This window comes from Ailuropoda melanoleuca, chromosome 7 (assembly GCF_002007445.2).
Source record: "Ailuropoda melanoleuca isolate Jingjing chromosome 7, ASM200744v2, whole genome shotgun sequence".
Classification (NCBI taxonomy): Eukaryota; Metazoa; Chordata; class Mammalia; order Carnivora; family Ursidae; genus Ailuropoda; species Ailuropoda melanoleuca.
In genome coordinates this window covers 24020609-24092262 of record NC_048224.1, presented here as the reverse complement: position 1 = coordinate 24092262, position 71654 = coordinate 24020609, and the positions used below count along the sequence as shown (strand labels likewise).

Below are 71654 nucleotides of genomic sequence, written 5' to 3'. Positions count from 1 at the left end.
TCTCTGGCTGTCTCTCTCTCTGTCAAATAAATAAATAAAATCTTTTTTAAAAAATTAAAAAATAAAAAAACAAAATAAAAAAAAAGAAGACTATGGTGTCATGGAGGGCTGGGTCTGTGCCTCTTAGAATAGGACTCCCTGAGATCAGAGACAAGCCTCCCCCATCAGATAAGGACTTTCTAAGATTTCCCAACTAGCCTTGGTCTCCTGATCCAATAATTTTCCCTTCTCTTCCTTATTGTTTTAGGTGGGGATCAGGTTTCTAACCATATACTCCTGGGCCAGCCTGCTGTGTCTCCCTACCCCCCACGGACACAACCCATTCTTAAGAAATGGAAATGAAGTGGTAAACAAAAACTTTACCTTCCTAGGAAGGAATTGTCATACTTGACAATTTTCATGTTTGAATCCCAATGGTAATTCTCTTGGGGCCAGAAGAGGCTGAACAGGACACCAGCCCTCTACCACCCCTGCCCTATGTCTTTCATTCCCAGTGCATCAAGATAGTACCAGCACACCAGCTCATCTAGAAGCAGCACTCCAAGGCAAGGGCACCAGCTTGTACTCCTCCCACTTTTCCTCTTTTTCCTCTCCCACTTCATACACTAAGCTTTTGGGGTGGGTCTAAGAGCAGAGACAGGAAGGACTACAAGCTCTCAATCTTTAGCCATCCAGCATCTACTAAGTCCTACCATATGCCAGCCATCATGAGTCTACAAAGATACTCTTAAGGAAGTCAAGTGAGGGAATCAGACAGGTGTGCAGATAATGGTGGTACCTGGCAGAAAATTATCTTAGTTCCTAGGTGACACATTCCATGCCTCAGGAGTACAGAAGGGAGAAGTTTGGGTAGACTTGAGAAATCAAGGAAGACTGCATGGAAAATTGAAGCATTTAAGTTAGGCCTTAAAAAATAGGTAGGATGAAGAGTGCCCAAAGAAATGAGAACAAAGCCATTTAGGCAAAGGCATAGATTCAGGAAAGGTCCATGAAAATTCAGAATCAGTAAGGGTATACGTAAGAGAGCAGAGGAAGATAAGACTGGAGAGACCAAGCAAGAAGAGGCTTGGCTTGGGTTTAACAGTTCTTTATTTTTTTTCTTTTTTTAAAATTTTTATTTTTAAGTGATCTCTACACCCAACCAGCCAGGCACCCCTGGGTCTTAACAGTTCTAAGGCTGTAAGTAAAGTCACTGGCTGCTTTTCCCCTGGGAAATTCAAGAGAAAATTCTGGATAAATCCTTAGAATCTTGGAGGTCAGGTTGAAACCCTTCATCCTTCCCTAAAAGCTCAAGGTAACAGTTAAGGACTCAGATTTCTGAGTGATCTCTGGGGTTTCTTCTTGTTCTAAGATCTATGTGATGGGGCGCCTGGGTGGCTCAGTCGTTAAGCGTCTGCCTTCGGCTCAAGGCGTGATCCCGGAGTCCTGGGATCAAGCCCCACATCAGGGTCCTCCACTGGGAGCCTGATTCTTCCTCTCCCACTTCCCCTGCCTGTGTTCCCTCTCTCACTGGCTGTCTCTATCTCTGTCAAATAAATAAATAAATAAATAAATCTTTAAAAAAAAAAAAAAAAAGAAAGAAAGAACATTTCTAATAATGACACCAAATTCAAAGCCCATAAAGGAAATAGCTGACAAATTTGATAACGGCAAAAGATCCCATATGCAAAGTGAAAAGATAAATTGAAAAAAAAAATTGTGATCTGTAACAGAAAAGGGATTAATTTCCCCAAAATACAAAAAGCCCCTACAAATCAATAAGGAAAATAGAATGGTTTAATAGAAAAATATGGTATAATTTGTCAAGAGGCAATTCACTAAAGAAGAAACACAAATGGGGTGCCTGGGTGGCTCAGTTGGTTAAGTGTCCAACTCTTGATTTTGGCTCAGATCCTGAGATTGAGCCCCACATTGGGCTCCGTTTTAAGTGGGGAGTTTGCTTCTCTCTCTCCCTCTCCCTTCCCCTACTTGAGCACTCTCGCTCTCTCTAAAATAAGTAAATCTAAAAAAAAAAAGAAAAAAAAAAGAAACGCAAATAGCTAGTGAACATATAAAAAGATGGTCAACATGACTGATAATTTTTAAAAATGAAAAAAGGTCCCATTTTTCACCTAACAAATTGGCAAAAGCTAAAAGGATTAATTAGATCCAATGCCATCACGTATGGAGAAATAAGCATACTTACACATTGTTGATGGCAGTACAAATTGATGAAATCTTTTGGTAGAGGAGTTTGGCAGTAACTATCACAATACATTGTGAAGTAAAAAGAGAGTTACAGAATAATGCCTATTGTATCCATTTTTGTAAAAAAAAGAAACAGCTAGGTATATAGAAATAAATGCAGACATAGATATAAACGTAGATTTAGAGGGGTGCCTGGCTGGCTCAGTCAGTGGAACATGGTGGAGCATGGGACTCTGGATCTCAGGGTCATGAGTTCAAGCCCCACATGTGACACAGAGTTTACTTACAAAAAAAAAATTAAGATTTTATTATTTATCTGAGAGAGAAAGAGAATAAGCAGGGGGAGCAGCAGAGGGAGAGGGAGAAGCAGGCTCTCCATTGAGCAGGGAGCCTGACACGGGGCTTGATCCCAGGACCCTGGGATCATGACATGAGCAGAAGGAAGATGCTCAACCAACTGAACCACCCAGGCACCCCCAAAAAATTTTTTTAAAAGATTTTATTTATTTATTTGTTGGAGAGACAGCAAGAGAGGGAATATAAGCAAGGGGAGTGGGAGAGGGAGAAGCAGGCTTCCCACTGAGCAGGGAGCCTGATGTGGGGCTCGATCACAGGACCCTAGGATCATGACCGAGCTGAAGGCAGACACTTAATGGCTGAGCCACCCAGGAGCCCCAAAATTTTTAAATAGATAACTGTAAACAAATAACTGTGGGTTTAGATGTTTAAACACAGATAACATACTGAAAAGATACACACCAAACTCTTATTGTAGCTCTGGAGGGAACAGGACATGCCTAAAGGTGGGTAGGCAGCAGGGAGAGGAAGTAGAAACCAGGAAGAAGATCACAGCCACTGCTGAAAGATGATCTCACAGCCATAGGAGAGAGGAAGAACTGCCCTGACTTCTCCCTTCCTCCAGCCCTCCTGTCGCCCGCCAGTACTTCCCACTGATGGAATCTAGTTAGTATTCAATTGGCAAAAGGAGCTTAGAAATGCAGTTTTCAGAACAGAGAAGTAATGACCAACCTCAAAAAGCTATTGGACAGTTCACAGAATCAAAGAGAGAGATGGAGAACCAGATATGAAAAACAGGAGAAAACCTAGTAAAAAAGAGCAAGAAGCATGGTAAGGGTCATCCTGTAGAAGAGTAAAAGACAGGTGTGCCTGGGTGGCACAGTCAGTTAAGCTACTCACTCTTGGCTTCAGGGTCCTGGGATCCAGCCCCGCATCCAGCTCCCTGCTCAGTGTGGGGTCTGCTTGAGACTCTCTCTCCCTCTGCCCCTCCCATTTGTTTCTCCCTCTCTATCTCCTCAAATAAATAAGTCTTTTTATTAAAAAAAAGTAAAAGACAATTCATTAATAGTAAGTAGTAACAGTAAAGGATAATTTTATTAAATGTGTTTAAATGGTGTGGGTAGGGGCGCCTGGGTCAATCCATGGGGGACAACAAAACCATTTCTCAACTCCCTAAGTGACCCTTTGGCATATACTATGCCTACCCAAATGTTTCTTTTTCTTTTTAAAGATTTTATTTATTTATTTGAGAGAGAGAAATAGAGAAACAGAGGGGTGCCTGGGTGGCACAGCGGTTAAGCGTCTGCCTTCGGCTCAGGGCGTGATCCCGGCGTTATGAGATCGGGCCCCACATCGGGCTCTTCTGCTATGAGCCTGCTTCTTCCTCTCCCACTCCCCCTGCTTGTGTTCCCTCTCTCTCTGGCTGTCTCTATCTCTGTCCAATAAATAAATAAAATCTTTAAAAAAATGAAAATAAATGGTGTGGGTAGGCTCTCCTGGTCCTGAACTACAAGAGACCTATCTGAAGTAATCATTCAGCTATTATACCGAGGTATATTATGCCAAACCCTGTGCTACAGTGGGAACAAAGATTAAAGAATACCAGGTTTCAGTCATCAAGAATCTTTGGGGGCACCTATTGGTTCAGTCAGGTAAACCTCTGACTCTTGATTTCAGTTCAGGTCATGATCTCAGGGCCATGAGATCAAGCCCCGCATCTGGCTCTACACTAGAAGTGGAACCTGCTTAAGGTTCTCTCTCTCCCTCTCCTTCTCCCCCCCCCCCCCCCCCGCGGGCACACACACTCTCTCTCTAGGAAAAGAAAGAAAGAAAGAAAGAAAGAAAGAAAGAAAGAAAGAAAGAAAGAAAGAAAGAAAGAAAGAAAGAAAAGAAGAAGAAGAAGAAGAATCATCTTTAGAGGAAGACAAACGTATAAACAGACAATTACAATACTTAATTTTAGTGAGCTCAAAGACAAGGCCAGCCTCTAGGCTAAACTCTAACTTCATCCAGAATAGAAAAAAGTCATCCTCTCTGAGTGGAAGCAATGCTAGGGTATAAAGCTTGGCAAACTGAGTGCAGCTGGATTTTCACCCTCTCTGGACCCCTTAACCAGCCACTTTTGTGAGCACAAAGTACACATCCATACCTAGCTGTCCTGGTTGAGGAGGCAGAGTCTGGCACCAATGAAGACAAGCAGATGCAGCCTGTGAGGACATGCACCTGTGCAGCAGGACGCTCTGGAAGCTCAGCCTCCTAGCCCAGAACTTCGTTAGAAACCTCAATGATTTCATTTGCTTCTGGTGCTGCTAATGATGACAAGGAATTTGCAAAGAGAACCCTCCGGAAATTTGGAAAGACTCCTTTGGAAGGAAAAATTAACAGATGGTGTTTACAGCTTTGCTTTGGTTCTCCCATCAGAGTGAATGCCAGATGTTTTCTTCTGGTTTCCAAGATAGGGTGTGAGATCAAAAAGTTTCCTTTGCCCAAAGATAATGAAATACCAGAAAAAGTTAAGTGTGAGTATGTGGGCAAGTGAATCCTGGGCCAGTTCAGCAAAGTTTGGTTGGCTGCTGTGGTGTGACCATTCTAGTCTTTTCTTTAAGTCATGTAACAGCATCAGTGTGCCGTAATAGGGGGTTGGCTGGATAAATCCACACGAGACGTTATGCAGCCATTAAAAAGGATATTTTAAAAGATAAAAATATACCAGGGTGCCTGGGTGGCTCAGTCGTTAAGTGTCTGCCTTTGGCTCAGGGCGTGATCCCAGGGTCCTGGGATTGAGCCCTGCATTAGGCTCCCTGCTCCTCTGGAAGCCTGCTTCTTCCTCTCCCACTCCCCCTGCTTGTATTCCCTCTCTTGCTGGCTGTCTTTCTCTCTGTGCAATAAATAAATAAAATACTTTTTAAAAATAAAAAATAAAAGACAAAATTATAGACACAGATTAGTGATTGCCAGGGATTAGGGAAGGGAGATAAATAGGTGAAGTACACAGCATTTTTAGGGCCCTAAAACTATTCTATGCGATACTGTAATGGCAATTACATGACATTATGCATTTGTCAAAATCCATAGAACTGTACAAAACAAAGGGTGAACCTTAATGTAAACTATGAACTTTAACAATAATGCATCAATACTGGTTCACTAATTGCAACAAATGTACCACACTAATGCAAGGTGTTAGTAATAGGGGAACCTGTGGTGGGGTTGGGGGTTTATGGGAATTCTCTGTATTATCTGCTCAATTTTTTCTGTAAATCTAAAACTGTTCTAAAATATAAAGTCTAAAAAAAGAATGTTATAGAAGTATGTAAATATGAAAAGATGCTTATAAAATATTGCTAAGTTTAAAAAGAGCTACTAACCATATATTCAATATGCTCATTTTTGCAAAATTATACACATATACACAATATAATTTTGAATTTGAAATTCTGAAAGGACATATGCCAAAATATTTACAGTGGTTAACTCTTGGTGGAAGGATTATGGGTAATTTGTAATTTCTCCTTTTTATTTGCTTATTTAGAAATGCTCTAGGGTGGGGCGCCTTGGTGGCTCATTCCTTAACTGTCTGCCTTCGGCTCAGGGCGTGATCCCAGCGTTCTGGGATCGAGCCCCGCATCAGGCTCCTCCGCTGGGAGCCTGCTTCTTCCTCTCCCACTCCCCCTGCTTGTGTTCCCTCTCTCACTGGCTGTCTCTATCTCTGTCGAATAAATAAATAAAATCTTAAAAAAAAATGTCTTTAAAAAAAAATACAAAAAGTCTTGGGGCGCCTGGGTAGCTCACTCGTTTGAGCATCTGCCTTCAGCTCAGTTGCCCTACCTGCCACTAATGCTCTCTCTCTTTTTCTCTCTCAAATAAATAAACAAAATCTTTAAAAAATGAGATTTGAGAGTGGGATCACTCACCAGCCTGTTGACAATGAGACCATCATGTGATAGTGGTAGATGGAGGATTGTTAGCCCCTGTGTGTGATAATAACGCAATTGTTAAAATTTTCTCCAGTAATAAATTGGGATGTTTTGCCTGAGGAAAGGAATGCATGGGGGTGGGGGAAAACAATGTATCAGGCATTTGAGAAGTAATAGGATGTTTGTTGTTGAGAGTAATAGATACTTTGGAGAAAGGCCAAGTGTAAAAGTCAAAGGGGCCTTCTTGGCCATGTATAGAGTCTATCACCTCCTGCAGCCAGAGGGCAGAAAAACCTGAGGATCGGGCTCAGGCCCAGGACTTAATTAAGATTTGCAGAGCTCCAGAGAAGTTGAATTCTCGACCATAGTAAATTGGCTACACCGAGATTAGAGTTCTAATTCTCAAGGAGTGGAAATGGGAGGCATGAGATGGCAATATCTGGGTCTATTTACCTGAAAATTTAGAACCTCCAGTTTCCTGGAGAGTTTATAACCTCCAGGCCTTTATAAGTTGCCCACTCCTTCTTGTGAAAGATTAGTTTTTGGGGTGCCTGGATGGCTCAGTAGGTTAAGTGTCCGACTCTTATTTCGGCTCAAGTCATGATCTCAGGGCTGTGAGATCGAGCCCCGTGTCTGGCTCCACGCTAGAAGTGGAACCTGCTTAAGATTCTCTCTCTCTCTCTCTCTCTCCCTCGCTCTATCTCTCCCTCCCTCCCTCTCCCTCTTCTTCTATCCCTCCACAACTCCCCCCACCCTCTCTCTCCCTCTCTTAAAAAAAAATTAGTTTTTTCCCTTGCTTGAAGATGATGCAAAAATATCTGCCCTATAAAAAATGGGCCTCCCCATCTGGATCCATCCCAACATCTCAACCTGGCCATTAGACCAATAACTAGGATTAAGTAACAACACAAATGACCAGGACATGATAAGGGAGGGAGGGAGTATATCTAACAGAGCTGTAGAGCACAACCAATATATACTGACAGAGGCCAGGAGGATATAAATAGGACTACATTCTGAGAATTCTGAGGCTTAATCTAAGTAGGGCAAAGTTGAACCTGAAGTCAGATGAGGGGGAGTTTATCAATACGGGAACACTGTCCTGGGACACAGGGTTTAACACCCAGACAAGGACCCTGAGAAACAGTTCTAACATGTTGCCAGGATGGTTCTTAAGAGCTTGAAGAAAGCTATGGTGATAACAAGTGAAGTAGAAATGTCAGAACTGCTGTGGGAGATGGGTGAAAGCAGGGGTCAAAAAGCTCAGAGAAGAAGGTTGAAGTGGATATATCATGTAAAGCCAGAAAACTTACTAAATGGCCCTGTTCCATGGGAGGGCCCTGAGGAATGTTCTGAGGAAAGGTCCACTGGCATCACTGAGAAGCTCCATAGCGGTTGCCCCTGCACTTTCAGAACAGGGTTTCTTGTTAGCAAATGAGAATGATAGGATCCTAACATAATAGAGGCCAGATGGAACCCCTAACCATCAGAAGCAAAGTAAATGCAATTACTGTAATGAACTATGAGGCTGGAATGGCAGCCAGAAGCATGTGACTTGCAGAGAGCTATGGAGATGGCTGATAGGACACAATGTTCCTAAGGGCAAGATGGCCAACACAGCAATTAAAATAAATCAAGGGTGGAAGATCAAGAGGCTGAGTCATGATTCATTGCCCAGTTTCTGGACTAGAACTTACAGTTTCCAGACCTAGAACGCAGTGACTAATGAAGAGGCCAGATCTCCAGGAGGAAGGGCTCTGCAACACCATGGCAAGTAGAGATCACAATGATACCTTCACTCCTTCCCCAAATGGGTCTACTACCATTTATTTGGGCAGCCAGGACAGGGGAAAGGGAAATATTACCCAAGGAATTCAAGGACTGTTGGACACAAGGAATTCAAAAGTCTGAGATAAAATTGATATTAGGGGATCAAAAACATCATTAGGTTCCCCCAGTTAAAGTGGGGACATATGGAGATCACATAATAAATGTAGTCCTGCCCCAGGTTCAATTTGTAATAGATCCACTGTGTACACAGATGCACCCAAAAGTAATTCCCCCAATTCTCAAATGTATAGATTAAATTGATATATTTGGTAGTTAACAGAACCACCACATTAGTCTCATGACCTACAAAGTAAGAGCTGTCATAACAGAGAAGGCCAAGTAGAACTCTTTGAAACTTCCCCTTAACCCAACCAAGATAGCAATAAAAAGGATCACATCTTACAAGGAATGACAAATTAGTGACACTCTTAAAGATTTAAAGGGTATTATGTAGTGGTCCTTATCACATTTTCGTTTGACTCAGCAGTATCCTAGACAGACTCTGGAGAGGATGACAGTGGTCTAGGAAAACTCACAAAAGTAGTAGCCCTGGTTGGAACTGCTATACCAGGCTTAGTACGTTTGCTAAAGCACATTAACGTTGCCTCAAATATATGATACGTGGCCACTGATTTGGTGAATGTATTCTTTTCCATCCCAGTGAGAAAGGAGGATCAGAAACCGTTAACTGTCATGTGGAATGGACAATAGCATACATTTATAATCTTGCCCAAGAGCTATGTTAACTTTCATGCCCACTATCATAACACATTCTGAAGAAACTTGAATCCATCTGGACATACCTCAGAACGTCACATTGGTCCCAATATTGAAGATGGAATATTAATCTGACTGGATAGGGTAAAAGTGGCAAATTTATTGGAAATCTTTGTAAAGACTTCCATGTGCTTTCTTTCTTATTTATTTATTTATTTATTTATTTATTTGAAAGAGAGAGAGAGCCCGGGGAGGAGCAGAGGGAGACGAACAATCAGACTCTGTACTTGATCACTTCAGAGGGTGCCCAGGTGGCTCAGTTGGCTAAGCGTCTGCCTTCAGCTCAGGTCATGATCTCAGGGTCCTGGGATCCAGCCCTGCATCAGGCTCCCTGCTCAGCAGGGAGTCTACTTGTCCCTCTCCCTCTGCCCCTGCCTCCCACTGGTGCTTTCTTGCTCTCTCTCAAATAAATAAATAAAATCTTAAAAAAAAAAAAAAGAAGTACAATACAATAGTGAGTCTTGGGGTTACAATGTACAGCATAGGGAATACGGTAAATAATATTATAATAACTTTGTATGGTGACAGATGGCAACTAGACTTATCATAGGGGTCATTTCTTAATGTATAAAAATATCGAAACACTATAATGTACCCCTGAAACTAATACTGTATAGGTATTGTATGTCAATTATACTTAAGTTAAAAAAAAATGTTTAGCATGGTGCACTGGGTGTTAGACGCAAATAATGAATCATGGAACATTACATCAAAAATTAAGGATATACTGTATGGTGACATAACATAATAAAAATTATTATGAAAAATGTTTACCTTGAACTAATCAATCCTGTATTTTCTTTAAAGATTTTATTTATTATTTATTTGACAGAGAGAGAGCAGAAGCAGGGGGAGTGGCAAGCAGTGGGAGAGGGAGAAGCAGGCTCCTCACTGAGCAGGAAGCCTGGTGTAGGGCTTGATCCCAAGACTCTGGGACCAGGACCTGAGCCAAAGGCAGACACTTAACTGACTGAGCCACCCAGGCATCTCCTAATCTAGCCTTTAAATCTAACTTCCAGTTACAGGAAATAGAAGAACAAAGTCAATGACAGCTCAAGGAAGCAATCAGAAAAATCCAGTAAACACAGGTAAATTGGTCCAGGTTCTTTAGTAAGCCAGTGAAGAAAGGAAAGAAAAGAAAAGAAAAGAAAAGAAAAGAAAAGAAAAGAAAAGAAAAGAAAAGAAAAGAAAAGAAAGAAAAGAAAAAAAAAGAAAAAAGAAAGAAAGAAAAGAAAGAAAGAGAAAGAAAGAAAGAAGAAAAGAAAGAAAAAATTATTCTTAAAATGGTTAAAGTGGAAAATTACAAAATTAAATTTAAAATTTTTAAATTATTGTTTTAAATTAAATAAGTTAAAGTACTATGAAAATATGCAAATTTTTCTGAAATGTGCTTTTTTAAAAAAGATTTTGTTTATTTGTCAGAGAGAGAGCACACAAGCAGAAGGAGTGTCAGGGCAGAGGGAGAAACAGGCTCCCCGCTGAGTAAGGAACCCGGTGGGGGACTCAATCTCAGCACCCCGGGATCATGACCCCAGCCGAAGAGAGCCGCCTAACCGACTGAGGCTCCCAGGTGTCCCGAAATGTGCTTTTTAAAAAAAGATTGTATTTATTTGAGAGAGAGAGAAACAGAGCTCAAGTGAGAGAGAAAGCACAACTGATGATGGCTCAGTTGGAAGAGCACGTGATTCTTTTTTTTTTTTTTTAAGATTTTTTATTTGGGGCGCCTGGGTGGCTCAGTCATTAAGCATCTGCCCTCAGCGGGGGTCATGATCCTAGTGTCTGCGGATCCAGAACCGCATCAGGCTCCCTGCTCAGCAGGGAGCCTGCTTCTCCCCCTCCCACTCCGCCTGCTTGTGTTCCCTCTCTCGCTGTCTCTCTCTGTCAAATAAATAAATAAAATCTTTTTAAAAATATTTTTTTTTATTTGAGAACGAGAGAGAGAGAGCGCGTGCGCGTGAATTCGTGCTCGAGTTGGGGGAGGGGCAAAGGGAGAGGGAGAATCAGGCTCCCCCTCTGAGCCAGTAGCCTGATGCAGGGCTCGACCCCAGGACCTTGGCATCATGACCTGAGCCAAAGGCAGACACTTAACTGACTGAACCACCCAGGCGCCCGACCTTACTCTTTTCTAACAATTTCATAGTATTCAATTTTATTTATGTATCAAAATTCTATCCATTCATTAATTCAACAAGTATCTTTTTGCTATCTACGCACTATGTGCTAGTGAAAGAGCAGAGACCCATGCAAGTACATAAAGAACAGGACCCCTAGGGAACAGCAAGTCTAAAGATCTAAAACAAGAAAATGCTTGACACGTTCAAGGAGCAGCAAAGCCAGTGTTGGTGAAAAACAGTGAGGGAGGATGAAAGTAGAAGGGAGTAAGATGGAAGAGGTGGCCAGAGGCCAGATCATGCAATCTTGTAAGGTCATAGAAAGACTTTGATGTTATTTAAAAAGTGGTGGGAAATCATGGAGGGTTAGAGCTAGTGTGTGGCATGCCCTGATTTATATTTTAAGATTTTTAATAATCTCAATACCCAGTGTGGGGCTCAAACTTACAACCCCAAGATCCAGAGTTGCATGCTCTACTGACTGAGCCAGTCAGGTGTCCCTGGTTTATATTTTAAAAGGATCCTATCAGGGATGCCTGGATGGCTTAGTTGATTAAGTGTCTATCTTCAGGTGGGGTCATGGTCCCAGGGTCTTGGGATTGAGCCTCGCATGGGACTTCCTGCTCAGCAGGAAGTCTGCTTCTCCTACTCCATCTGCAGCTCACCTTGTTTGTGCTTTCTCGTGCTCTCTGTCAAATAAATAAATAAAACATTTTTAAAAAATTAAATAAATAAAGGGGTCTCATTGGCTCCCAGATGGTGAATGGATCGTAAAAGGGCAAGAATGAAAACATGGAGAACAGTTAAGAAATGATTACAGTATGTACTCTAGGCTAGAGATGACAGTAGCTTACAACCAGTGAAGTAGTAAAGAGTTGAGCAGAGACCAGATTCTGCATGTCTTAAATGTGGAACCGGTAAGATTTGCTGATAGACTGGGAATATCAGCTGAGTCAACAATGTAGACTGATTCCAGTCTAAGTGCAACAAAAGTCCACTGTTTACGTTGCCCTGAGGCACTAGAGTACTCTATATGTGTTGGCAACATGAGAGTATGAGGGATTGCTCGGAGTAGGTAAGCAAATAAGACAGAACTAACATTTCTCTAACATCTGCACAGCAGTGTTCTGAGGTTGCAAGTAACAGAAACTGTTTCAGTCTAGTGTGATACAGAAAAAGGAAGTTATTGGAAGGGCATGCAGGTGTTGACAGTCTTGAAAGAACAGCTGAACCACCAGGCCTTAGAAAAGACAAGAACCAGGTGGCTGCAGGTGGATAGTCTCTTCAGGGTGACACCTGGCATGAATCATCTCCAACCCTTGTCCATCTCTGATTCACCCTTCAAAGGATGCAAATTATAGGCATTAAGGATCTGGCTAGCCTCAATCATGTCAGCTGCCCACTCAGCCAGGGCAGAAAGGCTTCTTGACTAACAGACCTAGAGTATGTAGCAGGGGAAAGGTAGTACCCCACGGAAAAAGCAAAATATGCTACTAGGAAAAGGGAAATCAGATACTAATAGAGGCAAAAACAATAGATACCACCACAGCTTAGCATGTGTTTGGCATACACATACTTCATCTCATTTGTTCATCACAATAACCCTATGTGATAGATATTAACATCTCTCAGGAAGGCTCAAGGAGGTTATGTAATTTATCCAAGATCATGAAGCAACTAGGCAGTATAACCAGCATTTGAACTAAGGTCAAAACCCTGCTTTCAAAACCCACGCTCTTTCTGTTACACCACACTATTCCACTGGGTAGAAGATTCAATTTCTACTATTCCTCAGTTTTCCCATCAGTGGAAAGAAGTAATTACTTGCTCTGAGTCTCCTGAGCAGCTTGGATATCCAAGCTAACAGGTGTGCAGAGTAGCCAGGGCTCCCTTGGAAGTGAGTGGCTATTCACTTTATTTCTTGTTATTGATTAGAAGAGAAGAAGAAAAAAATAGTTTAATGAAATAATATTAGCCATTTTTGAAATGTTTACTATGTTCTAAACATAGTGTTTTATATCCATCTTTGCATTTAATTCTCTCAATAGTCCCATAAGATAGATAATATTACTAACCCAAATTTACAGTCAGGCTTAGAGAATGGAAGTTACTTCCCAGTAACACTGGCTTTCAAACTGAAGTTCCTCTGACTCCAGAACTGGTGTTCCGAACCATCACACTGCACTGAGCTTTCCTGCCCTAATGGGACTGATGCCAGAGGAGTTTCACTTCGCCAACCATTCTTGGTAAGAGGAGGTGGTCTCACTTTCCTCACCGACGTAATAAGGGAGTCAGATTTCCTTATCTCTGAAGGCCCCCCTAACTCTGATTTCTGCTTCTACTGACAAGGCAAAGAGCTGAGTTCTATGTTAAGCAAAGAGCTATAAGATTTTGTGTTATCCCAATTGTTTCCTAAAAATATTACCTAAAATTAACATTTGTGCAGTGTTTTGCAGGAGTACTTCGGACATCAGTTCCTCAGAGGGTAGAGGTCCTTGCCACTGTACCTCTGGGCCCCAGAAACAGCCTGGCCATCAGGTGACTGACTGTGACTCTTCTGATTGTAACTCAGGCCAGAAGATTTACCAGAAAAAGGAGAAGCATTTCCAACTAGTGAGAGTGATTGGAAAGAAAAACTCTGTGAGCTCACACTGATTCCCTGGGGGCATCACCCACAGAAACACACAAAAGTTCTTGTAAAACACAGGCAGAAGGAAGGGCAAAGTCCCACTTCATGGACTTTGTGTCCTGACCAGCCAGGGACTCTGAACCAAGAGGTGTGGCTTATTCCAGTAAAGAAGGGGGCTCCCAGGGGCACATGGTTGGCCTAGTCCTTAGAGCATGAGACCCTTGACCTTGAGGTTGTGAGTTCAAGTCCCATGTTGGGCCTAGAGATTATTTTTAAAAAAGGAGGGGAGCACTCTCTGGAAGACTGAGGATGGAGAGGTGGGGGGCAGATCAGTCTTAGAAATGGCTGTGTAGAGTGAACAGTGCTATATAAAAAAGAGAAGTTGTTAAGAAAAGCAGACCACCTTTTGAAACAAGCAACTTTCTTCCTTTTCTATTTCCTCTTGCCCTCATCTTTAGCTCTATTTTCTTTCTTCTCCATATTTTTAGGAGACTATGGAGGAGTAGATGAAATGGGAGGGAAATTGCTGCTCATTGGCGACAAAAAGAAAAAAAAAAACAAGAACTTAAACTAACTTCTCCTCATTCTAGATCATAAATAGGGATTGGAGAAATCCATTTTTGCTCATGATTTTTCACTATAGAGAATAAATTTTCATCAGATCAATACACTATCTTTACTAGAATTCTGCTATAACATCACTAACCTATATTTAAGTGTAGAAAAGGTATTCTACCCTCACCCTGATGACTCAGACTTGAACTTAAGTCAGGTCTGCAAAAGGGAGATAAGGCTGCAAGAGTCTCCATGAGGGTGTGTGTGTGTGTGGGGGGGGTTACTTTTTCAGCCAGAGTAGGTTTCCACCCGCGTGCAGCTCTTGGATATTGGTTAGTGGCCAAGAGTGAACTGATGTCAGATGGTTCTCTGATGTTTGCCAGTCCCCAGGTATCAGGGGCACAGCTGGGTGGGGAGGATTTCAGCCTAGAGTTCCATCTCCCAGGCCTCTGAAAAAAGTGATCCCGTAGCCAGATGGTAGGGGATGAGGAGTGGGGAAACCTGGAGAAAGGGAGGATTGGCCAGATTAGCACGTGGTTCCTTCACCAGAGCAGGGGTTCATGCATCAAAGCAGGACACAGATGGTCTTCCAAGTAATTAGAGAAATTAAATCCCCAGTATTTTTAATCCCTGTACATCAGACTGCTTAAAAAAAAAAAAAAAAGGAAGGAAGGAAGGAAGGGAAGATGTGAAGGAAGGGAAGATGTGAATCTTTGCTTAGGCAGGATGCTACATCTCGACATTCCTTTCCAGAAGCACTAGGATTTCTCATCTTCCTTTTTTTTTTTTTTTTAAGATTTTACTAATTTATTTCGGATAGAGAGAGCAAGAAAGCACAAGCGGGGGGGGGGGTAGAGGGAGAGAGAGAAGCAGACTCCCAGCTGAACAGGGAGCCCAATGTGGGGCTCAATCCCAGGACCCTGAGATCATGACCTGAGCTGAAGGCAGATGCTTAACCAACTGAGTCACTCAGGTGTCCCCTCATTTTCCTTTTTTACGATTTCCTGAATCATAGCTGTTTTGTTTTGTTTTGCTTTGCTTTGTTTTTTAAGTAAACTCTCTGCCCAACATGGGGCTCAAACTCGCCACCCTAAGATCAAGAATCACATGCTCTACCAACTGAGCCAGCCAGGCACCCCTCCTGAATCATTTTATCCCTTCCCCCTTCTTCTGGCCCCCCACCCTCTCCCATCTGGCTCATATATTAAGGAGAATTGGTTGAAATATGATCTCTTGGCTGTGGTCAGAAATTTCTCTTATGGGTTCTTGCTGATTATTTCAGCTGAATTCCCATTAACAGTAGAAAAACTCCATTATCAACACACTCAGTAATGTTACAACTTGAGGTAGGAGGATTACCACTTGATTTTGACCCCACCCTTAACTAGCTGTGATGCGCAACTGCCCCCACCCTTAACTAGTTGTCACTAGCACTGACTATACACTCATGGTGGCAAGCATGCTGGATGTGGTGTGAGAGGTACCCTTTGACTCTGGCCAAGAAAAGGGGATTTTACAAAGGACAGGAGAGATAAATGACCTTAGCAGAGCTACCTGTGCATAGAATGAACTTTCCAGAGAGTGATGGGCCTTTGTATTTTACAAGGGTTTGTTGTTGTTGCTGTTTTGTTTTGTTTTGTTTTGTTTTGTTTTGTTTTTTAAGTAATCTCTACATCCAGTGTGGGGCTTGAACTCACAACCCCAAGATCAAGAGTCTCATGCTCACGGACTAAGCCAGCTAGGTGCCCCTGGGCCTTTGTGAGTACTGATCACATCACTACAGAGGGTGAATGATGCCCCTAACAGTGTGATACAGGGGGAAGACTGGATGGCAATTGATGAGGTTTTAGTCCTGCCTCTGCCAGTAATTCGCTGTGTCTTTTGCAAGTTGCCTTACCTCTTTGAACCTCAAATTCCTCCTCTTTAGAATGGGGATAATACTCTTCAGAGTGTTTGAAAGGCTCAAGTAGAGAAGTGCTATGATAATTTGAAAAGCATAAAGGGTTACAAAATATAATAGAGTATGATTTTATCTCTCTTCTCCCCTAATCATTCTTTTATATTTTGAATGTATGAATAAATCCCTTACCCAGATGCTTACTCCCAACAGAAGGAAGTTGAACCAGGTTATGCAATGATTTCAGAAGGCACCAAGCATGAACTGAAATGGATTTGAAGAGATGTAGATTATTGGGCCATGATTTAACAGGTTCACTGGGGGCGTGTTTTCACTCATTCACACAACAAATAGGGCAGAAGTGGAGGTGTTCTTTTCTGTTGCTACAACAGCTTGTAAAGGCCTCTGGCTAAATGCTTTTCTAACTACCATGGGAGCAATCAGCTGGTGCCTGTGTAGGAGAAATGCAGTTGTTGGTCTGCTCTTTCTGAAGGCTTTGGGATGTTGGTTTAGAAGATTTTTAAAAACATCTCCAGGCGCCTGGAAGCATCATTCACAGGTTAAAATGTAGCAAGTGGCTAGGTTTCTTTTTCAGACTAGCAAATATTTAGACATTAATAATACTTAGTGTTGGCTAGGATGTGAGAAAATGGGCACTATCACAAAAGTATAAATTAGTAGCATCTTTGGAGGATGATGTGGCCATATCTATTCCACTCCACCCCAAATTTCACAACAGAATCAGGCTATGGAAAGGAAGAAGGATATCCTTAGATGCTGAAAGTCCATTTTATTATAATTCTGAACATGTTTAAAGCATTTTACAATTTATATATGTAATCTTATGTGATCTTCAATATAGTTCAACAATGTGTGCATAATCGTATATCCATTTGACAGATAAAGAAATCACCAAGGTTCAGATTTATCCCCCTGATTTGTTCAGAGTCTCACTGTTATCAAGTGGTGGAGGCAGGATTAAGAACCCTAAATTCCAGGTGGTACTCTTTTCCCAAGCAATAAAATATTCGGAACACAGAAGAAGGAGTTTTTTGCTTGAAGAGACTGACAATGCTTCCTGGAATAAGATAGAGCATAAGTAAATTTTTTTAAAAAGAAACATTTGGGGGGGCGCCTCGGTGGCTCAGTCTGTTAAGCATCTGCCTTCAGCCCAGGTCATGGTCCCGAGGTCCTGGGATCGAGTCCCATGTTGGGCTCCCTACTCAGCTGGAAGTCGGCTTCTCCCTCTCCCTCTGCTCCCCCCACCTCTGCTCGTGCTGTTTCTCTATTTCTCTCTCCCAAATAAATAAATAAAATCTTTAAAAAGAAAAAGAAACATTTGGGTAGGCATAGTATATGCCAAAGGGTCACTTAGGGAGTTGAGAAATGGTTTTGATGTCCCCCATGGATTGTCAAAACGTGTTTGGTTGCAAGTAACAGAAACTACTCAAACTGCAGGAGGTTCCCAGACAGTCGTCAGGGTTGGTTACTCTCTCCTGGTTGTTTTCCTCGGTGTTGACTGTATTCTTAGATAGGCTTTCCCCTTGGGATGGCAAACTGATTCCAGCAGCTCCAGCCCTGTATTCTTCCAGTATTGTAACTCCTGCATTATGAAAACCTTGTCCCTAATACCTCCGGCTTTGGCCAGAACTAGATTATGTATCCAGTCCTAGAGTCAAACAGTTGAGTCAGCTTTAGGCCAAATCACGTGAATTAAAATTAAGAGTAAAATCAGAATTCTGTTATCAAAAGCACAGATACTGTGAAGATCAAAATAACACTTACAAGACCCTGTAAGGTAATGTGGAGAAGTTAGAAGTTTTGGTGGAAAGCAAGCAGGAGTTCTGATGGAAAAAAAGAACATAAGGCATCTGCGATTCCTACACTTAAGACTTCCTCAAATGCCCTTTTATGGAAAGAGAGAAAGCTTTCCGGGAATAAGACGAGCTCCTTTATTCCCTGTGAATCCAATTGTACAAGGAAGGCAATCCCCTCTCTCTGTGACAAGGGAGATGTGCTTGTCCACTGCCTGGCCATATGCCTCCTGCCTCACTGTGCTCTGTGGGGAGCTTCTGAGGGAGGACATGGTTTCCATCCTAGGGTTATTTTACTGGAGGCTGGAGTTAGCAGGAAAAACACAGAAGAGATGAGTCCACTGATATGTCTAAAGCTAAAAATCTGGAACCAGTAGGATATGGAAGAGCAAAGACGTGCGTTTGTGTGAGTCTATGTGTGTGTATGTGTGTATACATTTATATATAACTGCAGGAAAAGGAGGATGGATTAAAAGAAAGGAAGGGGAGGGGACATCTGGGTGGCTCAGTGGGCTGAGAGCCCGACTCTTGATTTCGGCTTAGGTTATAATCTTGGGGTCCAGGGATCGAGTCCCATGTTGGGGTCTGCACTCAGCAGGGATTCTGCTTCTCCCTCTCCCTCGGCCCCTCCCCCCACTTGTGTGCTTTCTCTCTCTCTCAAATAAATAAATAAAATCCCCCCCAAAAAAAAGAAAGAAAGAAAGGATGGGAAAGAAAAAAAGAGAAAGACAGAGAGTTTAGCTTTCTAAGGAAGTTTTGTATTCTCATGGCCTTTCTTCTATTCTTCCTGCTTTTCTTAGCATATTGACTAGACAGAAACAAAAATATCAGTGGCTTGATCAAGGTGAAAGTTTCTTTCTCTCCCAGGTAAAAGTCTGAGCTGATAGACCATGAAGACCCGTCAGATCGGGGGCTCTGCTCCCCAAAGTCCTCCTGGAACTCAATTCTGTCCATCTTGTTGCTCCACCTGTGGCGTTACCTTTCTCATCCACAAGGTAGAATTTGACTCACCATTACCAAATCCCACAGACAGGAAGAGAAGGCTAAGCAGCTTCCTATTGAAGGTGTGACCTGAGAGTTGCCAAGATCATTTTAGCTGACTTTTCTTTTGGCCAGAAGGTAGTCATGTTGTCCTATCCAGGTGCAAAAGAAGTTTAAAATGTAGTATAGCTGACTGCCAAGTACCCAGCTCAGCTTAAGGGGAATCTATTACCAACTGGAAGATGGGCACATTAGGGAACAATTAGCAGTCACTGTCCTTCACCCTTCTAATCAAAGCCAGTTTCTACCCATTTTCTCCCTTGAAACCCTCTACATCCTTCAAGAATTAGCTTATGTGACCTCTTTTTTCTTTTCTTTTCTTAGACAGAGTTCCTGCAAACAGGGGGGAGGGGCAGAGGGGGAGGGAGAAAGAGAATCTCAAGCAGACTCCCTGCTGAGCATGGATCTGCCTTGGGCTCAATCTCAGGACCCTGAGATCATGACCTGAGTGGAAATCAAGAGCTGAACACTTAACCAACTGAGCCACCCAGGTGCCCCAATGTGACCTCTTTTAAGAAGCCATTCCACATCTTCTTGCTCCACTGAGCTCCCGTAAGTCCTTAGACTGTCTGGTATTTAGTTAAATTGGTTCTCCTACTAGTCCTTGAGTTCCTTGAGGGCAGGGATAAGGTCCAAGTCAGATCTCTGCCATCTACCATAACTATTACACAATAGGGCCTAAGAAATGAATACTAAATTCGTAAACTTTCTTCTCTTTTACGGACCTTTTGAGAGTAAATTGGAAATATCATTTGAATGTTGAAAAATTAGGTACGGCTGGTGGTTCAGTTAGTTAAGCGGCTGCCTTCAACTCAGGTCATGATCCCAGGGTCCTGGGATTCAGTCCCATATCGGGCTCCTCACTCAGCGGGGAGATTGCTTCTCCCTTTGTCTGCCTCTCCCCCTGCTTGTACACTCACTCTCTCCCTCTTGCTCTCTCTGACAAATAAATAAAATATATATATTTTTAAAGATTTTATTTATTCATTTAAGAAAAAGAGAGACCATGATGGGGGGAGGATCAGAGAGAGAAGCAGACTCCTTGCCGAGCAGGGAGCCCAATGCGGGACTCCATCCCGGGACCCCGGGATCATGACCTGAGCTGAAGGCAGTCACCCAACCAACTGAGCCACCCAGCACCCTAAATAAACAAAATCTTTTAAAAAGAAGACTGTGCTATATTTAAGATTTATAGGAATGACATGACCAGATTCCTGCCTGTACACAAAGATCAACTGACTAGGGACAAAGAAGTTACACGACCTTCCTCATTTGTTTACAGATGTCAATCACCTTTTGATTTCAAACCTGCCCCAGCCCCACTTCTCCCTTTTGCTAACATAAAAGAAGAAAAGAAACTTGCATTTCATGCTGAGGGGATGTGGTTCTTTGGGACAATAGTCCACCATCTCCTTGGTTTGCTGGCATTCTGAATAAAGTTGCTTTCCTTGTGGCAACATCTTGCTTCTCAACTTAGCCTTTCTTGTGGTGAACAGAACATGCTTGGACTCGGTAACAACAGCTGTACCTTTCCATTTTAGGAAATGCTTTTCTGAATTTCTAATTGACTCATTTATTTATTTTTTAAACTTCCCATTTAAAAAAAATTTTTTTTAGGTTATTTTTTTAGCAATCTCTATACCCAATGTGGGACTTGAACTGGCGACTCCAAGATCAAGAGTCACATGCTCTTCTGACTGAGTCAACCAGTCACCCCTAAAGTATCCTTTTTTTTTTTTTGAGAGAAAGAGAGAGAGTGGGGGAGGGGCAGAGAGAGAGAGCAAGAGAAAATCTTAACCCAGCTCAACACCCAGTGCAGAGCCTCACAAGGGGGTCAATCTCACAACCTTAAGATCATGGCCTGAGCAGAAAGTAAGAGTCAGATGCTTAACCAACTGAGCCACCTGGGCACCCCCTAACCTTTCCATTTTTATTTTTACTTTTTTAAGATTTCTATTTTTAGAAATTTCTACACCCAACATGGAGATGGAACTTACAACCCCAGGATCAAGATTCACACACTTTACTGACTGAAGCAGCCAGGTGCCCCAAACTTTCCATTTTTAAATAATCTTAGATTTATACAAGTTACAAGAAAATATTGGGGCACCTGGATGTCTCAGTTGGTTGAGTGGCTGACTCTTGGTTTCAGCTTGGGTTATAATCTTGGGGTTCCAGCTCCACATAGGGCTCTGCACTCAGCAAGGAGTCTGCTTCAGGATTCTCTGTCCCTCTGTCCCTCCCCTCACTCGCACACTCTCTCTCTAAAATAAATAAATAGGGCACCTGGGTGGCTCAGTTGGTTAAGCGTCTGGCTTCAGCTCAGGTCATGATCCCAGGGTACTGGGATCGAGTCCCACATCGGGCTCCATGCTCAGTGGGGAGTCTGCTTCTCCCTCTACCCTCCCCCCTGCTCATGATCTCTCTCTCACTCTCTCTCTCAAATAAATAAATAAATCATTAAAAAAACAAATAAAATAAAATAAAATAATAAATCTTAAAAAAAAGAGGCAGGAGGCAAAAACCAGGAAACTGGATAATTTACAAACTTTATAATCAGTTCCTGAAGGACTGGAAATTGTCTGTACTTAACACAAAATCTATCAGTGTGCACCAAATTATACATAAAATATAGAAATAGAATTTCTGCTCTCAAAGTAGTTGATGCTCTAATAAAATATTTCAGGTTCTGAAAAAAGAAAAACGATGAAAGTACTAGGAAAATGCTAAAATAAAGACCACTTGCAACTTCAACTGGACCCAGATATTTAACGTGGCAGAACCAAAAATAAACTCAAGCAGAAATCCTGGGTTCCAGTCCTCACTCATCCACTGCATGACTTGACCTTTTTGGCTTCAGTTTTCTGTAAGAGTTTAATGAGATGCACGTTCTCTATAGTGTCTTCCATCTTTAGTAATCTATGCCCCAGGATCTGAAAAATATTACCATTCACAGGCCTTGGAGACCTCTAACATCTTTACATCACCAGAGAGCAGTTATTGAGTGCTTACCATCTGTCCCTGTTCATGTTCCCATGTCCTCCAGGTCTCTTCTTGCTGTTTTTATTATGGTTTGTATGAATTAAAATCCCAAATCCTTTTTCCTAACAGAAATGCTTTCTTCCCAAGCCCTTTGCTAGCAAGGATAGTTAATTAGCTCCAACACATTAAGGGTAGAGTCATACAGGGAATTGTGGCAACACCTGCTTTGTTTGTTCCAAGGAAACTGTGCAAATAAACAGGAGGAATTACTGTTACTGAGCATGTATAACATAATTAAATTTGCCCAAAGTATTTTAGACTATTTTCTTGTTATTTATTCTTCCTGGCAAGACCAAGCCAAATAGAATGTAAAAGGTAAGCAGGTCCTGGGTTCCCTGACCTTCTGTACATCACATTGTGAGGGAAAGCTTGCAAGGACTGAGTTGGTGGGGTGGGAGTGAAGAAGACTGGAAATGTTGGGGTTTTTATTTAAAGCTAGAAAAATAGTACAGTTTGAAATTATCTTTAAAAAGAACAATATGTAGGGGTGCCTGGGTGGCTCAGTTGGTTAAGCGTCTGCCTTCGGCTCTGGCTGTGTACCCAGGGTCCTGGGATCAAGCCCTGAATTGCCTTAGGCTCCCTGCTCAGTGGGGAGTCTGCTTCTCTCTCTACTCCCCTCCCTGTGTTTGTTCTCTCTCTCTGTCTCAAATAAAAAATTTTATTTATTTGAGACAGAGAGAGAGAAAGCACCAGCACCGGGGGGCAGAAGGCGAGGGAGGAGCAGACTTCCCACTGAGCAGGGAGCCTGACATGGGGCTTGACCCCACCACCCTGAGATCATGAGCTGAGCTGAAGGCAGATGCTTAACCGACTGAGACACCCAGGTGCCCCAATAAACGAAATCTTAAAGAAAAAAATGTCCTACACCCAGAAGCCTCCTTGTGCTCTCCTCCCAGTTAGTAACCGAGTTAGTAGAGTTAGTAGTAGTTTGATTTTTTTTTTAAAGATTTTATTTATTTATTTATTTGACAGAGAGAGAGAACACAAGCAGGGGGAGCGGCAGGCGAAGGGCGAGGGAGCAGTCTCCCTGCGGAGCAGGGGAGCCTGATGTGGAACTCAATCCCAGGATCCTGGAATCATGACCTGAGGCGAAGGCAGGCACCTACCCGACTGAGCCACCCAAGCGCCCCTACTCTGACTTCTATTACTATAATATTGGGATATCAGATATGTATTTGGTCTTTGTTCTGGTTCCTGGCACAAGAGTTCCTAAAACTCTTATGATTTTCTAAGTGATAATGGTGAAAAGCACATCTTTTGTTATTTATAATAAGTCTTTCTCAACCAAACCTGAATTTATGTTAATGGGGTGACTCAGGATGTTTCCTTAGATGGCTTCAGGAAGGGGGCTGGTTGCCAGGGGAACCAACCATGTGATTCCAGGTTTGGAATTTTCAGCCTCAACCCCCCAGCCTCTGGGAAGGGAGAAAGGAATGGGGATTGAATTACCAAAGGTTAATGATTTAATGAATCATGCCTTCATAATGGAACCTCCATATAAACCCTAAACTATGGGGTTTGGAGAGCGTCCAAGTTCGTGAATATATCTACATGCCATGAGGGTAGTGCACCCCAAACTCCACAGGGGGAGAAGCTTCTGTGTTCAAGACCCTTCCAAACCTCACCCTATGTACCTCTTCACCTGGTTGTTCATTTGTATCTTTTATAATATCCTTTATAATAAACTGGTAATAGTATTTATTTTCCTGAGTTCTGTGAGCCATTATAGCAAATTATCAAACCTAATTAGGTTATCATGGGAACCCTCAATTTATCTACTACTGATTGACATTTGAACTATTTCCCGTTTGTGGCTGTTATGAATAAAACTATGAATATTCTTTTGCCTTTTAGTGGGCATAAACACTCATTTCTGTAATTTAACCAGAAATAGAAGTTCTGGATCGGAAGGTACACATACTCAGCTATAGTAGGTACTGCCATAGATTTTTCCAAATTGTACCAATTTACATGCCCACTAGCAATGTATGAGCATTCCAGTCATTCTACCTTCTTACCAATCCTTGGTATCATCAATGGTTTTTTGTGGGTTTTTTTTTTTTTTTAGATTTATTTATTTATTTGAGAGTGAAAGGGAATGAGAGAGACAGAGAGAGCATGAGCGGGAGGGACAGAGGGATAGGGGGAGAGAGAATCCCCAGCAGATGCCACACTGAGCGAGGAGCCTGACATGGGGCCAATCTCACAACCCTGAGATTATGACCTGAACTGAAGTCAAGAGTCAGACACTCAACCAACTGAGTCACCCAGGCTCCCCCGACAATTGCTTTTAAAATACTGATGATATCACGGTGCCTGGGTGGCACAGTCAGTTAAAGCATCTGACTCTTGGTTTCGGCTCAGGTAGTGATCTCACGGTGGCGAGATCCATCCCCATGTTGGACTCTGCGCTCAGCAGGGAGTCTGCTTGAGATTATCTCTCTGCCCCTCTGCACCTGTGTGCTCTCTCTCAAATAAATAAATAAATCTTTAAAAAAAATAAAAGCAATTGTGGACTTTTAAACTTCCAGGTGAATCTTCATTCCACAGAAATTGTGAGCTCTGCTGGAAAGTGCGTTTGGGGCTAGCTCCTGGGATGCCAAGATGAAGTACACTAACCTTAAGGATGAGCCTGCAGCCTCTGACATGGGCAGATACCAGGATCCAAGTGCAGCCCAGCATGAGCCTGAGATTCTCAAAGGAATTCCAGACTCTTGCCCAATGAGCTCCTGGGTCATCAAGGGCATTGTGAGGCAAGACAGAACTGGAACAATAGGCTCAAAAAGGAAGCTGAACCACTTCTGACCCATTTGCTCTGCGCATGTCTCTGAAGGGATAGGCCTGACCAAGTAAGATGGGGCTGCCTTTCCCAAGGTGGCATTAGAGATTAGCGGCAGTGCCCACTTGGGATGGCAGAGGACCCTGTCTCAATCTGGTCTTTGTTTCGACTTGGAAAACAAATCCAAATCTTGTAGGCAGAACTTCAGATGGGTCAACAGAACTCCCTGGAGGTATGAGGCCTGAAGCAACCAGCAGGTAACTGGGCACTACAGCCCGAGGCCGGTCAACCCTAAGCAAGAGCGTCCTGCTTCCTCAAAGGGTTTCTTTGCCTGAGGAAAGTGGAAGCCAGCACTCAAATTCCTACAAGATCTTCTGAAAATGGAGGCAAGGGTGATCTTGAAGAAGCCCCCTTATCTAACTGATGGACAAGCAACGTCCACTCTCTGTGGTTCAGAATTTCACTCAATCTGCATTCATGGAGATGCAACCAGGGTCCTGAGTGAGAGGCAGACAGTGGCAGTCCCCTGTTCCGGTCCTCAATTTAGAACCGCAGGGGAGACGTAAGAAACAGATAAATTAAGGCGTGAGGTCTATTTCATAAAGCACAAAAGACAGTGTGGCCAGCAGGTCAGGAGAATCTAAAGGGAGGAGAGACCATAGCTGAGGGGAAAATGTCCTGAGGGGCTGTTGCGGTTAGGACAGGAGGATTAGGCGGTGCCAGTGGCCAGCAGGGAGGCTGGAGACTGAGTGGAGAATAGAGCCTGAGGGCTCCCGAGGAGTGGGAAGAAGGCTGCCAGAAGCCCAGGGAGCAGTCTGGGCTGGTAATGCCAGGCAGGGCAGCTACTCCGCAGAGGGGAAAGTCTGGCCACGCGGGCGTGGATTCTGAGCCGTACAACACCTTGCGAGGATGAAGAAAGGAGGTCCTGCCTCCTGACACAAAGTCCAGCCCTTGGTGGCAGGGCTCCGTTTGTGATAGGTTCGGGGAAAGTGCGGCGCTCAATAAGAGATAACCAGTGGCAGCTGCCGGGTAAAGGCGTGTGCTGGCCGGTATTCCTACGCGGAGCGAGGATAGTCGTCCTCACTTCCGGGTGCTTGCGGATGGGCGGGCGGGGGTCCGAGGTCGGCCGCCAGAACACAGATTCCTCTGACCCCAGGTCTTCCATCTCCAGCGGCCATCTGACGACCGTTGGAAATGCGCGGGCGGCAGCAAAACAACCGCCGCGGCCTCTCCACTTGGAGGCCCTAAACCCCACCCCTGAAGGCCCGGCAGCATCGCCGTGGCGACATGCTGCGAAGTGCGGCTGCGCAAGGGTGACGGAGCGCGGGCGAGGGGGAGGGGGTGTTTTGGTTCTAGCCGCTCGCCGTCCTTTCAGACTCGTTGGTCTGAAAGCTTCTCGTTCCTTCCTCCCCTGCCCCTTCCCTTTCCCTTTCCCGGCCCCAGTCCTCCCTCCCTCCTTTCCCTGTGCTTGCCTTCTCGGGTCCGGGCCGTTTTCCGGGCCAGGCGCACAAAAGTGCGTGGCCCCGGGGCCCAGTATATGACCCGCCGTCTTGCTAACCCTCGCTACCCCCGCCCCATGTGGCTGCGGGGCCGCTGCGGCGCTGCCCACTATGGCCCGGAAAGCAGTTAGCAGGAAGCGGAAAGCGCCCGCCTCGCCAGGAGCTGGGAGCGACGCTCAGTGCCCGCAGGTGAGGGCTGAGAGGCCTGGACCCGGGTTATGTCGCCGAGGCACTCAGAGGGGGATAGGTTCTAAAGTCAGGGAACCGGAACCGGAGACCGAGGTCTGTAGGCAGAGGTGGGGCAAGAGCGGAGCCCCAGGCTTTTGGGACAGGGACGGGCCCTCAGGAGTTCATAGGAGATCAGAAAGGCCAGAGGAATGAGGAGCTAAAGGGAAACATGGAAACGGGACATATTCCGCGGAACCCCAGCAGCTGGTAATGGGGCTTGAGGGGAAACTAGAATCTTGGCTTTGGAGGGAGGAAAACCGACGTCGAGGGGAATCGGAAAACCGACGTCGAGGGGAATCAGAAAACCTCCCAGAAGATACTGGGAGGGAGAGTGAAGTCCCTCTTCCTGGGCCCCGGGAAGGGGAGATGATTGCGTCCTTTATATGGGAAGGAGTTTCCGTCTGGATACTTAAAGCCCTGAGGTGGGCTTTTTTGGCTCTTTGACCGATATAAAAAAGCAGTTCTCAGGTATCATCCCTATAATGCCCTTGTTGAACGCCTATTCGGACTCAGATTTCCCGTGCCTTCTACCTAGTGTGTGATTTTTCGAATTCTTCAACCTCCTGGAGCGTGGGCCAGGTGACAGGGGATTGCCCTGATAGCGCATCCCTGGAAGTCCTGGAACCCCAGGCTGGCCCCAGCTGCGCTCTCCATACTCCACGGGGAGTACAGACTGAGAGGAAGAAGGGTCCTGGGTAGAGATGCAGCCCAGGTCGGCATGGTAATGATTTGGTCCCTCATTCCCTTCCGTATCAAGGATAACTTTAGGGGCTCTGAATCCTTCACCCCTAACAGGGCTAGTAAACCTTTTGACCTCTTTTCTACTTCCTTTCCCTTGTCTTTCAGTTCTTGTTTCTCGTAGGTAGATCTGACTATGAGCAGCATCTTCTGTGTTGGAAGACTTAAACTGGACTTCCTATATTGAGATTCCTATTCTCTTGTATTTCTGTTGTACGTAAATCCTGCAGGATGAGTTCTTGGTGATTTCTCTGATTTATTCTGAAGGAAGGTAGCCAAAGCCCTAATTTCTAATGTTGCTTTCCACAGTTTGGCTGGGATCACTCACTTCACAAAAGGAAAAGACTCCCCCCAGTGAAGAGATCCTTAGTGTACTACCTGAAGAATCGAGAAGTCAGACTTCAGAGTGAAACCAACTATACTCGAGTGTTGCATGGCTATGCAGCACAGCAACTTCCCAGTCTCCTGAAGGAGAGAGAGTTTCACCTTGGGACCCTTAATAAAGTGTTTGCGTCTCAGTGGCTGAATCATAGGCAAGTGGTGTGTGGCACAAAATGCAACACGGTAAGTGTCTGGGAGTTAAGTGAACCTTATCTTAGGGTTTGGATACATTTTGGCTCCACATGCTCTAGAACCTCTCACTGCTCATTTTCTCCATCAGTTTCTTTTGGGAGGAGATTGCCTCACTCTGCTTTCCATTCCCTCCCTATCTGTTGTTAACTTCTTCCTCTCTTTCTGTCCCTTTTCCCACTTCCTCATTTTCCTGATAAATCTTCAGAGGACTCTGTTTCTTTAGGCCTCTTGCCCTACAGCTGTTCCACTGCTTTTAGAATTTTTTGGCCTCACCTTTTTATGTTGCTTAAGTCAGAAACCTTAGAGGAAAGACTTAGGAAAGAATGATGCTCAGGGCATCATTCAGGATACATAAAAGTGGAAACCTAGGTCTTATCTAGTAAGCTAGGGCATATATAAAAATATTTTAAGTAGCACTTGGAGCGCGCCTGGGTGGCGCAGTTGGTTAAACGTCCGACTCTTGGTTTTGACTCAGGTCATGATCTCAGGATCATGAGATTGAGCCCGGTGTTGGCCTCCACCATCAGCATGGAATCTGCTTGAGATTTGTCTCTCTTTCCTTCGGCCCCTCCCACTTGTGTGTGCGTGCTAAGATAAATCTTTAAAAAAAAAAAAAAAAAGGTATCACTTGGTTCAGGAGAGGAATAAAACAAACTTTTTTTTTTTTCCAAACATTCTTTTTTAGGAAGTAGAATCTAAAGTAGAATTAAAGATTTCCTTTAAGAAAGGGCAGAGAGGGGCGCCTGGGTGGCACAGCGGTTAAGCGTCTGCCTTCGGCTCAGGGCGTGATCCCGGCGTTATGGGATCGAGCCCCCACATCAGGCTCCTCCACTATGAGCCTGCTTCTTCCTCTCCCACTCCCCCTGCTTGTGTTCCCTCTCTCGCTGGCTGTCTCTATCTCTGTTGAATAAATAAATAAAATCTTTAAAAAAAAAAAAAAAAAAGGGCAGAGAATGTGTGCTTGGTGGTATATTTCAGGATGCAAATGTTTGTTCTTTGCAAAGTAGCCTCCTGAAAAGGATTCAAAAGAGAGAAAAATGAAGTATTACATGAGGAGAGGAGAGTGTTTTTACACAGAATGAATTAGAAAATAGCTATAAGTGGATGAAGGGAAAAATTTATCAGCTATATAGTAAGCACAATTAAAGGCATAGATAAAATATGTCAATCCAGGATTGGATATTGCAGATATGATTGGAACGGAAGGACACAAATATGATGTCAGAGGAATAGCAAGAGGCAGGGCCTGCAGGTGGGAAACGATTCCAAATGAAGCATGAGAAGAGATAGGATAGAGCCCCAACTTCTCTTTCCATTTTTCAGCTCACCCTGGGTGAATAGACAATAGACATGTCGTGATTGTAAATTCACCTTAAACGGAAACACGTCTTGGATTAATTGAAAGAGGGAAGGTTGCTGTAGATCAAGAGTGTCATAAGTACTCGAAGTGTTTGTTTATGAAGGAGATAGGCAAAGATTTAAACATGAGTTTTAAGGAAATAATAATCGTGGTGGTTGGGGCCCAGCTGGCATTTCCTCTTCTGTTGAAGGTTGCTACTTGTCATACAGAAGCCTTTCGAAACTGAGTAGTAGTGGCAAGCCTCAACAAAACTTCCTTTTCCTAGTCTCTCAGGCCACCACTCTGGTTTACGAGAACTGTCATTATTGTCATTTGGAGTAGAAGAAGAGTCTCCCATTTGGAGAAATTCATTCCACTCTCCATATATACCATTATAGTGTTTTGCCCGGCAAATGTTGTTGAATTATAAACTAAGTTAATGATAGTCTCCTTCTTCTTGACTTTATTGACCCTATTTCAAAAGTTTGCATAATGTTAAGTAATGATTTAATGTACTCTTAATACCTACCTCTTTCTGTCTTCCTGTTTCCTCATAACCTAACATGTTTACATGAGGGCCTGTTTTCTTTATAATTTATTTTGTTATTTGTTTAGCTTCCAGAACCAAAGCAGGGAACCAGGAATGCTGCTCTTTGAACTTTGTGACGTTTGACAAATGATTACCTTATCTGTGCCTTTTTTCCCCCATCTGTAACCTGGGAGTGGTAATATCCAGAGCTGAGAAGGTGGCCGTGCACTTCTTGGGAAATACTTGAAGTTAACAATATCGTCCTTATGCGAAAATAGTAGTGGTGGTAATGAATGCAAAGCTTTTTCCAATGTTCTTTGCATTCCCTGGGGCTTCCCTCAGTTTGAAAGAAAGGAAAATTAAACAATTAGAATTGTCTTTGGATAGTATGTGAAGATTTTGGGGGAAGAATGTCAGTAGTAATGAAGTGTCAGTAATAAATGAAGTTTCGATGTATTGAAATTTTGCTATCAATGAAACAATATTAATGTATTAAGTCAGAAAAGTATACCACAACCATTTATATCCTAAAATAGCCTGTTAGTTAATGTACCTGCAGCTCAGAAGCTGCTTTGTCTTGGATGCTATTGGTATTCATCAGCATTTAACTGAATGTACACAAATGCTAAAAAAGCCAGGTTATGGGGCTCCTGGGTGGCTAAGTTGGGTGTCTTCCTTTGGCTCAGGTCATGATCTCTGAGTCCTGGGATCGAGGTCCCCGTCGGGCTCTCTGCTCAGCAGGGAGTTTGCTTCTCCTTCTCCNCTTCTCCCTCTCCCTCTCTGTGCTCTCTCTCTATAAATACAATCTTAAAAAAAAAAAAAAAAACACACCAGGTTATTTTCAAGTTAACTAGCTCGAGGCAATAGTATTGAACCCTCTGCTAAGGCATTAGATCATTCTTTTTGGAAAAAAGGGAAGCAGATATATTTTGTATACCTTTCTGTAGCTTGATATCTGAGGTGAGAATTGCCCTCTGCTGTGGGCTAACACTTAAACTAGGAGCAGCCATTCAACCTTTGAATTTTTTGGGCCCAGTAAGCACAAGAAGGACCGTGAAAATGGCCAGCGTATGTTTTAATCATTAATAATGTTTGTATGGTTATATTTTACTAAATTACTAAAAGAAAAAGGGGTAATAGCCTTAATTGGAACATGGGCCTGGAAACCAGGATGGGTAGGTATATTTCCCTGTTTTAGGGTTACAAAGTCAGTTTGTCTACAGAGCTGGACAGAAAAACTAAATAAGAGAAGCTTGCCAAGCACAAGACAAGTAAGTTGTGGGGACTGCAAAGAGCCAGAGAAGGTATTCTTGGCTCCAGGCCATTGTTGCCGTGCAAGAATTTGAGCCTATTGTTAATTTTCCTTTCTTTCTTTTNGGGCTCGATCCCACAATGCCGGGATCACGCCCTGAGCTGAAGGCAGACGCTTAACCGCTCTGCCACCCAGGCGCCCCTTTCTTTCTTTTTAAAGAGAAACTGGGAATCTGGATTTTTATGGGGGAAAGTATCAACCACTTATGAAGATTATTTAGGATCTGGTGTGACAAGAGCTTTAGGTATCTGGAAGAGAATTGTGAGATTAATGTTGGAAAGGCTCATTAGGATCAAATTATGGAAGCCATTGAGTGTCAAGCTAAGATTTTATTTGGTGGGGAATGGAGAGACAAGACCCAGGGATTTTAAGCAGGGAGTGACGCAGTTTTGGATTACTGCTTTAGGGAAAGCAGTTACAGGATGCTAGTGCTATAGTATAAATGAGGTAATGAGGGCCAAAAGCAAGATAGTGCAGGGAGAGAGAGGAGAAGACATATAGAATACATTTTGAGAGAGGCGCCTGGCTGGCTCAGTTGGTGGAGCATGCGACTCTTGATCTTGAGGTTGTGAGTTTGAGCCCCATATTGGGCATAGAGCCTACTTAAAAAAAAATTTTTTTTTAAATACGTTTTAAGAGGTATACAATCTGTAGATGGTGATATGCTCAGATGTAATGCAGAGGATTAAGTTAAAATTGATACTGATGTCTTGAAAACCTGCGTAACTGGAAGGATGGCAAGAGGAAGGAGTATTGAACAGATTTGAAAAGAAAATGAGTTTAATTTTCTGCTTTCACTTAGTTGAAATTTAAGTGGGGGTAAAGATTGAAGTTAGTGGTTTGGGAATAGTCATCTATATATAAGGGATTATTGAAATTAGTGTACTACCATGGGGGAGAGGGTAAAGAAGACACTCTTAAGTTCCATAAACCTTCCCTAAAATAGCAAAAATTTCATTACATGAGTATTTTCTGGGCACAATGAGGGGGTTGTGGTATGGGGAGCAGTCCATAGTTCTCATTACATTTTCAAAGGGAGTACTGTGAGCCAAAAATGGGTAAGAACCATTGATATTGAAAGGGTACCTAAAGATAGAACCTTGGAATAGGAATGTCAGAGGAGAACTAGGAAGGGATATTTTGGGGCACCCAGCTGGCTCAGTCAGAAGAGCATGCGACTCTTGATCTCAGGGTCGTAAGTTTAAGCCCCACATTGGGTGTAGAGATTACTTAAAATAAATATAAGTTTTAAAAAAGAGAAGGAAAGGGAATATTTTGAGAGGGGGCAATTTGAAGAGAAAGATGGTGATAGAGTGGTAATATATGTAGAGTATGAGGTATATAATTTTAGATTCTTATTTCTCATTTACTAATGCCCTTCAGCCAAAGAAAGAACTTAGTATAGTAGATACAACTGCTTATTGCAGCTCCAGAGAACCTACACCAAAGGGAACCATGGGACCTCCCAGTAAGAGGGCGTTAGAAAGAACTTAAAAGGGCGATTTAGGGGGAATGCTTAAAGAAATGGGATTTTCACAGGAAAATTTCCTGTTAAATTATTTTCACCAAGACACCAAAGCCTAGCTGAGAGTACTAGGTTAACTCCTAGATGTCAGGGCTGCTTTCTTTTTTCTCACCATTTCCCAGAGTGATGGGCAGGGGTATACTGCTGACTTCACAGATAGAGTTGGTGGATTATAATGAAGCAGAAAAGGGGTGCCAGGCTGGCCCAGTTGGTAGAGCATATGATTCTTGATATCAGGGTTGTAAGCTTGAGCCCCACATTGGGTATAGAGATTACTTAAAAATAAAGTTTAAAAAAAATGAAGCAGACAAAATGAGTTTGGGCTGCGATTTGTAGTCAGATGAGAGGAAGGAGAACTTTGAGGAGCCTGATTTTGGGTGTGGGGAGGAATGGTAGACACCAGGGTTGAGGAAATAGCTGTAATGTTGTCCCTGAGTTTCCATATGAATGATAAAAGCAGAATATGAAATCCAGTCTGATACACAGGAAAACAAAATATGGTGAAGTGTGGGAGTTTTGCTCTGACCAGATCTTTAATTCATTCTCCTTCATTTACTATTTTATTTCCCCAAAGGGATTATACCCTTTTATCTTTATTTTTTTTTAAAGATTTTATTTATTTGAGAGAGAGAGAGTGTGCACACACAAGCAGGGAGAGCTGCAGGCAGAGGGAGAAGGAGAAGCCGACTCCCCGTGGAGCAAGGAGCCTGAAGTGGGACTCGATCCCAGGATCTGGGGATTGTGACCTGAGCGGAAGGCAGACGCTTAACCGACTGAGCCACCCAGGTGCCCAAATTAGCCATTTTTCAAATGACCTGATTTTTCTCTGCCTAGTAAGAAATGTGCAGATTTATCCCAGAATTAGTCTTATGTTATTTTCAGAATATTTGACTCTCTTTATTTTTAAAAAAGATTTTGTTTATTTATTTGAGAGAAAGAATGAGCAGGAAGGAGGGCAGACGGAGAGAGAGAAGCAGACTCCCTGTTGAGCAGGGAGCCTGACGTGGGACTCAATTCTCGCGCCCAGAGATCGGAACCTGAGCTGAAGGCATATGCTTAATGGACTGAGCCACCTAGGCACACCTCAGAATATTTGACTCTTGTAGAGGAAGATTTTAGATGTAGAAATGATAGAATTGCTATGTTGATTCTGAGCCCCATTTCTTATTAACTTCCTGCTTATGGACAAGCCCCAGGTACCTTCTCCTAAGCCTTTCTTCTCTCACGTTTAAAATAAATGGAGAGAGAGTAGTACCTGCCCAGCAGAGTCATAAACAGAATAAAATAAAATGTTGGTTAGCACAGTGTGTAAAAGTTGTATTTAGTAAATTGTTGATGTAATTAATCATGGTGGTGATTTGATGGTTCTAGACTTCAGGTGTATTTCTGGCCAGACTCAGGTATGCTTAAGGTAAATAGTTAACATTGCTGTATCCTATAAATGGCTTCTTTCTGTATGCCAGTCACATCCCAAGTAGCTTAAATATGTTTAAATAATTCATCTAGGGGCTTCTGGGGGCTCAGTCAGTTAAGTGTCTGCCTTTGGCTCAGGTCATGATCTTGGAGTCCTGGGATCGAGCCCCATGTCAGGCTCCCTGCTCAGCGGGGAGTCTGCTTCTCCCTTTCCCTCTGCCCTTCCATCCCCGCTCATCCATTCGCTTTCTCTCAAATAAAAAAATATATATTTATCATATACTATTATTATTATATAATTATATAACGAAGTACAATTAAGAAATTATATTTCATTATAGAAAGAGTACAGATAAAAGCAAAACATTTACTGTGTACAAATTATAATATCTAGTTGTGATAAGGATATAGTGGAACAGGTACATGTATACATTGCCACTAAAACCCTTTATTGACAGTAATTTGGTATTATATTTCAAAAGTCTGGTACATATTATTTGTTGAATGAAGAGCCTAAAAGTATTATACCCTTTGACCTAATATTTTCAGACTAGGGAATTTATCCAAAGGAAGAGAAGCCTTTTTTTTTTTTTCTTCAAGATTTTATTTATTTATTCATGAGAGACAGAGAGAGAGATGGAGGCAGAGGCAGAGGGAGAAGCAGGCTCCCACCGAACTCCATCCCAGGACTCTGGGATCATGCCCTGAGCTGAAGGCAGACGCTTAACCGACTGAGCCACTCAGGCGCCCCAAGAGAAGTCTTTTTTAACAAGATAGTCATTGGAAGCTATTTTATCTAAACACTAACAAAAGGAGGGATGCCTGGGTGGCTCAGTTGGTTAAGCGTCTGCCTTCAGCTCAGGTCATGATCCTGGGGTCCTGGGATCAAACCCTATATGGACTCCCTGCTCAGCAGGGAGTCTACTTCTCCCTCTTCCTCTCCTTCTGCCCCTCCCCCTGCTCCTGCCCACACACACTCTCTCAAATAAATTGAATCTTAAACAAAAAATACTAATAAAAGGAGAATACTTGAGTATTTTATGGTAAATCATATCTGCATGATATTACGCAGAAATTAGCATAATTATGAATACTAATCGCACACAAAGCTTTTTTTTTTTTTTAAGATTTCATTTTTTGGGGTACCTGGGTGAGTCCGATGGTTAAGCGGCAGCCTTCAGCTCAGGTCATGATCTCCTGGTCCTGGGATCCAGCCGTGTCCCTGCTGAGCAGAGAGTCTGCTTCTCCCTCTCCCTCTGCCCCTCTGCGTTTCCCCGGCCCCCCCCCATGCTTTCTCTCTCAAATGAATAAGTAAAATCTTTTTTTAAAAAAATGAAAAATTATTTTATTTCTTTGAGAGAGCAAACGAGAGAGCTTGGGGGTGGGGGCAGGCAGAGGGAGAAGGAGAGGCAGACTCCCCAGTGAGCAGGGAACCTGAGGTATGGCTTGATTCCAGAACCCTGGGATCATGACCTGGTCTGAAGGCAGCCGCTTAACCAACTGAGCCACCAAGGAGGCCGAACACACAAAGTATTTGGTAAGTTAAGTGTAACAAGGCATAAAATTCTTTTTTTTTTTTTAATTTATTTTAGTAATCTCTACACCCAGTATAGGGCTGGAACTCACAGCCTTGAGATCAAGAGTTGCACGCTCCTCTGACTGACCCAGTCAGGCACCCCAATATACAAAATTCTATCTGTGCTTATTATAGCTATACACATTTATGCATGCATGTGGTTAAGGACTAAACAGGAACTGGACAAATGAAAAAACAGATTTGAAAAGAGAGAGGGGGCACCCGGCTGTCTCAGTCAGTGGAGCGTGTGACACTTGATTCTCGGGATCATGAGTTAAAGACCCATATTGGGCATAGAGATAACTTAATAAAAATTTTAAAAAGGGACACCTGGGTGACTCAGTTGGCTGGGCGTCTGCCATTTCTTCAGGTCACAATCCCAGGGTCCTGGGATCGAGCCCCTCCTTGGGCTCCCTACCCAGTGGGGAGCCTGCTTTTCCCTCTGCCTGTGGCACTACTACTGCTTGTGCTCGCTCGCTCTCTCTCTCACAAATAAATAAAATCTTAAAAAAATTTTTTGTTTAAAAGAGGATTCTGAGTGCTCTGTCTTGCTTTTTTTACTTCTGTGGTTGATAAAATATTGTTAATAAACTTTTTTTAAGATTTTATTTTTATTTATTTAAGACAGAGGAAGAGAGAGCATGAGTGGAGTGAGGGGCAGAGGGGGAAGCAAACTCCCCACTGAGCAGTGAGTCGGACACGGGACTCAATCCCAGGACGCTGGGATCATGATCTGAGCCGAAGGCAGATGCTTAACCGACTGAGCCACCCAGGCACCCCAAACTTTTTTTTCTTTAAATGTTACTTCAGCTGAATGACTCTTGTTTTTTCTTAGCCTAAAACGGTGGTGGAAATGGCCTTGCTCAGTTACCATTCATTGCTTGTCTGCTGACAAAGATTGAACACAGTTATGTATTATATACCTCCTTTGGGGAGAGGGAATAAAATACACTGGTAGGATATATAACAAGGAGTTTCCTTTCTGAGTCACACAAGGAGTTTTTTGGAGCTCAAAATAACATCTAGAGAGAGATCTTCTCAGTGGGCAAGTACACAACCATATTGTCCTTAAGTCTTTGTGCTATAATGCTCAGGAAATAAAAGTGAAAGAAAAAGGATTATATAGTATTATCATTGTTTTAATACTGTTATTATTGAAAGCTTATAATTTCTTAATATACCAGATAAGTAATTAATATGTGACTATAATCTCTGTTCTCCAGTAATTTGTGGCTTAGAGATAAGTAAGGCTTGCTGCTAATTCTGAGTAGATGGCTTTATACCTAAAAATGCTGTAGGGGAAGAAAAAGCTGAGAATGTCTTGTATAAAAATTGTTTTCTTCTGAATAATCTGTACATAAATATTCGCATCTTTGAGTGCTACAGAAATCAATTTCTGTCTTCCACAGAAAGAAGTGAGGACTTGTGTAAAATCAGACAGTAGGACTTGTGTAAAATCAGACAGTATTTACCCTTCTATTTTTCTTTTTTCTTTTTTAAAAATATTTATTGATTTATTTAATTTATTTTTTTTAAAGATTTTATTTATTTATTCGTTAGAGAGAGTGAGCAAGCACACAAGCATGGGGAGTGAGAGGCAGAGGGAGAAGCAGGCTCCCTGCTAAGCAAGGAGCCCAATGTGGGACTCTATCCCAAGACCCTGGGATCATGACCTGAGCCAAAGGCAGACAACCAACTGAGGCACCCAGGCATCCCTATTCATTTTATTTTCTTAAGCTGGGCGTGGGGCCCATCACAGGGCTTGAACTCACAACCTTGAGATCAAGATCTGAGCTGAGATCGAGTCAGACACTCAACTGACCGAGCTACCCAGGCGCCCCGTGCCCTTCTATTTTTTCTGATTGGGTGGTACCACTTGGAAGGAGGACACAGATTCTCTAATTATATGAAAGCAATACTCAGTTGGGTTCTGATTTTGTAGTTTTAAGAGGAGTTTTTTTTAACTAAATGTTTGTCAAGGTACTTCAGGTAGCTAAACCTCTGTGGTATGGGTATGCTGTCAGAGACTCTTGTTGACTTTGGGGTGGGTACTAGGCAGAATCTTAGGTGTTGTGCTAAAAGTGACTTTGAGACTTATTTTTATGGGTTTTTAAAATTTATTTTTAGTTTTTTTAGTAGGCTCTATGCCCAACATGGAGCTTGAACTCACAACTCCTAGATCAATAGTTGCATGCTCTACCAACTGAGGCAGCTAGGTGCCTCAGGACTTATTTCTTTTTTTTTTTAAGATTTTATTTATTTATTCGACAGAGATAGAGACAGCCAGCGAGAGAGGGAACACAAGCAGGGGGAGTGGGAGAGGAGCCTGATGTGGGACTCGATCCCATAATGCCAGGATCACGCCCTGAGCCGAAGACAGACGCTTAACCGCTGTGCCACCCAGGCGCCCCGGACTTATTTCATTTTTAGCAGAGCACTCCAGAATCAGGGATTAGAAATCAATTTATTGGGGGCATCTGGAGGCTCCGTCAGTAGAGCATGTAATTCTTGATCTCAGGGTTGTGAGTTCAAACCCCATGTTGGTTGTGGAGATTATTTAAAAATAAAATCTTTTTTAAAAAGCTTATTCGGGGGCGCCTGGGTGGCGCAGTCTTTGACGTCTACCTTCGGCTCAGGGCGTGATCCCAGCATTCTGGGATCGAGCCCCACGTCAGGCTCCTCCGCTGGGAGCCTGCTTCTTCCTCTCCCACTTCCCCTGCTTGTGTTCCCTCTATCGCTGGCTCTCTCTGTCAAATTAATAAATAAAACCTTTAAAGAAATAAAATAAAATAAAAAGCTTATTCATTTAATACCATAGCATGAACAGCTTTCCAGGTTAATAAATACCTCTACTCCATTTTTTTTTCAAGTAAACTGTACCCCCAGCAAGGGGCTTAAACTTATGACCCCAAGATCAAGAGTCACATGTTTTAACTGAGCCAGCCAGGGGCCCCATTCTTTTTTTTTTTTCTTTTAAGCTATTATCAACTAATCTCACCCAGTGTGGGGCTCAGACTTACTACCTGGAGATCAAGAATCACATGTTCTTCCACTGGAGGCAGCCAGGCACCCCTGAGCACCCCATTCTTAAAAGCTCTATAATAGTCTATTATGTGGCTATATNTCAAAGGTTACTTTTTACAAAATTACTTTCATTATGTTGTCCCTGAAGATAAAGATAGGTTAATATAAAATTGCAATTTAAGGGGCGCCTGGTGGTTAAGCGTCCAACTCTTTTTTTTTTTTTTTTTTTAAGATTTTATTTATTGTCAGGGAGAGTGCGTGCACAAGCAGGGGGAGGGGCAGGCAGAGGGAGAAGCAGGCTCTCGATCCCAAGACCTTGGGAACATGACCTGAGCTGAAGGCAGCCGCTTAACCAGCTGAGCCCCCTAGGCGTCCCAAGCGTCCAACTCTTGATTTAGGCTCAGGTCATGATCTCAGGGTTGTGAGATTGAGCCCTGCGTCAGACTCTGCCCTGGGCATGGAGCCTGCTTAAGATTCTGTCTCTCCCTCTTTCCTTTCCCCCTTCCTCTCTCTCTAAGTAAGTGAATAAAAAATAAACACTTTTTTTTTTAAAGATTTTATTTATTTATTTATTTATTTATTTATTTGACACAGTGTGAGAGAGAGAGCACGAGCCAGGGGGCAGAGGGAGAGGGAGAAGCAGGCTCCCTGCTCAGCAGGGAGTCTGATGTGCGACTTGATCCCAGGACCGGATCAGGACCTGAGCCAAAGGCAGATGCATAACCAACGGAGCTACCCAGGCACCCCTTCATTTTATTTTTTTTTAAAGATTTTTTTAAAGGAATCTCTACACCCAGTGTGCCCATTGTGGGGCTCGAACTCAAAATCCCAAGATCAAGAGTTGCATGCTCCACCTGACTGAGCCAGCCTGGTGCCCCAAAATTAATGCACTTTAGTTAAAACTGTTCATCCATCATTATTTCCTTAGCTTAAGTTCCTAAAATTGAAAATTGTAGGGTTTACACTGTTTAATTTTTGATACATACTGTCTGACCATTTTCTCTTGTTTTCTTCGTCTTGACTTTCTTCTTTGCTCCTACCCATCTTCTTAGTTTGGGATAGGGAATGGATTCTCCTGCTTCAGTTTCAGTTGTCTTCCCTTTACCCAACTTTCAGCAGACTTAGGCTGTCTACTTGCCTTTTCCTGTCTGGCTTAGAATAATTTATCTGTTTTTTTTTTAGTAAGTGCTTATTGTTATTTTTCTTTTCAAAGATTTTATTTATTCATTTGAGAGAGACAGAGCACGAGCAGTGGGGAGAGGCAGAGGAAGAAGCAGATTCCCCCTGAGCCAGGATCCCCACATAGGGCTCACCATGGGGCTTGACATGGGGCTCGATCCCAGGACTGGGAGATCAGTCCAAAGGCAGAAGCTTAACCATCTGAGCCACCTAGATGCCCCAGTATAATTTACCTTGTTGTCTGTGTGACCTATGTGGATTTTCTTTCTTCATTAGGCTAGAGCTAAAACACTTTGGAATTTAAGTAACTTTGTGAGCCCCTCCATTTTATTAAGCTACCTTGATCTTTCTATGTGTACACATTTTGCGTGTACCCTACATACACTATACATACATTCAGAAATGTACTCTAGTCTTATAAGCTTCCTGATTGTAAGGACTTTGCTTTATTTTTTTCCCATCTAGAATGTAGGCTGCAGGGAGCCATTAAGACTCAAACTTACCTTGCCATGCTGCTAGTTCCTGGCAGGGATCTTAGTAGGTTAATGTTAAACAGCTCCATTCTGGGATTTGTTACAGAAGCTGCATGGAGCCTTGGTCCCTTGTCAGAGAGCTTGGGGAGATATTCTGTGGCAGCTCATTCACATCCCTTTACCTTCCTTTGAAAAAGCAAAAAGGTTCTGTCCTACACATGGTGCTTTGTCATTCCTCTGCAAGAGTGAGGTTGGGGTAAACTCCTGGTTTCTTGGGCCCTCTGGAGACCCAAATGTTGCCAGCTTTTTCATTTTCCTTGTGTCAAATGTTTTTCATCAAGAGTAGATGAAACGACACCATACAAAACTGAACAAACATTAGAATAATGTATTACTATTAACTGTTACTTGTTCACCAATTCTGTGCTGAGCCCTGTGCTAGACACTTTTATGTTTTATTAGCTCTCTTAGTGACCCTAGAGGCAGGTATTATTCTAGTTTTATAGATAAGAAACAGGATTCAAAAAGGTTAACTGACTTGCCTAAGATCGCACAGCTAATAGATAACAAATGTGAAATTCAAATCTAGATTTCTCCCAGTCCTAAAACTGGAGAGGTTGAACTTAACACTTTCTTGGACGTGAATAGATGAAACCTTATCTTCACACCTTTTCTGGATGGCAGAAATGGAGCCCTGTTTTAAGACAGGAATGGCCAAAAAAAAAAAAAAAAAAAAAGAAAGGCAAAGGAATGGCCTAACACAGTGGACTAAAATAAGCTTTAGCCAACCCTCAGATTTCATAGGAGAAACTTGGATCTTTCCAGATTGCCGGTCAGTTTACTCTTGTATCTTATCAGATTCATTCATTCCTCTTAGTATACAGAGCAGATTCTCTCTACATCAGTGTTTCTCAAGCTTCAGTGTACCTGGAGATCTTGGGAAACTCCAGATTCTGATTTAATAGGTCTAGGGCGGGGCCTGAGATTCTTGGGCTCTACCAAGTTTCTCAGTGCTCCTTTGAATAGCAAGGGTTTAGATTAGTGATTGTTAAACCTGGGCAGTCATCCAACTTAACTGGCCTGGAGATCTTGGGAAAAAGGTCAGTTTCACAGGCCCCAAAGTCAGAAATTTCTAATTTGGAGGAGTTTTAGGGTAGGGCCTGGGAATTGTTTTTGTTTTATAGTTTTTCTACGAAAGAAAATTCCCCCAAGTTATTGTGATAATCAGTTTGGGAATCATTAGTCTAGAAGTAACATGTTATAGATGCATTGTCCCACAAAACCACCAAGGTGTAAGTGGGCAGTTAATTTTGCTTCATTAAACATTTGAGTGGCTGTGTTGTATAGAGATTATTTCCTCTAAAAGAGTAAGAAACCCACTCATGTTTATTGGAAGGGATAGTTTGCAAACTCCAAGAGCAGGAAGTATCTCTGGATCTCAGAATGAAACAGAACTAGGACTTAGAAAACCATTAGAGGGTGCCTGGGTGGCTCAGTCGTTAAGCGTCTGCCTTCCGCCTGGGGCGTGATCCTGGGGTCCTGGGATCGAGCCCCACATCAGGCTCCCTGCTCCGCTGGGAAGCCTGCTTCTTCCTCTCCCACTCCCCCTGCTGTGTTCCCTCTCTCACTGGCTATCTCTCTGTCAAATAAATAAATAAATAATCTTTAAAAAAAAAAAGAAAAGAAAAGAAAACCATTAGAAACTAAGGATGCTCATGCTGTCTCTCTTCTGTTTCCTTCTCTCTGGAGACTGGCTTTGGTAGAAATTAGCCGTCCATCCAGTTTGGTCTAGTACCACCAAGCCAGTTTCACATTCCTAAGAGTATTTGATCAGTCCAATATAGCCTCTGGACTGGTTCTCCCTGAGCCAGGAGGCCACCTCTGGATAGTTCTCTTATCTGGAGATCAGGGCTTACATCAAACACACCTAGATGTGGGGTTCCCCCTAACATTATTGGGCAGGCTCCCTGCAAGGTGTCTTCTACATGCACTTACTATGTAGCTTTGCATTGTTGAGGCAGGATTATAGAGCCAAATAAGATAAATCCCCTGCTCTTTTGAATTTTAGCTTATTGGGGGAGAGAGACAAAGAGTTTTAAAGTAGTGATACAGTCTAAATGTTGTGGGTAGAGAGCTGACTGGGAAACCTATAAGAGAGAAACTTAACCAGCCTGGATATTTAGGGAATATTCAGAGAGGACATGTCTGAACTGAATCATGAAAAATAAGTACATGCTGGCCAGGTATAGAAAAGAGGGAGAAAGCATTGCTGGCATTGTGAATAGCATGAACATGAAACAAAATAATTATATTCCATTAAAGATTTTTGTGTGAATAATAGTTAATAAGCTGATATTTCTAGAGCATAGGTCCGTGGCAGGATGTAAAGATAGAGAGGTTGGGGCCACGTTGAGGAATCTTGTTGCCAAAACTCTAAGGAGTTTAGATTTAGGTTAAGAGGAACCAATGGATTTTTTTTTTTTTAAGATTTTATTTATGGGGTGCCTGGATGCCTCATTCGGTTAGGCATCTGACTCTTTGTTTCAGCTCAAGTGGTGATTCCCTGGGAGCCCCATCCATGGTGGGCTCCTCACTCCATGGGGGATCTGCTTGAAAGGTTCTGTCCCTCTGCCCTCCCCCCTGCTCATTCTCTCTCTCTCTTTCTCAAATTAAAAAAAAAAAAAGATTTATTTTAGAGAGAATGTGCAGGCGAGGTCATGAGGGTGGGGGCGGGGGACAGAGGACATGGGAGAGAGAGAATCCCCAGGCAGACTCTCCATTGAGCCCAGCCTGATGCAGAGCCCAATCCTGTGACCCAGAGACCATGACCTGAGCAGAAATCAAGAGCCAGCTGCTCAACCAACTGAGCCACCCATGTGCCCCTATGGATTTTTTTTCTTTTTTTTTTAAAGTATTTTTATTTATTTATTTATTTTTGCCAGAGAGAGTACGCAAGAGCATGCACGAGCTGGGGGTGGGGGTACAGAGAGAGAAGCAAGCTCCCCACTGAGCTAGGAGCCTGACATGGGACTCGATCCCAGGACTCTGGGATCATGACCTGAGCCAAAGGCAGACGCTTAACCGACTGAGCCACCCAGGCGTCCCACCTACGGATATTTGACATTGGGAAGATTGCCATTTTTTATGAAGATGACTGATAGAATATAGAGAATAGTTTTGATGGTGCTCTTGCCTGAAGGTGCAGAGACCAGTTGCAATTGTCCAGAGAGGTGATGAGAAAGAGGATGAGAGGAAGGAGCCATCTGAAAGAATAGTTTCTCCTTTCATAGATCCTTCCCGTGCAAGCAGTAGGTTACTTTATACAAAGATCCAACATGATTTGGCTCCATCACAAGAATTGCTGAGAGGATCTTAAGCTAACTTTCTAGGCTAAGGTATATGAGGGTACAGATTATTTCTCTCTTGTTCATAGTCACATTGCTAGCACCTGGAACAGTACTTGGTATTTTACTTGGTGCTGAATGAATGAGAGAGTGAATCATTTAATCCCATAAAGAGTTTAATTAAAGACTCGGGAATGTTCTTTCTCTGAGACTGATCTTTCCCATAAAATGTTTTTCTGAGTTAAATCTTGCAGAGTGGAAAGAGGTTAAGTTGGAAAAGAGGTGGAGAAGAGCATTTCAGGCAGAAGCAGCATCATGAACAAGGCATGGAGGCATAGCAGAGTGGCATGTATGCTACAGATAACTCTTACCTTGTCATATGTCTCCAGTCATTCCAGCCAACCTAATGTTTATAGTACATTTAATAGTAGTTGTGATGGGCTCTGGGAATTGTTTTGTTTATAAGTTTCTGTGCATGGGTAATGAGAATTAGATATATAAAATATGTCCAGACTGGCAGAAAACCTTTAATTGGGTTCTTTAGGTCCATAGTCTAATGCATTTCATCTTTGAAGCTGTCTTTGAATCCCAGGCAGAATTTGCTGCTTGCTAATCTGTTCATGTAACGTATTATGCCTATCTCTGTTGTATTTTCTTATTTTCATATTTCATTTGACTAATAGCCCTGACTATGCCTTTAACAATTCCCAGGCTCTAACATGTAGTAGACATTAAGTTTCATGGATAATTGAGTGAATCGGTGTTTCTACCCAGGGTTAGCCACATGAAAGAGAAACTGTCAGCTTCTGTGTCCCTTTTCTTGTAGCTGTTTGTAGTGGACGTGCAGACAAGCCAGATCACCAAGATTCCCATTCTGAAGGACCGGGAGCCTGGAGGTGTGACCCAGCAGGGTTGTGGCATCCATGCCATCGAGCTGAATCCCTCCAGAACTCTGTTAGCCACTGGAGGAGACAACCCCAACAGTCTTGCCATCTACCGGCTACCTACACTAGATCCTGTGTGTGTGGGTGATGTAAGTTTCCCTAGTAACTGTAGTTAGAAGTGGCTTTGTTTTTAAGCAGAGGCTGGTAGGTAACACGGACCTTCCTCCCACATGCCCCCTGGGAAAGAATAGTTTCCTCTAGATTTCTGCTGACTACAGGGCATGGGGGTGAGATGTGAAGGTAGAAATATCAGAACGGGGACTGAACTTCCTATAGGGAGGTATATTGACAGAGAGCATGTGTTTGATAAAGGGGTGAGCAGCATACTTCAGGGGCCAGCATCAGTGGGTTGGTGTTTGAATCCAGTGTCCATACAACTCCCACTGCCCATAGTCAGAGAGCAAAGTTTATTAAATCATTCAACTATTTATTGAGCTTTTTCTGTCCAGGCATTGTTTTAGACACGGGACATGCAGTGAATAAAACAGATAAAGTTCTCCACCTCTTGAATCCTGCATTCTAGTGGCGGTAGACATATAAACCAATACATAAACCAATAAATATTTTCCAGGAGTATGTCAGAGTGTGATAAGTGCCATGGAGAAGAGTAAAGGCAGTTTAAAGGGATAGAGAGAGTGGTGGAGAATGCTTTTTCAGAGGGTGGTCAGGGAAGCCCTCACTGATAAGAATGACATTTGAGTAGAGAGACATAGAGGAAATGAGAGTGAGTACAAGTCATGCTGACGTCTGGAGGAAAAGAGGTCCAGACGGAGGGAACAGGGAAGAGGTCGGGTATAGCTGTTGTACCAGGAAGCACAGAGGAGAGTGGTAGGATGAGGTTAGAGGGATAAGAGGTGGGTGATCATGTGTAGGACCCCAAAATAAAACATCCAGAGGTAGAAAGCCAGAGCTGTGTGTCTGTCTGACATGTTCATTGCCTGTAGGAATGCCAATTTCATTCCAGCTTTGAGCTCTTCAAGACAGAAGTTTAAAATTGTGGGATCCTGCCCTATGGGTTAAGATCATCAGAAATCAGAATTCTAATTTTTACAGATATATTTTCAGTCAGGCTACATACTTTTCAGGAGTGTGAGTTGTAATCCTTTTTTACTCATTTCTTTCTCTCTCTCTCTCTCTCTCTCTCTCTTTCTTTACCTGTCACTCCTCTCCAAGGATGGACACAAGGACTGGATCTTTTCCATTGCATGGATCAGTGATACTATGGCGGTGTCTGGTAAAATTGACCTTTTTATGGGGTTATGATGTGGCAGGGTGGGAGGGAGACTAGAAGTTGAAAGGGGTAGGAATTGATTGGAAATAGCCCAGTAAACAGACCATTGGCCAGGAGATCTTATTACCAATATTGGCTCTTTCCCTGACTTACTGTGTGTCCTTGGGTAAGTCATTTCCCCTGTATATTCCTGATCTGGAAAGAGGAGTTACCAGCATTCTTCATTTATTATTCATACTCCGCCTTGTTCCCAGAAGTGTGTGTGACAGCATGTTAGCCACAACGTTTTTGTGGGGCTTCATTATGACAATGGTTGTGAAAGTGTTTTGGAATGTGTGTAAAGTATTAGGAGCAGTTATTTTCTTTTTTTTTTTTCAAAGATTTTATTTATTTATTTGACAGAGATAGAGACAGCTAGCGAGAGAGGGAACACAAGAAGGGGGAGTGGGAGAGGAAGAAGCAGGCTCATAGCAGAGGAGCCTGATGTGGGGCTCGATCCCATGATGCTGGGATCACGCCCTGAGCCGAAGGCAGACGCTTAACCGCTATGCCACCCAGGCGCCCCAGGAGCAGTTATTTTCTGTATAACTATATAGTTAGTGTGTTTCTTGTTGATAAAAGCTGTATAGGATTGGGGGAGTTTCTTCCCCAGTGGTAGACGTCAGAAAAAAATACATGTAAATGAGTGTAGAGAAGGTAATCTAGAGATACACAAATGCTTTCTGGTTTCCCACAGCAGCCTAGAAAGTAGGCTGAGAGTGCTAACAAGTTTGGCTTGAGACCTATATGTAAAAATACAGCCCCCCAGTTCTAGATTCCCAAATAAAAATAAGCATAATAGTAGCTAAATTAAGTCCCTCACATATGTTATTTCATATAATCCTCAGAGTAGTTCTAAAAGATTTGCATTGTTAGCCTCATTTAACAAATGAAAAGAGTTCAACTCTGAGAGGTTATTATAACCTGCCAAAGGCCACACAAATACTGACAGGTGGAATCAGGATCTGAATCCAGATCTGATTTCAAAGCCCATACGTAGAACTGCAGTAACAGGTGCCTGGCTGGCTCATCGGAAGAGCTTGTGACTCTTAAACTTGGTGCCATGGGTTCAAGCCCCACGTTGGGTGTAGACATTACTTAAACAAATGAAACTTAAAAACAAACATCTATGCCAGAAGCCAATATTGCACTGTATGTTAACTAACAAATTTTAAATAAAAACCAAACAAGAACTACTAACAGAGCTAAGGGAACATAAATATTTCTTCTTTCAGTTCTTTCCAAGGCAGCAGAAAGCAGCCAAGAGGGAAAGTAAATCTAATGAATAAGCATAGTCAGAGGTCAGCATTACCCAGAAGTGGTTCAGAAGCTTTTGGATTCCCTGTCATTTGTCTCACCAAGGAACAAGAGCTGCTTGAGGGCAAAGGCCTAGTCATGTCGCCTTTCTTTTTCTTTTTTTTTCTTAAAGATTTTATTTATTTATTTGATAGAGAACACAAGAGTGGGGTGAGGGGCAGAGGGAGAAGCAGACTCCTCGTTGAGCAGGGAGCCCAATGGGGGACTCAACCCCAGGACTCCAGAATCATGACCCAAGCCGAAGGCAGAAGCTTAACTGACCGAGCCACCCGGGCACCCCCATGTCACCTTTTTAATAGGGATTACCTGTATGACAGTAACCTGTACTAAATGTGGTTGTTGGGAGTCAGGACTTGGCTTTGCTTTGGGAGCCTCCCATCTCCTTCAGAAACCCTGCCAACATCTATGTTTTCAGGCAGATAACTCCCAAGTCTACATTTTCTTTTTTTTTTCTTTTTTTTTTTCTTTTTTTTTTTTTTTAAGATTTTATTTATTTATTCGACAGAGATAGAGACAGCCAGCGAGGGAGGGAACACAAGCAGGGGGAGTGGGAGAGGAAGAAGCAGGCTCANATTTATTTGACAGAGATAGAGACAGCCAGCGAGAGAGGGAACACAAGCAGGGGGAGTGGGAGAGGAAGAAGCAGGCTCATAGCAGAGGAGCCTGATGGGGCTCGATCCCATAACGCCGGGATCACGCCCTGAGCCAAAGGCAGACGCTTAACCGCTGTGCCACCCAGGCGCCCCCCAAGTCTACATTTTCTGAACCAGTATAGCAGGTTTTAAGAACACTGGTTCTGATATTAGAGGTCTTAATTTGAATCCTGGCCCTACCACTTATTAGTACTGTGATCTTGGGTAAGTTACTTAAGCTTTTTGAGCCTTTGTTTTCCTCATCTGTAACTTGGATACTTCAGAGGGTCATTGAGAAGATTAAAGGAAATAAAGCATACTGAAAATGCTCAGGGGTGCCTGGGTGGCTCAGTCGGTTAGGTGTCTGCCTTCGGCCCAGGTCGTAATCCCAGGGTCCTGGAATTGAGTCCCACATCGGGCTCCTTACTCAGCAGGAAGCCTGCTTCTCACTCTGCCTGCTGCTCCCCCTTCTTGTGCTCTGTCTGTCTGTCTCTCTCTCTCTCTGGCAAGTAGGTGTATACAATCTTTAAAAAATAATAGGAAACTTAGTAATTTTTCCTTATTATAAAAGTAATATGTGTTTATCATAAGAAATTTTATATATACATATTTTAAGATGTATTTACTTATTTGACAGAGAGCACAAGCATGGGGAGTAGCAGAAGGAAAGCGAGAAACAGGCTCTCCACTGAGCAGGGGTCCCGATGCAGGACTTGATCCCAGGACCCTGAGATCATGACCTGAGGGGAAGGCAGACACTTAACCGACTGAACCACCCAGGCACCCCCATAGGAAATTTTTTGAATACAGATAAACAAAAATGCAATAAGAATTATCCTGAGTATCTCTACCCAGGGATAACCACTGTTAGTATTTTGAAATATATCTTGCCGGTCATTTTTCAGTACATTTTTTTTTAGTTGGTTCAAATGGGATCATACAGGGACGCCTGGGTGGCTCAGTCGGTTAAGCGTCTGCCTTCAGCTCAGGTCGTGTTCCTAGTGTCCTGGGATGGAGTCCCTCATCGGTCTCCCTGCTCAGCGGGAAGCCTGCTTCTCCCTCTCCCTGCCTCTCCCTCTGCTTGTGCGTGTGTGCTCTGACAAATAAATAAATAAAATCTTTAAAAAAATAAAATAGGGGCACCTGGGTGGCACAGCGGTTAAGCGTCTGCCTTCGGCTCAGGGCGTGATCCCGGCATTACGGGATCGAGCCCCACATCAGGCTCCTCTGCTGTGAGCCTGCTTCTTCCTCTCCCACTCCCCCTGCTTGTGTTCCCTCTCTCGCTGGCTGTCTCTATCTCTGTCGAATAAATAAATAAAATCTTTAAAAAAAAAAATCTATTTAAAAAAATAAATAAAATGGGATCATACAGAGGGATGAATATATAGATAAATGTGCCAAGTATAATGAAATGTTGATTGTAGAATATAGATGTAATTGAACAGTTCATTGTAAAATTCTTTCAATATTTCAGTATGCTTGAATTTTTCATAAAAAAACTTGTGTAGTTTTATTTTTTAATTTGGATAATAAACCATGCATAGTTCTCCAGATGTGTCCTTCTCTCTGGCCTTTTCTAGATTTCACATGTAATAAAACCTCTGCTTTGAATCCCTGCCCATAAGCCTTATGATACAAACAAATTGAATGATATTTCTTTCATGTTAGATAATTTGTACTATGAAGCATTCAGGAGATTTGCAGTGTGGGAAGGGTACCTTCTAGTCTAAAGGAGAGTTGGCGAATAACTTTACTGGAAAGGAATTTTATTTTATTTTTTATTTTATCTATCTATCTATCTATCTATCTATCTATCTATCTATCTATCTATCTATCTATCATTTTTAAATAGGCTCCACACCCAGTGTGGAGCCCAAAGTGGAACTAGAGCTCAGGACCCTGAGATTAACCAACTGAGCCACCCAGGTGCCCCTTTGGAATTCACTGCTTCGTTATTGTTTGCTAAGGAAAACTATCTTTTTAAGTATTCATTTTCTGTAGAACAGTCTTTTTATTTATTTTTTTTTTTAAGCAATCTCTACACAACCTGGGCTTGAGCTTATAGCCCCAAGATCAACAGTAGCGTGCTGTACCAACTGAGCCAGCCAGGTGCCCCGTACAATATTCCTAACCTTGGAATTATGGTCCCTGTGGGTCCATGGAAAGCCTTTAAGAGGTTCATGAACCTCCCTGAAATTGAATGTACAATGTGGTGTTTTGTGTATTTTCCTACAGAAAGGGGTCTTTAACATTCCTTGGTCTTTCAGAGGCATAGCACCACTGATTTAAGGTGGAGGGTCCCAAATCCTACTACCCATCGGACAGCGCCTGTGCATGCATGCCCAATTGACCTAAGCATTTGGCTTGGAAAATCACTGAGCTTTCTCAAACTATATAATAGTCTCTTTTAAAAAATCTCACCAAAGGTTAAAGGTTGTATTTTAACTCCTACATCTTAGTTGAATCATTCCTCTTGTAGCTATTAATGTGTACTGTTCTCTGTTTTGAGGTGGACCACCTGACCAAGCTTCCGTACATATGAGGATGATGTACAAAGAGCTAGACTAAGAAAGCACATCTTGGTTTCTGTAGAACTGTCCCATAGAGAGTTGGGTGTGTCTGACATCTGTGGTCTCCTTGCCCTGTAGGCTCACGTGATGGCTCTATGGGACTCTGGGAGGTGACAGACGATGTGTTGACCAAAAGTGATGCCAGGCACAATGTGTCGCGGGTCCCTGTGTATGCTCACATCACTCACAAGGCCTTAAAGGACATTCCCAAGGAGGACACAAACCCTGACAACTGCAAGGTCCGGGCTCTGGCCTTCAACAACAAGAACAAGGTATGAGCTCGCCAAAGAGGAAGGCTCTTCCTCTTGCTTCAGCTTCTTGGCTTATATCTTGGCACTTGGCTTCTCCTTCCAAGTCAGTTCTTGCTAACATAGCTTAGGTCTGAGCCCGTGGAGGATTGAAGGCTGAGGGTTGCTGGTGAGAAATTATAACTGAGATTATGAAACCCATCCCTTGCATTGAGCTCTGCAGTATTTCTCTGGAGGGTCCATATTTGTGTGTCAGCCTCTCAGAGTTACTGTAGGGCCACTCTGATTTGACTGTCACTCATTTGCACATGCCTTTGCAGGTGCTCTATTTTGGGTGTGATTTTCATACATGCTTCTGAAAACGATCGCTTTTTTCTCTTTGGTATTCAGTTTGTTTTCATTCTTCACTGCCCCTTCTTAACCTACCAGCGGGTCTTACCTAATCATTGAGTCAGATCTGAAACTGGGGGTATTAAGTAGAATGTTGGGGTGGGGACTCAGAGCCAAAAGAGTAGAAAAGCTCCCAAAATCTGAATCAGGCCACATTTTGAAGGGTAGTTCCCTCAGTCTTGTATCTCCTGGCCAAAATTATGGCCTAAAGATAGATGCAGATCCTCCACTCACAGAAGCTGTCATACTGCCATTTATGAAGCTGCCCTTCATGTGTGTGTCTGCTGGAATATCCAACGGGATCCGTGGGAATGATTGCGTAGTAAGAGCTTTTTGAATCATGGGTGTTTACATTACTCCTAGAACCTGGCTTCCTTCTTGAGTTCTCCCAAAAAGAACCTTGACTTACTACGCTGTCCAGCTGCATTCCATAGAGGGAGACAATGGGCTGACAATCCCTGGCCCCCCTGTTGGAATCATCATGGGATAAGAATGAATGAAGAATGGGAGGACCCCAACCTTCAGGGTCTTCCCCTGCTTACTACCCTATATTAGTTGCTACAGATTGAAATATAATCTGTTTTTCATTGCTCTTGTAGGAACTGGGAGCAGTATCTCTGGATGGTTATTTTCATCTCTGGAAGGCTGAGAATACACTGTCTAAGGTGTGATGAACTGACTTAGTGGTTTTATCTAAAAACTCACCTTTTGGTTAAAATACTTTCATTCTCCCTGAGCCTTTTCATTCTTGTCTGAAGCCCCAGTTTTCCAAGGGTCTGATGTTACTGTACAGTGCGTGAAATTCTGAGTCTGACATGCCTATGTTAAGTCTTTTAAAGAGATCAGAGGGGAAGAGTCTTTCACATTAAAAGGACTTGCTGAGAGACTCCTTTAACTAGCAGTCCTCCAGTCCATAAGGCATTTAAGTGTTTGCTTATGGATTATTGACCATTTGGCATGTTGAAAGGACAGGAAAACCTAGAAGTTAGAAATCACCGGCAACTAAATATCAGTTAAAGAGGGGCGCCTGGGTGACTCTGCCTTCGCCTCAGGGCGTGATCCCAGGGATCGAGCCCTGCATCGGGCTCCCTGCTCTGCTGGGAGCCTGCTTCTTCCTCTCCCACTCCTCCTGCTTGTGTTTCCTCTCTCACTGGCTGTGTCTCTCTGTGTCAAATAAATAAATAAAATCTTAAAAAAAAAAATCAGTTAAACTAAGATAAACTATCTCTGAAATAATAGGTAATGAGAATATTTACACAGTCTTTACAAGCAACTTTTACATAAAGTCAAACCTACCTGTGGGTCCTTCTACTTGTCCCAAAGGCCTTTGCTGCTTATCGCTTCTGTGATACTTTTTCTCATGAGGAAGCAGAGCTCCAGGAATTACTGACTCCTTCATGTCAAGCACCTTTGAGCTCCACTGACCTTTCTTGGTGCTTTACGTGCAGTAGGCACCCACTACACTAAAGATTGGCTGAATGACAAGGATCCAGGGTCAAGGCTGAGTGGTGTTAGCTGAGGTTGAGCCAGTCCCATGAGTGTGCTTTTTGTAGTGTGCAGCTCCCAGACAATTGGGAAGCTAGGCTGAGGGTAGCCAGAAATCAGCCCCTGTATCTGAAGAGCAGTAAGGAGGGTGGTAGCAAAGAGGGTCATGGCAGAGATCAGAGTGTGACCTTGGCTTTAGTGCCCTGGGGTTATCCCTGGAAATAACCTGTAGGTCTAGGCCTTTCTGTTTCTGATTATTTAATTCCAGCTTAATCTTTTTCTCTGATTAGTCCTCTTCAGTACTGAAATCTCATTGTGTATTACAGTCACTCTCTCTTTCTCTTATTTACTTAGTGGTGGAACAGGGCATTATTTTTGTCTTTTTGTCTCTGACTGTGTAGCTTGTGTATGAAGGACGCTTACAGAATTGGGCATCTGACTAAGAACACTGCCCTGTAGTATGCTGTCTGGTATTGCCATGGGTGCATCACTCCTTTCTCTGTTTCAGCTCCTCTCCACCAAGCTACCATATTGCCGAGAGAATGTGTGCCTGGCCTATGGTAGTGAATGGTCAGTATATGCAGTGGGCTCCCAAGCTCATGTCTCCTTCTTGGATCCACGGCAGCCATCATACAACGTCAAGTCTGTTTGCTCCAGGGAGCGAGGCAGTGGTAAGAGTCCTGGTATGGCCCCTATTCAGCAGGAAGACGTTACAGAAGATGAGACCTTCCACCTTCAACAACCTTGAAGATGGAAGGGTCAAAATTGTTCAGGGGGGAAATGACGAGGGAGCAGAAGGCTAGCTGAAGACAAAGCATAAGCTGACACCCCACAACCTCTCTCCACCTGCCACTCCTGGGTGTGACATGTGTGACATTCTTCCAGGGATCTCCAAACTGTCTTAATGTTAATACCTTGCTAGAAGGGAAAACAGCCTTAACTTGACAATGGCAAGAGCTCTGGTATCTTGTAGGTAGGTATCTTGTAGGTCAGTCCCTCTTTAGCATATGAAGATTCTTTTTTTTTTTTTTTATAAAGATTTTTTTTTTTTTTAATTTGACAGAGATAGAGACAGCCAGCGAGAGAGGGAACACAAGCAGGGGGAGTGGGAGAGGAAGAAGCAGGCTCACAGACGGAGGAGCCTGACGTGGGGCTCGATCCCATAGCCGGGATCACGCCCTGAGCCGAAGGCAGACGCTTAACCGCTGTGCCACCCAGGCGCCCCTGAAGATTCTTTTGAAACCTCCCTTTTCCTTACTTCCCCCCCAACTCCAGAGTGTATAATCAGTCAGCCACTCCTCAAGACCCCGGGGCAGCAGCTCTTTCTGCCCATGGGTCCTGTCCCTGTGCTTTAATAAACCACCGTTTTGCACCAAAAAAAAAAAAAAAAAAAAAGTCCCTGTATGCCCCTGAGGCTTATAGCTGCATTACAAATGGGTTTTGACTTTCAGTTTCTACGTTGGTTTCCAAACAAGTATAGTGATCTTTATGAAACCTGGTGGAGGTGTTTGGTGACACAAGAAGGGAGCTTAAAAACCTGCAAATGGCAGCAGAGCTTCAAGCACCACAGGCAGATTTGTGGCCACATGAAGCCTTTAGTGGAAACCAATAGCGAGGATATTGGTGGTTTTCATATTCTTTTATAGATCCTGACTTTCTGTCCTGCGGTAGTTTTTTGCTGATGCCCTGCCTTAACTGTAAAACTCATTTATGCTAAGGGATGATGTGCAGTGAGGAGGAGTTTCCTGAGGGCATGAGGAAACTTTTGAGGGTGGTAGATATATTCATTATTTTGATTGTGGTCGTAGTGTCATGGATATATACATATGTTAAAACTTCAAATTGTATACTTTAATATGTGCAGTGTATTGTTTGTCAATTATACCTCAGTAAGGCTGAAGAAAATAACTTAGGTTAGTTCTGACCACTGGGTGAATTCAGCTTCAGCCTCCCATCTTTTATAACATATTTTCTCTGAGAGCACTCTTTCTTTATCAAGGAATAAAAAGACTTATGTTTGTACTGTACTTTAATATTTCAAAATATCTTTTTCTGCCATCTTACATCATCTTACCCAGAACCCTGTGAGAAGCAGGTAGGAAAAGGTAAGGTTAGTGTTTACCCTATTTTATAGATGAGAAGACTGAGACCCAGAGCAGCTAAATAATGTGCTCAACATAATACAGATTGGTGGGAGAACAGCTGTAGACTAGAATCCAGATCATTCAGGTTAACAAGTATTTTCTTCATCTCACTGTTGCCCTTCTCATGCAAAAATGTAGCTATATTATCCTGGAGGTCCTAGAAGGCACAATATGGATTACAATTTAGCCTCTCTCTTTCAAGTAGTGTTTATTTTCATGCAGATACTGCAAAAGTGGCTTTTGTTTGGGGTTTGTTTTCAGTTATCCTTAAGACACTCATGTTTCAGAGCAGAGAGAATAATGTGTGCAATTAGAGTTGTAAGGGGAATAATAAATAGGTTTGGCTGGAATAATGTCTGCAATGAAAAACTTTTAAGAGGGGTGCCTACTGGGCTCAGTCGGTGGAGCATGCAACTCTTGATCTCAGGGTTATAGGTTCAAGTCCCATGTTAGGTGTAGAGAGTACTTAAAAATAAAATCTTTGGGGCACCTGGCTGGCTCAGTCGATGTAGCGTGCAATTCTTGTCTTGGGGTTGTGAGTTTGAGCCAGCCCCATGTTGGGTAGAGAGATTACTTAAAAATAAAAAAATCTTAAAAAATTAAAAATTAGGGGCGCCTGGGTGGCACAGTGGTTAGGAGCCAGATGCGTGACTCCATCCCAGGAGCCCAGGATCATGACCTGAGCTGAAGGCAGACGCTTAACTGACTGAGCCACGCAGGCGTCCCCCGAAAATTATTTTTAAATGCACTGATACAGAGCCACCTGGCTGACTCAGTCAGCAGAGCATGGGACTTTTGATCTTGGGGTCTTGAATTCAAGCCCTACATATAGCACAGAGCTTACTTTAAAAATAAATGAGTGGGGGCGCCTGGGTGGCACAGCGGTTAAGCGTCTGCCTTCGGCTCAGGGCGTGATCTCGGCGTTATGGGATCGAGCCCCACATCAGGCTCCTCTGCTATGAGCCTGCTTCTTCCTCTCCCACTCCCCCTGCTTGTGTCCCCTCTCTCGCTGACTGTCTCTAGCTCTGTCGAATAAATAAATAAAATCTTTAAAAAATAATTAAAACATTTAAAAAAAATTTAAAAATTAAAAAATAAAATCTTTTTTTTTTTTTTTAAAGTAGGCTCCACACCCAGTGTGGAGCCCAACGCAGGGCCTGAACTTACAGCCCTGAGATCAGGACCTGAGCTGAGATCACGAGTCTGATGCTTAACTGACTGAGCCACCCAGGAGCCCCTAAAAATAAAATCTGAAAAAAAAGCTTTATGAGATTTTGATTACTATTACAGGAGTAGCTTTCATGCCTAATAAGGAAATACCAATTGCACAGATACTATCGAGCACCTCTCGTGTGCCAAAAGACATGTTTGTATCCCATGCGCTTACTTGATCCACAGATGCAATACCAGACAAAGACCTCTTGCAGTGCCTTATTAGTGGTTTTAGGTCAGGTAGAAAGAAGTCCTTTTTAATAGAATGATTTGTAAATATGCAGATTACCCTGTTTCAGTGACATACTGAAGGAGAGTTTAGAGTTATAAAAGATGACTTCACAGTGAGTCTAGGGGAGGGAGGTTCTGAGTATACTTAAGGTCTTAGGCCAAAGGCATGTTAGGCATCCTCAGGCCTCTGGCACTTCTCTGAGGCTTATGGAAGGGTTCCTGTTAGTGTGTGAATAGGCTTTGTGGCACCAGGGTTCTCAGGCTTTCACGTGAGCTATACCTGCCATATACACCTGGGAGAGGCATTGTCTGGTATTTGGAGGTGCCATGTGAACTCAGTGCCAGAGAAGTACAGGTTAATAGACTGTCAGTGTGTGCTCTCCCTACTCATTGCCGTTTACTTTTCTCTCTCTCAGGGATCCGGTCAGTAAGCTTTTACGAGCACATCATCACTGTGGGCACAGGGCAGGGTTCCCTGCTGTTCTATGACATCCGAGCTCAGAGATTCCTGGAAGAGAGGCTCTCAGCTTGTTATGGGTCCAAGCCCAGACTAGCAGGGGAGAATCTGAAACTAACAACTGGCAAAGGCTGGCTGGTGAGTAAGCCCCTGCCTGATACGGTTACTGAACAGTGACAGAAAAATTGTCTTCAGTCTACCCACCTGCTCCCACCCCCACTGATACATCAGCTACCCACATACTTTTTCAGTGGTAAGAGGCACTCCTTAGAGCAGAGAAAGGCACTTTCCCTTGATTTTGCTTCTGTGTCTACATGTCCGTGGGAAAACTTAGGCCCAGTAAGATAAGCTAGTTGACTTGGGATTTCCCCCAGGTGAAGGAGAAGGAATCCCCCACTGTGGCTGCTATTGAATTACTAAAGAGTTTGGTTCCAGCTGTCCTGAGACCTTAGGTTTGTGTAGAGTTCTTCAACCTGTTCAGTTCCTCCCTAATGTTCATTTGGAAAAATGAGGCTCCAATTCCCATGAGCACCAGAGTCTCCTGACATCAGGTTAGATGCAGGACCCTCTCCTCTTAAGACCAGAAGGCATTCCTGTCCCTTTCTGTCTCTTTTCTGCCCCTTAGCCTAAAGGTGCTAACAGAGTCTCTTTTTCTTCCCATAGAATCATGATGAAACCTGGAGGAATTACTTTTCGGACATTGATTTCTTCCCCAATGCTGTTTACACCCACTGCTACGACTCGTCGGGAACGAAACTCTTTGTAGCAGGAGGACCCCTCCCTTCAGGGCTCCATGGAAACTATGCTGGGCTCTGGAGTTAATGACAACTAACTCTTTCCCAAAATGCAGAGATTTACACTAACTTCCATTCTTAGTTTTCTTGTTTCTTTTGATTTTCTTCCAGTTGTGTGAGGCCCTCATTTTAGTGGGAACACAAGAGTTTGCCTATGGTTTAGGCACTTGACAGGAAGCTCTGTACAGAATTCTGAAGCGTTTTTTGTTGTTGGTTTTTTTTCCTTTTTTTGCTTTTGGTAATCAGAATTTTACTGTCTTTTTTTCTTTCTGGCTTCTCAACCAAACATTGTTAATTCTTATTTTTTCTTTAAGTGACACACACTCTCCCCTTTCGCTTCTTTAGGCTGGCATACTCATTCTCACCCTTACTTCACTCTTGAGAGGTGGGGTTCCTTTATAATTATGTGGTTGCTGTCAGACTTTCTGTGAAAGTTTGGGGGCTCGTGTGTGTGTGTGTGTGTTTGTGTGTCTATCTGTGTGAGAGAGAGAGAGAAAACTTGGGTGCCTGCAAACACCGTGTGTCACTGAAATTACCTGGAGTAAGAATTACTTGTAATTAAAATATTTATAAGAAAAAAAACAACTTTATTCACAGAGTCAGCTTTGGCACTAGTCTTTATCTTGTTTTTTAAAGCCTAACAGCACTGATTATAGGAAGTAAAAACAAAAACAATCATCAGGAAAACCCTTTGAGTTAGATTGCAGGCTTCCTGGTGACACTCATCCCAGGACTCCAGAGTGATCCATCCTCTACCTAACTTCCCAACTTTGTGTTCACCAGCTGAGAATACTTCTGTGTGTCATTTCCACTTTAACTTCCCATCTGCTTAGCCAGTGGCCACGCCCTGAAAACATCAGGGTCTCTATCTGGATGCAGCTCTGGAGGCTGCAGAAGGCTTGGTAGAACTTGGTAAAGAGAATCCCCATCCCAGCCTTTCTTTTCCTTCCTCAAACAAGACCTGATCTGGTATCTCAGGGGCCTGGAGCATGGGGCCTTAAGTCTGCTAAGATTCAAATACTCAGTCCCCTTGGCTTTGGGGAGAAACTTCTCCTTTGCCTTTCTTCTAATCTCCCCAGTGGGTTTTGCTTTTCTTTTCTAAATTGAGTTCAGTCCAGGAGGGTGGGGGTAAGCAGGGGGTTTATCTGTGTGTATCGAGTGCTTCATGCGTGGAATGTTCATTTTCTTATTACAGTGGGGCTGGAATTGAAGCCACCTCTCCCACTCTGTTGGCTCAGCCCTGGGGTGGTGGTGGGTGGCCTATAGCAAGCAACATTGTGCATGTAAAAGCATCGATGTGACTAGTAATTTGTTCTTCCCTTGAACTGTGTTTAGTCTGAGGTTTTGAAACTTGCAGGCAACTGACTGACCGTGATGTCCAGTTATTCCTTGATTTTTACGCATCATGTTGCAGATAGCAGCTGTTCCCACCCACAGATTGCTCCTCCATTCTAAGCACATACTCTGCTTCTGTCAACAGCCCATCCTGGGGAATGGAAAAGTCATATTTATTCCCGCACTCTAGTTTCTAAATTGCTGTCCCAGCTATCTCCCTCTGCTCTGGGTCTAAGTGGGGAGATTGAAAAAAAGAGTGCCTTCTCCTTGGTAATGGGGGCTGGTGGGTAAGGGAGACAGCAAGTCCACCCTATTTTGGTGATACCCCAGGTGCACACCACAGGTTCTAGAATTCTTATCTTCTAACCTAGAGAAATAGGTGCTATAAACAGGGAATTAAGTAAAATGCTGGATATGATAGATCTTTTAATTGTCTTAATTTTTTTCTATTATTAAACTACAAGCTGTAGATTTCTTAGTTCTCACAGAACTTCTATCATTTTAAACCAACTTGTATATTAAAAAAAATCTTAAGTAGGATGTTTTGTACTGTTGCCAGACCCTCTTCTGTGATGGGTAATATGTTTGATTGTTTGAGATTTTGTTTTTAAAAATGTAGCACTTGACTTTTTGCCAAGTTAAAAAAAAATAAATATTATTCCAGTTGCGAAGTGGTTTGAGTGAGTATGTATAGCCAAGAGACGGAAGGAAATGACTGGTTGGAGGGTTACCTTGGGGGGCTAGGATTGCTTGGAACAGAAGAGGAACACAAGTGTTCCCTCACAGTTAAAGACAGGTCAAGTGCAAACACACAAACACTAAGACCTACTTGCGCCTTGTCCCCAGCCCTGGACCAAGATCAGTGGCTCTGCGGTCCAGTGGAGGATGAGTATGCGCGGGCTGAATGTGAGCAGGAAGGCTGCTAGTCCCTGCTCTGAATGACTGGACTTGAGCAAGGTGGCCAGCTCCTCTTACCCAAACAGGCTGGTGATAGGCTCTGTCTCCTTCAGTGGAGGGTTCCCTGAAAATGACTGAAAGTGGCTGCACAGTGCCCAGAGAATAGGATATCTTTTTTAAGTTGGCACCATTGCTCCTAGCTGCCCTTTATAAGGGGGAGGAAACAGCGACCATGGTGAGTGATGTTCTTCCCAGAGCTTGTTTGTGGCTGAGAGAAAGGCAGACCGCTGAATCATACCAACTTCCTCACAGCCATTTCTGGAGGACCCACTGGGGCTGGGCCACAGAGCCAGGCAAGGCAGTATATTCCTCTGTCAGATGGTACTTACTCCTTCAGGAAAGCTAGATATAGCTGCCCTTTGCACCTGCCTTAGAGGCTGACTAGTTCAGAATGATTCATACAGGTATTTACCTGTATAATCAAAGGCGATAAAACAGGAAGGGGGAAGTGAATTGGTTGAAGTAATTGAGAGGGCTCCCTAGAGAAGAGCCTTTCCCAAAATGAGGTTTTTAGAATACCCAAGCCATGGAATAGTGATGGGTGTTTGCAGAATGTGCCATGGTCAAATTATTTCTGGGACATGCAAATTTAAACAAAGACATGCTTCTTTACTTCCCAACCTCAGGTTTTTAGTTACTATGGGACTCATGTTCCTGGAACGTGTTCAGAGAAAGGTGACGGGGATATGGGGGAACCTGGCTTAGGCTGCTGTCCTCCATGGAATCTTGGCCCTGCTTCTGTTTTCCAGCCAGACTTTCCAGCAAAGTATGTATCTCACAGAAAAGCTTTGTGGACTTTATAGGGTCCCTCCCTTTCCTTCCAGCAGTCCCTATTCCCAGGCCATCAAAGAACTTCCTTGTTATCCCTCAGGCCATATGCCTCATTCCAAGCGGTCTACTGGCTCCTCCCGTCATCTTTTGGGTCCTTTTGCAGAAGGCTTTGGAAATTAATTTATGCTCTGGGTTCCCTACCCTTGCCACTCCAAGAGTTGATTAGTATTAATCTGGCCTTCAGTGTTTCTAATAAAGACTCCCAATCTAGGCTTCTCTGATGCAGCTGCCACACAGAAAATAACAAGTCAGGGTGTCAAGACCCCTGGCTTAGCATTGGGGTCAATTGTAAGAGTCAGCCAATGACCCAAGTGTTTTTCCCTTCCTTTCCAATTGGCTGATGTCTGGGAGTCAACAATGGATGGGGGTTGGGGAGGAATTACTCAATGTTACTTGCTATTAGCCACATCTCATTTCATGCTAGTGTGCTGAGAGAGCTTGGAGCTTTTCAAGGATAGAGACAGGCTAAGTCAGGAACCACCAATCAAGACAAGAAAGTTTGGGTTTCTTAGCTTGGTTCTTCTGCCTTTATTCAACTCCTCCGAGGAATAATCCAGAGAAATGTGAGAAATTTGTTTCTATGCTACCCCTAGAGAGAGAGGTGTGAACCGAGCCCGCTCCAGATGGGGTTGTAAGCCCTTTTATGATTCATCTCTCCAAGACAGGGCTGTGAGCTGTCCTCTCAAATTCCTGCTGGGTTGAGCCTCACATCTGAACACTCCTCTTGATTAGTGTGTAATTGCCGAAGTCAGAATTTTTAAAGGATAATAATACTCATTAACTGAGCTCAGAGTCACATGTTTACTGCATTTCTTGTTAAGCACCATTCAGAGCTGTAATTAACATCCCTAGTGCTATGGACAGGAAGAAAACAAATGATCAACTTCTGCCTTAAAGAAAATAAACTTCCCTCACTTGTAGCTACTTTTTTTCTTAACTGGTGGCAGCTTAAACAGAGGACTAGAAATAATAATGAGGCTCCAGGGTCAAGGCCATTTGCCCGTTGCAGATAACACTGTCCTGGTTACGATGGCCTGAGGTGTGGTGGTAATGTACTGCTTATGTAAGAAACATCCTTCATCGTCACCACCACCACCACACTCTCTGCTCCTCCAGGCTCTTTTGCTAAAAACACAGAATTATTGCCCCAACCACCATACTCAAGTTTCCCCCATTAGATCTTTTTCCCCCACTGGGGGAGAGGTGTAGTCTATCACTGATTAGAGATACTGTTATTATTCCCTCAAGGGGGATCCATGCCACCCCCCAAGTGCTGACCAACCACTCAGGGTGTGTGTGGACCTAAAGGGCAGGGTATGGGTTCTTTTCTAGTTCTGCAGCTGCTTTGGCCATGACTGAACAAGTCTTTTCCTCTCTTTAGATTTTTGTCTTCTACAATGAGGAGAGGAGTTCAGATTAGACATTAGATGACTTCCTGAATCCTTAACATCCACGTCTATTCTAGTGCAGCAAAGTCTAAGAATAGGAAGCAATCCCTCCCCTCAAGCAGTTTGTCCTCAAAGCAGGTAAATATTATAGCAGGGCTTGTTAAATTTTGTTATGTATCTTATTTTCTTAATGGCTTCCAATAAAACATTGAGAATTATGGGTTGTATAGTGTCTCCCCAAAATTCAAGTCTACCTGGAACCTCAGAATGTGACCTTATTTGGAATGAGGGTTGTTGCAGATATAACTAAGTTAAGGATCAAGATGAAATCGTATTGGGCTAGGGTAGGTCCTAACTGCAGTGAGAATGCCTCTCTCTTGCACGTGTGCTCGTTATATCGCAAATAAATAAATAAAATCTTAAAAAAAAAAAGATAGGAAAGGACATACGGGAACATGCAAAGAAGACAATGTGAAGAGAGAAACAGAGATTGGAGTGATATATCTCTAAGCAAAGGAACACCAGCAACCACCAGAAGCTGGAAGAGGACAGGAAAGATCCCCCCCTAGAGACTTGGGAAGGAGGGTGTCCATGCTAATGCCTTGATTTTGGACTTCTGGCCTCCAAAACTGTAATGGATTTCTGTTGTTTTAACACCACCAAATTTGTGGGAATTTGTTTTGACAGCCTTAGCAAACTAATATAGGAATACTCTGAGGAATTTTCAGATACCAATTTTTATAAAACCACATTTGAGATTTTTTTTAAAAGATTTTATTTATTTATTTATTTGACAGAGATAGAGACAGCCAGAGAGAGAGGGAACACAAGCAGGGGGAGTGGGAGAGGAAGAAGCAGGCTCATAGCAGAGGAGCCTGATGTGGGGCTCGATCCCATAATGCTGGGATCACGCCCTGAGCTGAAGGCAGATGCTTAACTGCTGTGCCACCCAGGCACCCCCACATTTGAGATTTAAGAAAAATTTTTCTTTTGTGATAATACAAAGATGAATGGTACTCACATAATAGTGCTAAGACTTGTAAAAGAAAAATTAAAGCCCAGAACCACACTTGAATTGATTCTTCCTGAAAGATCTGTTCCTTCTAGGGCCAAGGCAGTAATCCCCAAACTGCTCACTGCTGGTTGCTTTTTTCTACCTATCACAAACTGTCTAAATATTTTTCACTTTTGCTTAAGGTCATCTTTTCACAGTGCAGATTATAGAGTCAGGATGCTTTCCCACCCTGAGTTTATTTTATTTATTTATTTAATTTTTTTTTTTTTAAAGATTTTATTTATTCAACAGAGATGGAGACAGCCAGCGAGAGAGGGAACACAAGCAGGGGGAGTGGGAGAGGAAGAAGCAGGCTCCTAGCGGAGGAGCCTGATGTGGGGCTCGATCCCATAACGCCGGGATCACGCCCTGAGCCGAAGGCAGACGCTTAACCGCTGTGCCGCCCAGGCGCCCCATCCACCCTGAGTTTATTGGCCAATAACACATACAGCTATCTGTAGTCCCCCTTGATAGCAGGAGATAATAGATCTAAGTAAGTCCTTTCATACCTAAACTTGCTCTACTATAGGATATGCTTGGTGCCTGCCTGCGCAGACCTGGAGTTACTAGCCAGAGTGTGAGAAAGATCCCCAAGGATCAAGGATGCATGCATGAGTCAAAGAGAGAGAATTCATGAGTCATTAGATAAAGTTAGCATTGACTGTATTGTTTCTAGGCTATTGGTTAATCTCACTGGTGGCTGTGGTCTTTATTAGGAACCCTTAGCCTATCAAAATGGATTTATCGTGTTGAAAAATTATTGATTATATCCATTGCCCCAGCAGTTTCACTTCTGGGAATTTTAGGAAATGTTCTAGGCAAGCATGCAGGTAGATGTATAAGGATGGTTTGTCATAGGATTAATTAAAAAAAAAAAAACACCTGGAACTATCCTAAGTCTATTAATAAGGAAATGGCTAAATGCAAATTTGAAAGAAAAAGGAGGGGCGCCTGGGTGGTGCAATCATTAAGCGGCTGCCTTTGGCTCAGGGCATGGTCCTGGCGTTCTGGGATCGAGCCCCTCCGCTGGGAGTCTGCTTCTTCCTCTCCCACTTCCCCTGCTTGTGTTCCCTCTCTTGCTGGCTGTCTCTCTCTGTCAAATAAATAAATAAAATCTTAAAAAAAAAAAAAAAAGAAAAGAAAAGGAAAAGGAAAAGGAAATGTAAAGTATTTGCAGGTCATGGAGTGATTCAGTCAGTTAAGCATTCAACTCTTTCTTTTTTTTAAGATTTATTTGAGAGAGAGAACGCACACACATGCGAGCAGGGGAAGGGGCAGAGTGAGAGGGAGAGAATCTCAAGCAGACTCCTCACCAAGTGGGGAGCCCGATGGAGGGCTCAATCCCACAACCCTAAGATCATGACCTGAGCCAAAATCAAGAGTCAATCATTTAATGGACCCAGCCACCCAGGCGCTCCCAAGCATCAGACTCTTGATCTCAGCTCAGGTCTTTAACTCAGGGTCGTGAGTTAAAGCCTCATGTGGGGCTCCACACTGGGTATGGAGCCTACTTAAAATGTTTGCAGATTGGGACACCTGGGTGGCTCAGTCAGCTAGGCGTCTGCCTTCAGCTCAGGTCATGGTCCCAGGGTCCTGGAATCGAGTCCTGAATTGGGCTCCTGAGCAGGGAGCCTGCTTCTCCCTCTTCCTGCTGCTCCCCCTGCTTGTGGTCTCTCTCTCTCCCTGACAAATAAATAAATGAAATCTTCAAAAAAATATATTTGCTGGTTAATCTCATCACTGAAAGAGAGACCACCAGATATTATGTGCCTCCTGTAGGGTTGCAATAGGAAGTTTTGTTTTTGTTTTTTTAAGATTTTATTTTCAAGTAATCTCTATACCCAATATGGGGTTTGAACCAGCAACCCTGAGATCAAGAGTCACATGCTCCACCAGCTGAGCCAGCCAGGAACCCCTGTGATAGGAAGTTAACAGCATTACTAACAAGTAATCTTGTTACTTGATCTAAACAAGCACAGATCCATCAATTCTAAGAAATACAGTGGCGGGTGCCTGGGTGGCTCAGTCAGTTAAGCTTCTGTTTGGCTCAGGTCATGATCCCAGGGTCCCTGCTTGGGTTCCCTGCTCAGTAGGAAGTCTGCTTCTCCCTTCCTGCCCCTCTCCCCCTAACCACTACTCGTTCTCTCTCTCTCGCAAAAATAAATAAATAAAATCTTAAAAAAAAAAAAGAAAGAAAATACAGTGGCTAGAGGAACATATTAATGGTATAATGGGGATGCAAACAATCAAATGCAGGATGTAGGGGAAATGACCTGTTTTTTTCCAACAAACAAATAGCAAGAAGAAAGACAACTGTAACAGATTAAGGGAGACTTGAGACAGACATCAAGCAAATGTAATGTGTAGATGGTGTTTACATCCTGATTCAAAACAATGCTATTGTAAAAAGAAAATTAACACTGACTGGATATTAGGTTATTAGGTAATAATAATGATTGTTGGGGCACCTGGCTGGCTCAGTCGGTACAGCATGCAACTCTTGATCTCTAGGTTGTGATTTCAAGCCTCATGTTGGGCATAGAGATTACTTAAAAAAAAAAGAAAAAACTTTTTAAAAGTAGTGATTGTTACTTTTTCTAGGTATGATAATGATATTGTGGTCATGTTTTTATTCATTCATTCATTCATTCACTCACTCACTCACTCGCTCACCTGGCTGACTCAGTCTGTAAAATACTCAACTCTTGATTTCAAGGTCATGAGTTTGAACCCCACTTTAGGCATAGAGCCTACTTAAAACAAGACTAAACAAAAACCTAAAACAAAAATCCCTCACTTCCTTTCCTTTGGTATGAACTTTCTGCTTAAACCAGCTAGCTCATTCATCCTCTCAACTCACAGGGCACTCTCCTTGTCAAAACTGCTCGTAATCAAAAAAGAAATTACTCACAACAAACTCCTGTCAAAATCCTTCAAGCTCAGGTCCTAATCTTCTAGAAAATCTTCCATGATCACACTCCTTCACAGGGATCCTTGTTTTTTGGGGTCTTTCTAAGCACAGGCAAATACAAGATTTTCCTGAGAGATCCAGAAACTTCTGAGGAGACTGGGTAAATTCTCCTTTGGGCCAATGAATCTACCATCCACCCAGTAGGGGGAACCAGAACTTAGTTCCCAAACTCTGGAGGTACCACCCCTGCATTAACTCAGCACAGAGTGTGAGACAAGATATGCTCAGTAAGTGGGGTTTTGGTTTTTTTTTTTTTTCTGTAATAAAGATTTTATTTATTTATTTGACAGAGAGAGAGAGAGACAGCGAGAGAGGGAACACAGGCAAGGGAGAAGCAGGCTTCCTGCTGACCAAGGCAGGGAAAGAGAAGGGGCAGGCAGAGCTTTAGTATCAGTCTTGAAGGAGAGTTTTGTTGTTTGTTTGGGGGCGGGTTTGCTCTAAGGAACTTTTCGGAGTAGCAATCCTTGAACCAAGTTCCTCTTTACATTTATGAACAGATTCTTTACAAAAAGATATACACACAACTTCTCAAAATATGTGTACATGTGTGCGTGCGTATGTAGTTAAAAATCAGGTAGGAGGCAGCTTGGAGGAAAAGTGCTGGGTCTGTTCTCGTTAAATCCTGTCTCTAATGATTAACTAGCTCTTTGGATGTAAGGTGTTTGAATCTGTCTGGGTTGATTGTGAACTTCCCCGATATGGGATCCGAAGGTGCTTTGAAATAGAGCACAACAGTAAAGCATTCCCATGGCTCCCAACAGCTTGAGCCATCTGTTGAGATTTCACAGGCCCAGGAATATGGCAGGTCTCCTTCACTTAAGCTCAGTCCAAATGATTGTGACTCTGGGGCAGCCAGGAGCATAGCAACTAGCTGGTGTTTACTTTGACAAAAGGCTTCAAGTCCTCAAGCATCCAGCCAGGATTTTACCCAAGCAGGAACCATAAGCCTCTGTATCCCTCCTGGTTGCCGCCTCTGCTTTTAACCAGAGAGGAGAGAGGCTTAGCCAGACTGCCCATGCTGGAGAAAGAATCCGTATGTGGCCCTTCCCCCAAGACACAGGGGGCCTAAGCAAGCTGGAGAGAGCTCTGGGCTCTCTGAGACCTTGACAGGCAGCTTCTCAGATAACACTAAGAACTCTGCTAAGAGCTGAGCTGGGAGAATTAGAGAGAGACATTGGTACGCATACATTTCATAGTCCTACTTCTGCCATTGCTGACCAGGGTTAGGGGGTGACCAGCATCAGCTCTGCCCACCGGCAAGGCCTTGGCATCTACAGGTCCAGGTTGTGTCCACCTGTGTTTGGAGGAAGTGCTGATTCGTGGTTTCCCTGAGTTCTTTGCCCACCCCAGGTCTCTGCCGGCTGTGCTACACCTGGGGACAGAAGTCCTCTGCAGGGGCTATTCCTCAGCAGGGCATGTTCAGGCCTGTAGGAACTGGTTTAACTGGCTTCTGCGAGTCTTGGCTCCACCCCAGACTCCTTTAGCTTCAGGGAAGGGAGTTGGAGGGGGAGGGGGGACAAGATACAGCCAAAGGGAACCGTGAAGTCAAGAAATCCTTGGACAGGTAACTACTCTGGAGGGGGTGGAGGGTGGAACCCCAGGCTTCCCTCAGATTCCACCAGCCTATCTCGTCACAGGTCCCAGAACAGAGACTCCAGTCTCTCCTATAGCTTGGGTCACTTCTGATCGTGCAGGAAGTTGTGCTCTGAGAGGTCTTCCCCGCCCGCCCGGCACCACTGCACAGCTCTCCAGGAGTGGTCACCTACGGTCAGGATTCACTCTCTGTAACACTAGACTCAGGTTCCTTAAGGTCAGGAACTGAGCTTGCTTTTTACATTTTTTAAATAATTTTATGTATTTACTTGAGAGAGAGATCACGAGGGGGTGGGGCAGAGGAAGAGGGAGAAGCATTTGTTTATTTGAGAGAACAAGAGCACCAGTGGGGGGAGCGGCAGAAGGAGCGGGAGAAGCAGACTCCCTGCTGAGCAGGGAGCGCAACCCATAGCTTTCTTGACTCCTGTTGTATCTTAGTTCCTGGTGGTTTGCTCTGTTGCACTTTTAAGCAAAATTAGCGGGGCATAAACAGCATTGTTCGAAATTCCAGGGACGCCTTGGTGGCTCAGTCAGTTGAGCATCTGCCTGAAGCTCGGGTCCTGGGATCGAGTCCTGCATCGGGATCCTTGCTCATCACGGAGCCTGCTTCTCCTGCTCCCTCTGCCCCTTCCCCGCTTGTGCTCACTCGCCCTCTGACAAATAAATTAAACCTTAAAACAAAGAAAAGAAAAAGAAACTCCAGTAAATAAAATGATGAGAGGTATGCTTTCCTTGTACCCCTCAAGATCTGCTTTCTGTGCTCCTCAGTGCTTCTATTTTGTCTCTTAATAACAAGCTTCCTTGTCCCTAGCTTTTGATTATGTTTAGCCAATGGAGACGAGGAGGAAGAAGGAGAGGGATGTGAGAGTGTTTATTCCCCATCGTACAGTCCACCTTCCTAAAAGCAGGGTCCCTGCAGACCCCTGTCAGGTATCCCTTCCCTTGTACTCTGTGCTTGGCATGGACTCTGCTTGAGATTTTCTCTCTCCCTCTCCCCGTCCCTCCACTTCATGCCCTCTCTCTCAAAATAAAGTCTTAAAAAAAAAAAAAAGAATTTTCTCCTAGTGCTTTTTTTCTCAGTTTCTGTTTCTTTTCATCTATTTCTATATATCTAGTCGCTCTCTGTATTTTTTCCTTCTTTTTATTTCTGTTTCTTTCCATTAAAACAAAGAAAAGAAAAAAAAAGAGAAGAAAAAGAAAAAAGAGAAAACATATCCCTTGGCACCTCCTTAGCAGGGGAGAATCAGGAAGTTCTTAAACAAAGGCACCTGGCAGGCATGCAAATGAGGCAGCCCGAACTGACCAGCACCTGGAGCTGCCAGTTGGAGTGAAGAAGCCCCAGATGCTGGAAACTTTTGGCCTGAAGAAGTTTTCCCACGCTGAGACCAAAGCTGATTGTTAATTTTAACTCTACACATGGGGCTGAATTTATTTTGGACAGAATTCACCTGACTGTCTCGTACCACTGAGGTGCCTTACACCTGTGATTTCAGGGAAAGTGCTTGAAAACCAGATGGGGCGCCTGAGGGGCTCAGTTGGTGAGGTGTCTATCTGCCTTTGGCTTGGGTTGTGGTCCTGGGGTCCTGGGATTGAGCCCCCACGTCGGGTTCTCCGCTCAGCAGGGAGCCTGCTTCTTCCTTTCCCTCTGCCCCTCCACCCCGCTCATGCTCGCTCTCTCTTGCTTACTCTATCTCAAATAAATAAATAAAATCTTAAAAAAAAAAAAAAGAAAGGGAGGCTGAGATTTTTCTTTAACTGGAGTCATAGATAGCCCTAAAATTTCTAGAGCTGGAAGGACTTCAAAGATTATATATAATAAACCTCTTTGTTTTACAAATAAAGGAACTAAGATCCAGAGAGAGGAATGGTTTTGCCCGAAGTCACACAAATAAATTAAGAGAAGAGCTAATAACAGTTAAAAGGTACATAATGCTGGGCTCTGCTCTGAGTGCTTTTCATATATCAACTCATTAAATCTTCACAACAACCCTGTGGAGGAAGCATTAGTTATTATCATTTCATTTTACAGATGAGGAAACCGAGGCTCACTGGGTAAAGAAACTTGCCTGCATTGGAGTCTGTGTTCTCCATTACCTCACTTTACCACCACCAGGATTATATTGTAACTTGATGTAGCTTGATGTGTCCTGTACTTGAAATAGGTATGGTGGGAATATTTATATCACAGAAATCAGCAAATGCTACAAATCAGGGCTTGTTTTCTTGATTATCAAGCCTGAAGAAAGTGATCTAGGGGCGCCTGGGTGGATCTGCCAGATAAGCGTCTGACTCTTGATTTTGACTCAGGGCATGATCTCAGGGTCCTGGGGATTGAGCCCAAGTTGGACTCCACGCTCTGCAGGGAGTCTGCTTCTCCCTCTCCCTCTGCCCCTCCCCTGGCTCCTTCTCTCTCTCTCTCAAATAAATGAATAAAATCTTTAAAAGAAAAAACAGAGTGACGTAGATGCAGAGGCTTAGGGAGATGCAAAGACCCCATGAAAGAGATGGGAGCATCGTCCCCAAAGCAGCCTTGGACCTCAGTACAGATGGATGGCATTCCCACTCACGTGTAACCTTTAAACTAAAATCCTTTTAGGGTTCCTGGCTGGCTCAGTTAGAAGAACATGCAACTCTTGGGGCGCCTGGGTGGCATGGTGGTTAAGCGTCTGCCTTCGGCTCAGGGCGTGATCCCGGTGTTCTGGAATCGAGCCCCACATCAGGCTCCTCTGCTGGGAAGCCTGCTTCTTCCTCTCCCACTCCCCCTGCTTGTGTTCCCTCTCTTGCTGGCTGTCTCTCTCTCTGTCAAATAAATGAATAAAATCTTGAAAAAAAAAAAGGTAAATTCCACTGGGGGGTTGTGTTTAGGCATAATTTATGTAAAATAAAATGCAGTTAATAAATATTCAGTTCATTGCGTTTTCACAGCGTATACACCCAGACAGCCACCTCTCCAGATAAGGCATAGAACATTTCCTTGACCTCAGAAAGTTCATTCAAGCCTCTAACCAATAAATTTTCACCAAGGCTCCCATCCAGCCCTTCCCCAACCACTTTCTGATTTCTTTCAAGTAAATGGTGTTTCAGTCTTCCAGTTGCTCAGGCCAAAAACCTTGGTGTCATCCTTAACTCATCTTTTTCTCTCACATCCCACATCCAACCCAGCAGTATTTCCTGTCAGGTAGATCTCAAAATATATCTAAAATCTAACTGCTAAAATATATATATATATATATGTGTGTATATACATATATATATATAATGAGTATATAAATATATATATAATGTATATATAATATATAAATATATATAATGTATATATAATATATAAATATATAAAATGTATATATAATATATAAAATGTATATAATATATAAACTAAATAAAATTTAAAAATCTGCTTCTCATCAACTCCACTGCTGTCTCCATCGTCCCAGCCACAGCATCTCTCCTGACTGGTCTCCAGCTTCCTCACATTCACATGCCCTCTCCCTACAGTCTGTTCCCAAAGCTGCCTGGAGTGATCTTTTAAAAACGTCAAGTTCAGGGGCACCTGTGTGGCTTAGTCAGTTAAGTACCTGACTCTTGATTTCGGTTCAGGTCATGATCTCAGGGTCCTGAGATGGAGCCTGCTTAGGATTCTCTCTCTTCTCCCTCTGCCCCTCCCCAATCATGTGCTCGCTCTCTCTCAAAAAAAAAGTGAAGTTCACGGCATGATACAACTGTGTAAAACTCTCCAATGCTTACTGTCTCTTAGAGTAAAATTTACCTCAAAGTCTCTACTATTGGCCTACAAGGTCCTCTCCACCTTTTTGGATCTCTGTCTACTCCGTTTCCCTGGCTTACGAGGCTCTGGCTAAACCAAACTCGGCTGAACACACAAGCACGTTCCTACCTCAGAGCCTTTGTCTTTGCTGGTTCTTCTACCTAAGACACTCTGCACGTGGCTCACTCAGTTCATTCAGGCTTCTGCCCACTTGCTATCTTATTACAGAGATCTTCCCCGCCTGCGCGTGCTAAATAACATATTCTTCTGGCACTCTGGCCCCAGACTGCTTTATGATTTCTTCCTAGTCCTTAACACCTCACATTAAATTATGTTTGTTTATTGTCTGTTTCTTCCAGTGGTTGTGCTGGTAAAATGTTTGGCAACTAGCTCTCTGAAAAGTATGAATGCATAGACAGACACACATAATCGTGTTTATA

The 71654-nt window shown here is 43.2% G+C and overlaps 1 protein-coding gene across 1 annotated transcript; it reads left to right on the top strand.

Annotated features, from left to right (window-relative positions):
* The first annotated feature begins 25951 nt into the window (after positions 1 to 25951).
* On the top strand, positions 25952 to 59324 carry DCAF12 (DDB1 and CUL4 associated factor 12). Its single transcript, XM_002929240.4, has 9 exons — positions 25952 to 26564; positions 27651 to 27905; positions 44455 to 44661; positions 45746 to 45806; positions 50440 to 50633; positions 51599 to 51664; positions 52993 to 53155; positions 56488 to 56666; positions 57192 to 59324. The coding sequence occupies exons 1-9, from the start codon at positions 26487 to 26489 to the stop codon at positions 57348 to 57350; spliced, it is 1362 nt and encodes a 453-aa protein (XP_002929286.1). The 5' UTR covers positions 25952 to 26486; the 3' UTR covers positions 57351 to 59324.
* The last annotated feature ends 12330 nt before the right edge of the window (positions 59325 to 71654 follow it).

Coding starts and splice junctions, on each gene's coding strand:
- DCAF12 (XM_002929240.4), top strand. CDS start 26,487: ATGGCCCGGAAAGCAGTTAGCAGGAAGCGGAAAGCGCCCGCCTCGCCA. Junction 44,662..45,745: donor ATCCTGTGTGTGTGGGTGAT/GTAAGTTTCCCT, acceptor CTCCTCTCCAAG/GATGGACACAAGGACTGGAT. Junction 56,667..57,191: donor CAACTGGCAAAGGCTGGCTG/GTGAGTAAGCCC, acceptor TTCTTCCCATAG/AATCATGATGAAACCTGGAG.